General features: G+C 39.2%; 2 protein-coding genes across 2 annotated transcripts; both read left to right on the top strand.

The window, feature by feature from the left end:
• Positions 1-16,708: 16,708 nt before the first annotated feature.
• dusp5 (dual specificity phosphatase 5) lies at positions 16,709-21,618 on the top strand. The gene is made up of 4 exons (XM_074665550.1): positions 16,709-17,189; positions 17,990-18,129; positions 18,610-18,829; positions 20,903-21,618. Exons 1-4 carry the CDS (start codon positions 16,826-16,828, stop codon positions 21,307-21,309), a joined length of 1,131 nt encoding a protein of 376 aa, XP_074521651.1. The 5' UTR covers positions 16,709-16,825; the 3' UTR covers positions 21,310-21,618.
• A 949-nt stretch (positions 21,619-22,567) lies between these two features.
• Positions 22,568-71,415, top strand: smc3 (structural maintenance of chromosomes 3). Its single transcript, XM_074688169.1, has 29 exons — positions 22,568-22,779; positions 23,416-23,491; positions 25,046-25,084; positions 25,188-25,255; positions 25,489-25,560; positions 26,143-26,222; positions 26,308-26,386; positions 26,573-26,690; positions 28,064-28,239; positions 28,351-28,431; positions 28,748-28,912; positions 36,005-36,126; positions 36,476-36,689; positions 38,891-38,994; positions 42,717-42,816; positions 43,544-43,704; positions 46,242-46,383; positions 46,513-46,663; positions 49,856-50,008; positions 55,580-55,731; positions 55,828-55,986; positions 56,755-56,862; positions 57,006-57,114; positions 60,918-61,165; positions 64,680-64,892; positions 67,226-67,417; positions 67,725-67,902; positions 68,004-68,110; positions 70,610-71,415. The coding sequence occupies exons 1-29, from the start codon at positions 22,765-22,767 to the stop codon at positions 70,679-70,681; spliced, it is 3,654 nt and encodes a 1,217-aa protein (XP_074544270.1). The 5' UTR covers positions 22,568-22,764; the 3' UTR covers positions 70,682-71,415.
• The last annotated feature ends 674 nt before the right edge of the window (positions 71,416-72,089 follow it).

The raw sequence follows: 72,089 nt of genomic DNA, 5'->3' as shown, positions 1-72,089 counted from the left end.
TTCTAGGCGATTGAGGCATCAATTTGTCTTAAAATATCTTGTAACAAGACTTTTTTTTCCAGACTTTTCAGATAAATATGGCTCATATTAGACAATTAGTATAAAAAAATAAGACATAAACACTTTCTCAAACTTTGCAGTGAAATATCTGTAGCAGGCGCTTCAAAGCACAGCGACTGAAATCATCTGAAACCATATGATAGCAAGTTGAATACCCTAAGTTAATGTAACAGTATTTAACATTGTTAGACTGTTAGAAAAACTGCAGCAGGGTTTTTATTCATGCACTTTCACCTGTTACACACACACACACACACAGCTGCAGACGCAAACACTTGATTGTCCACAGGAATGTTTTGGAGCTTGCAGAAGAGCGTACTTCCTGCAGCAACAAAGGCAGGTTTGCCAGGCTTCAGGAAATGCTCCATGGAAGTTGCAGGCTGTTTCCTGTAAATGAATTTGAGTTTTCCTGAGTCTCTGGTAACAATGCCCACAAAGACGGAGAAAAATGCCAACAATGCACACAACGACTGTTTACACTGCATCTGCAAGTTTCCTCTCCAACCTTGTGTCTTCAGTTAAAGTGTTTAGTTTTCTGAAGTCTCCTCTAGTTTCTGCAGCAGTGGATCCTCTGACTCTTGATCCAGAGGAAGTTTGATGTAAACCGCTAACTGTTTAAGTGCATGTCAGGATTTATTGTGCAGGGCTCTGAACTCGATGATCCGCCGGCTGACTCACCATCCAAAGCTTAAAGTGATATTTATTTCACCCTTAAAGTAACATTAGCTTCCTCTGAGAGCTACATTTTCACTGCTGCGCCTCGGAGTGTTTATCATCTTACTTCCTTCCCGTTTTCTCCTCTGTGACCTGCTGCACTCAGCGGAAGTGAGGATAAATAACTTTATTGTGGCATAAAGATGTTTATTTATAGACGCAGAAACGAGAGAGGAAAGCTGCAGAGAAAGGAAGGCCTAGTTTTTCACTGGAATTGTGTTATATATATATATATATATATATATATATATATATATATATATATATATATATATATATATATATATATATATATATATATATATATAGATATAGATATAGATATATAGATATAGATATATAGATATAGATATATAGATATGTTCTAGGACCTGTCTTCTTTACAATACACATCCATTTTTTTAATCATTTTTTGTAATGATAATTGGATAAAAGTCTCAAATTCAGCTGCCTATCTCCTCTGAGCTTTTTAGTCTACACACCTGCTTAACTTTAATGTTGCTGTCATTTTTACCTCTTCGAGTTGAAGTGGCTTTGTAGAGATCAGCACCTAAGAGGTGTCTGGATTGCAGGTCAGGGTGTTGCTCCACTTTTCCCTGACAGAGATGGTTTGGGTCCAGTAGCTTTGCTTTGATCAACTATAAAAAAGTTATTCCACTTTGTACAACTGTAAATGATAATAATAATAATAATAATAATAATAATAATAATAATAATAATAATAATAATAATAATAATTCCACTTGGATGAACTGTTAGCATCCTATTCTGCTTCTAATTAACTGTGAAAAAAATTATTCTGCTTGGATCAACTGTAAAAAATTAATTTGGCTTTAATCAACAGTTAACATTCTGTTCTGCATTTCTCACTTGTGAACATCTTGTCCATTTTGATCAATTGTGCAACAATTATTTCTGCTTTAAATAATGGTAAACTTTCTATTCTGCTTTTATCAACAAAAAAATTATATCTCACTTTGATCAAATGTAATCATCCTATTCCATTTTTATCAGCTGTGAACAATTTATTCCTCTTTTGTAATCTGTAAACAATTTATTCCATTTTGATCAACAATTTATTCTGCTTTGATTATGAAAAATTATTATATCCCACTTTGATCAACTGTAAACATTCTATTCCACATTGATCGAATGTAAACATCTTATTCCACTTTGTTAAACTGTGAACAATGTATTCTCCTTTCATAATCTGCTTTGATTAACTGTAAACATCCTATTCCACTTTGATCAACTGTGAACAATTTATTCCTCTTTTGTAATCTGTAAACAATTTATTCCATTTTGATCAACAATTTATTCTGCTTTGATTATGAAAAATTATTATATCCCACTTTGATCAACTGTAAACATTCTATTCCACATTGATCGAATGTAAACATCTTATTCCACTTTGTTAAACTGTGAACAATGTATTCTCCTTTCATAATCTGCTTTGATTAACTGTAAACATCCTATTCCGCTTTGATCAACTGTAACCATATAATTCTTCTTGATTAACTGTAAACATCTAGTCTGTCTTGATTAATTGTAAACAGTTTATTCTCCTTTGATCAAATGTAAACTTTCTATTCTGCTTTGATTAACAAAAAATATATTAACCTACATTGATCATCTGTGATCATCCTATTCCATTTTGATCAACTGTAAACAATTTATTCTGCTTTGATCAACTGTAAAAAATTTATTCTGCTAAAAAAATAACTGTTATCATCCCAGTCTGCTTTGATCAACTGTTAAAAAAAAAAAAAAAAAAAAAACATATTACCACTTTTATTTACTAGTAACATCCTATTCTGCTTTCAACAAATGTAATTGTTTTGTTCTGCATTGATAAACTGTAAACAATTTATTCTGCTGTGATTATGAAAAAATATTATATCCCACTTTGATCATCTGTAAACATCCTATTCCACATTGATCAAATGTTAACATCTTATTCCACTTTGTTAAACTGTGAACAATGTATTCTTCTTTCATAATCTGTAAACAATTTGTTCTGCTTTGATTAACTGTAAACATCCTATTCCGCTTTGATCAACTGTAACCATAATATTCTTCTTGATTAACCATAAACATCTAATCTGTCTCGATCAATTGTAAACCGTTTATTCTCCTTTGATCAAATGTAAACTTTTTATTCTGCTTTGAGTAACAAAAAATATTATATCCTACTTTGATCATCTGTAAACATCCTGTTCCACTTTGATCAAATGTAAACATTTTATTCCACTTTGTTGAACTGTGAACAATTTATTCTTCTTTGATAATCTGTAGACAATTAATCCCACATTGATCAACTGTAAACTATTTATTTTGCTTTGATCAACTGTTAACAATTAATTCTGCCTTAAATTACCCTCAAAGATCCATTACTGCTTTGATTAACTGTTAACATTCTGTCCCACATTGATTGACGATATCTACCTGTTTTGATTAATTGTGAACAATTTATTCTGCTTTGGTTAAATGTAAACAGTCTACTCTGCCTTATTTAACAAAAAATATAATATTCCACCTTGATCATCCGAAAACATCCTTTTCCATTTTGATCAAATGTAAACATGTCATTCTACTTTTTTAAACTGAGAACAATTTATTCTCCTTTGATAATCTGTAAACATTGTATTTCACCTCAATCAACTGTTGTCAATTTATTCCGCTTTGATTAACTGTAAACTGTCTATTCTGCTTTAATTTACTATATTCTAAATCTTTAATCTCTCTCTCATTTTTTTTTTCTTTTTTTCCTTTTTTTCTTTTTTTTTTTTTTTCCTATTCTATACTTCTTGATTAAATCAGAAGTTTCCATCCTGTAAGAAATAAGCTTCTCAGAGCCTCAAGTGGACACTAGAGGAACTGCAGTTTTTAGCACATCATTTAGCACTTTGTTTCCCAGGTGGTCGGACTCTGCTTGGTTCAGAGCTAAACACAGGCGACACATTAAAGGACTGTTAAAAAGAGGAGTAAATGTTGTGAGACTTCTGATTGAAACACGTATGATAGACTCTGTAAGCGACGTTTCACTATAAGTATCTGACTCCTCCTGGTTAGGACGGATAGATAAAGCTCATGTTTCACTGTGTTCTGCGTCTGGATGGTCTGTGTGAGCCTAAATATGGATCAGGTGAAGAACATGTACTCCACTCCTCTGCTTTCACAGATCCATGTGCGTATCCGTGTTATTTTCAGAGATGTGACAAATGTGGGCTCTTCAATAACTCCTCTGTGATTCACAGTGGAGAGCAGGCCACAGGGAGGCTCGGCTCCGTTTCTGGGTGCAGGGTTTTGTTGAATAGAGCCGCTCTCTGTTTTGTGGACAAAAATACAGCGAAAGAAAAAAATCAGGTGTGCTCTTTTTCTGTAGACATGTCACAGAGCGGCATAACAACACCTCGAGCTCAGCTGTGAATTCTCACAGCTCCCTAACCGCTGCAGCACAAACAACGGGCCAAATTTAACACCACCTGAGGCCGGAGCTATTTATACACACAGGAAACTTCACCTGGGGACCAGAGTGACTTTTATTTGGAGCAGCCACAGAAAGAGCTGTATTATCTTACATTAAACACACACACACACACACACACACAGAGTCGTACTTCCTCGCCCTCTCCTTGACTCGAGTGTCTTTCTCCGAGGAGTCATGACATGATGATGAGCAGTGGGTGGAAACAAGCAGGGATGACTCAGGACTTTGAAGCGCCTGAGTGTGTGTGTGTGTGTGTGTGTGTGTGTGTGTGTGTGTGTGTGTGTGTGTGCTCAGCGTGTGTCATCTGGGCCATCGTATCATGACTTGATCTTAGGAATACCAAACATTCCTGTCTCACACTGGATCTGGCAGCGTGTGCTGGAAGGGTGTACTGGATGTGATGCGACTTGAGTGTGTGTGGTTTCTCAGCATGCTGACGTTTCTTGTTGATGCATCGCATTACACACACACACACACACACTCACACACAGACACACACACATAAACAAGAGCTGACATGTGACTGCAGGACGACAGCAGTCTATGAAATACTTTTTGATTGACTTGACGGAGGAGCTTGTGGTTAATGATGTTTTGTTGCTAACAACATTCTTCAGTCAACATCTCTTCTTAATCTTTGACAGTGTTTACGTCAGACGATGTGTAGTTAAACAATTAGTAAACACATATTTCAGTGGTGCGTCAGCTTCGTTTCTTTATCTGTGCTGTCAGTTGCTTTGGTCTCACTCTTTAAAAACGTTTTTTTTTGTAATGAGTCGAACTTTACAGTATTTATATAGTAAACTAGCTAGGTTACAAAGTGTATTTACAATTTACCTGGATTTTGGTTGTCCTTGCCTCTGATTGGTCAGTTCTGTGACATATGATGCCAATTAGCCGTGGCTACCAAGAGACAACCCACCAATCTTGAAATTTTGAAGCTGGTGCGAAAGTGTTCAAAACTGCAGTACATCAAGTGTCCACTAGGGGTTGGCTTTAAAAGAACCAGAAACAACATACACACCAAGTCAAAAAAAAGGCAACACGTTAACAGCCTGATTCAGATACACTTTGGCTCTGAGTAGTTCATCAGTCTGTCACACACATTTTTTCAAAGCTTCGTAGTTCCCATATAAGGGCATAGCTGGTTTGACCAAGTAGCTGGCTAAAAGGCCTTAGTCAGAAGGTCATTTAGCCAGAAGTCCAGTCAGTCAAAAAGCCTGTAAGTCTGAAAATCAGAGGGCCTGTAAGTCCGGAAATTACTTTGGATTTAGTTGATATTCCTAAATCCTAACCCAACTAATTTTCTGACCAATGGCCCCTTTGACTAATGCCCCCCTCCTATCCGCCTGCTAGTCAAAAAGGCCACAAGTAGGAAAATCAGAAGGCCAGTTAGTCAGAGGGTCTATTAGTCAGAGGTCTTATGAATCAGAAAATCAGAAAGCCTCCTCTCTGATTAGAGGCCTGTTAGTCAAAAGGCCTCTAAGTAGGAAAATCAGAAGGCCTGTTAGTCAGAGGGTCAGTTACTCAGAAGGCCCCCGAGTCAGAAAATCAGAGGGCTTGTTAGTCATAAAGACAGTTAGTTACCTCCAAATTTCTAATTGTGTTCGCTCTTTGGAATCAAAATTTCATAATCTCCCCTCTACCTCACATTCAGACATTTTCCTAGAGCCTTTTTCATCATTAAAGAGTGCATTATCTGTTAATTATTCTAGTATTCATAAAGTTAGTTCAGACACCTCTTTCAGTACCCCATCTATTCTGAAAAATCCTGCAACTTTTTTTTTTTATGATTATTGGCTTTTTTTTAAGGTATATGTGCCAGGGAAGGGTTGGGGGTATTTACTTTATTTATTTATTTTTGTAGCATTTTTTGAAATTGTATTTAATTTAATTTAATTTAATTTAATTTAATTTAATTTAATTTAATTTAAATAAATTTAAATAAATTTAAATAAATCTAAACTAATTTAATTTAATTTAATTTAATTAAGTAATTGATTATTTTTTTTATTTTTTATTCAGTTCAATTTAATTTAATTTAATTTAATTTAATTTAATTCAATTTATTTTAATTTTATTGTATTTACGTATTTACATTTGATTATTATTTTTTTTGTTTTGTTTTTGTGTTGATAAAAAAAGTAACAACACAGTTTATATGAATGTTTCTGATTGGAAGTGTTATTAATGTGTAAAATCAATTTTAAAAAAAAGTGTTTTAAAAAAAAACATGATGCCTGAAACCAGGAAATAAAAAAACAGGCTAGATCACAAAATAAAGATAAAAAATGAATAAAAACTTGCCCCTGTATTTTTTCATTGACAGAAGAAGCAGAACGGTTTCCCCTTCGTCCTTTTTTTCCAATCACGACACACTAATAACAAGCTATCTGTCTGCAACGATCACACACTTCTTATCATGGTTTTATTTTTAACTCAGTGTGGGACTTTACCAGAAACGAGAGCAGCTTTTACAATCAACGTGAAACAACAACTGTATCTCCTCACTGAAACTCATTTGAGTCATTTTCAGTCCTGCAGAGAAATTCCAGCCCGCTGTACTCAGTGGTCAGCTGGGTGAAATGAGTAATGTGGACTTTCGTAGGAAACAGCATCATCATCATCATCATCTGCAGTGGGCTCTGTCAGCCAACCAGGAAGCACCTGTGTGGCTGGAGGAGGGGGGGAAACGTGCCTGTGAGGGGAATCTATTGTGTTTTGGTGCTTTTTATAAGTCACATGGAAAAAAGGGAGATTTTGAACAGGAAGTGACCTGACGCACTCGCACAGTCTGACCAGCATCGTCAGGTGTTATTAAAAGAGAAGTGTGTGACATTTGGGCCCCACTTTGTTATGATTCCTGCTTGATATCCAAATAAAATCAATTTGACGCATGAAATCTGTAGACTCTGTGTAAAGATCAAACTTTAAGTCAGCTCTTTGTCTAGAAAAGTCTCTACGAAGGGGGAAAAAGTGGTTTTGATCTGGCCTTCAGCAGAAAACAGTAAATCAATAAATAAGAGGCAGAAAGAGATCTTTTATTTCCCCAGGAGGAGAAGTCCAAATATAAACAGAAAACAGACACACAACAAGCTTCTGTTTCATGAGCAGCTCTTGTAGTTTTTACGTAAAGTGGATTAAATCAGAAACTGGAACTGAACAAATTAAGATTCCAAGTTGATGAACAGGATATATTGTTAAGATTGAAGAAGCCGTTTGTCTCCCTGTGTGGAAACTCCCTGCCTGCTGACACTGTTTTTCCCTTGGTGAGTAAAAACAAACTGGAACCATGATCTGTTGCTGAGAGGAGAAGCCCTGTTGGAAACACTGTATGCATCGCTCAAACGTCCATATCAGCGATTTCTGTGCTAAAGACATCAGCAGTGATGCTTATCTGTATCCTAAAGTGTCATTTCTATCTCTTTATTACATCAACTTTATGCTAGAAAGCTGGTAAACCTAGCTGCTAACCAAAACACAAAGGTTTCTAACAGAGAAAAAGACATATTTGTTTCAAACATGAAGAAAATGAGGAGTAATAGATCTATGACATGATGATGGTTAAAGTGCCCCTGTGAGTGATGCTCACCTCTTCTCACCTTACTGCAACAACCTTAGAGACTTTTTGGCTCATGGTAAGTTGTTTTGGTCCAACACAGCCCTCTAACACCGCTATTGTTTAAATGGTTGCTGAGAGGATCAATTAATGGATCATACGTGCTTGTGCTGATTGTTCAAAGGTATCAGTCAGGACAAGGATTACCAAGGCACTAGATATACCGTGAACACAGTGAAGACAGTCGCCATGACGTTACCAAGACATCCCTCCAAAACCGATGACAAGACCAGAAGAAAACTGGTCTGGGAGGAAGACGAGAGGCCGACAGCAACATTCCTCATAAATCTGCGCGATGGGTGGGGTGGCGAGATGGAAGGACACCTTTTATCACAAAGAAAGAAAGAGAACACCCAAGTCCGAATACATTTTGAAAATGAATAAATAGATAAAAAGCACACACATTTGAAATCTCCAAATGCATAAAGGGGAAAATGTGTTTTTCGGCCATAATTCCAAAAACAACACATCAGCGAAAAAAAACAGAGGAACCGCAGCAAAGCATGATGGTGCAGGGCATCATGCTCTGGGGCTGTTTGTCTTCAGCTGGACCTGGGGTCTCAGTCATGGTGAAGGGGTTTATAAACAGGTCCAAATACTAGTCTGTGTTGGCATGAGACTTTCAGGTTTCCAATTCATGTTTTGAACCATCCAGACCTGAATCCCACTGAAAACCTGTGCGCTGATCTGAAGAGAGAGGGCTGTGTACAGGAGATTCGCGCTCAATCTGAAAGATTTGGAGCGTTTTTGTAAAGAAGAGCAGTCAAATATGACCAAGTCAAGACGTGCTGTGCTGATAGAGTCTACCCAAAAATACAGAGTGCTGTAAGAAAATCAAAAGCTGCTTCCAAAAAGTTTTATTGTAAGGCTGTGCACACTTATAAAACCCACACTATTTTAGTTTTTTATTCAGTTTGTGTTTCAGCTGAGTTTCACAGCTAATAGGTCACATTAAATGTGAAAAATGTTCTGAATGATTTATCTTGGTTTCATTTTGTTTTCTTTTTTTTCATGATATTTTTTAACAGAGCTCTTTATTTTATATATATATATATATATATATTTATATCCACTATATGTTTGAGTTTAAGGAAATCAAACTCAATTAGTCAAACTTTATTCTTTTTTGTAAAGCGCTTTTCATTCACTAAATGCTTGACAAAAAAAAAAAGAAAGAAAAAAAAAAAGAAGAAAAGAAAACAAACAAAAACTTCTACTACTACTAATAATAATGATAATACCAACCCATATGGAGACCTTCATGAGGAAACACTGAAGTTAAAGTAAAATGTAAAACTAATTATAAGAAAATAAAACAACCAAGCTAAAAGAAACAAGTGAGACTATAAAATATTAAAAGACTAAAGCAGTAAAACTAAAACTTGAAAATACAAAATTAAAAATATTAATAAGAAGGGTTAGAAGATAGATACTTCGGTAAAGACACATATAGGTATATATTAATCTAAAGGTTAGGATTATACGCTTTTGAGAAGAAGAAGAAGATCCATATTTATTTAGATAAATAGATAAACAAGTAGAAGTAAAACTCAGTTAAACGCCAGTTTATGTGAAAATATGAAGCAGCTGATTCAACTCACATTAAGTGACTCAACAAGATACTTTTTTGTTTTTAGGAACAAATGTCAGCAAATGTGTTGTGATATATATATCATATCTTTATTGTTTATCAGAATCAGATTTATTACCAAGCAGTTTTTACACTACAAAGAATTTGTCTTGGTCTGTTGATGTAAATAATAAATGAATAAACAATTAAATTAAATTAAATTAAATTAAATTAAATTAAATTAAATTAAATTAAATTAAATTAAATTCCATTTAATTTAATTCAATTAAATTCAATCAAATTAATTTCAATAAGTAAAAAAATAAATATATACTATAATAAAACAAATTGTTTGCATGCAAAGTGAAAAATTGAAAAAAACAAAAATAAATAAAAATACACACACATAATACAGAAGATGATTCTTTTATGCTGTTTTGGACCTGTGGGTCTTACTATGTGTTGATTATGGCACTGAAAAGGAATCATATTATAAATTATGTGCACGTTAACATTTTCTGTCAGGTGCACAAACCAAAACCAAAGTCTATCCGGTAACTTCTCTCTGACCTACATTTGGACTGTGCATAGCCTGCTTGCATTAAGCTAAAGCTCTGCACATTCTGCAGAAACTCAACAACTCTCACAGCTGACGTCTTTAAATGAATGTTTTTTATCAGGATGTGAAAATGTGAGAGTTAAAAAAACACATCAGAGGACACAAAAAGAGATTCAAGTTAAGAAATGGGGCAGAAAAGGGGAAAATTGGTGCATAAAAATAGTTCAGAGTGCAGGAGAAAAAATATTTTCACATTTGCTTTGGTCAGAAGCAGACTTTGCTGATGTTTACAGCAGAAAAATGATCACTGATCATCTGGTTTAAAGAGACACCTGAGGGACAGGTGAGGTTAGATTTCATCAGGCCGTAATGATTGAACAAGGGTGTCTGAGCACACTGTGTGACTCATTTTTACAGAAATCTAAAAGAACGAGTCAAAACTGGAGCATTTATATGTTGTTTTCATGTTTAACGTCAATAAGAGATGAAAGACTGGAAACATTCACTTCCTCTTATGTAAGGTATTTTCCATCCACACCAGTTGATGATAAAGGAACAGACACATGACATTGCAAAAGCTTTCACGGATTACTCAGACGAACCTCACACTCCTGACCCTGTGACACGAACACACACACACGCCACACACACTGAAATCATTGTGTTCGACACGGTCACGGTTTCAGTCAGCGGCAGAGCCCTGATAGCCCACAGCACGATCCTGAACAGACTCCTCAGCTCAAAAATTACCCACCTTCCCTCTGCATTCATTAGCTCTGTCACCGAGCTGCTGATGCGCTGTGACACGCCTGTGAGGGAAGAGGAGATAGGAGGTAGGAGAGGAAATGAGGAGGCAGGACCAGAAAGAAAAGGCAGCTATCTGCACATCTGGTTTTCCTGGCTTGTTTGTGTCTGTTGTTGTTATTTACAGCTGATACTCTCAGACTGCAGGATGAATCGAAGGCCGGGCAGCGGATGGCGGGCCTCCCCCTCGCCAGTCATGATGTCACAAGCCCAGATTAGACTGGACCATATGGCACGCTGCCTGCTGTCCCTCTAATCCCCAGGCAGCATAAAGCTAGTCTCCACCCAGCCCCGGCGTATCCATTCATCTTTACCGTCTCTGTCTCTCCATCCATGCGCTCATTCATCACTCCATTCAGCTGCAGCTTCCCATCCAGCCAATCAGAAACAGGCTCTATGCAGAGTCCTTTCTCCAGCAGTGAATGAGACTGTTATGACATTAAGGTCTCTCTTTTATTTTATTTCGTTGCTGTAGTTTTGTGCCGCATCTGTGTCAGTGTCTCGCCGTTTGTTTCGTTTCTGCCTCCTCTGTTTCGCTCTGGCTATCATTCCCACGCATCCACGCTGCAGACACAACATGATGTAACGCATGTTTGTTGGATTCATTTCATAAAAGAGGCTTTCAGACCCTCTTGTTTACAATCTGTAGCGGCTGTGTATTTTTTGTGCCTTTGCCTTTGAAGCTCAGATTTTCAAAGCCGTCTGGACAGACATCTCCACACATGAAAGGAATATTATTAACAGGAAGCAAAGGTGGAGATCATGATTAGCATAAATCCTACAACCTTCATGAAGACCTCAAACAGCTTGTTGTCCTAAATAGTAGGGGTCACTTAGGAGCAAGGTTGCAAGGTCTAGGAAAAAAACAGACTAATGGTTTATCAAAACTAGCTGAACGACCAATAAAACCAGTTCAGTCTACATCACAACCAACCAAACAGCTTTATAACTGCGATGGTGACAGAAATGCCAAATGACTCTAATAAAACAAACAGTAATCAACAAAACCAGCCAAATAGCGAATGAAAACAGCCCAGTCTTTATCATAACTGAGCAAATGCTAATGAAAACAAGTGGCTAATAACACTAGCCAAATCCCAAACCACTGAATGTAGCCAAATGGCTAACAAAACCAGTTCATTCTTTAACCAGAACCAGCCAAACAGCAAATAAAACCAGTCCAGTGGTCATCACAAACAGCCAAGACCCAATGGTTTCCGAAACTAGCCAAAAGCTAATAAAACCACCCTAATCTTCATCAAAACCAGCCAAACAGCTAATCAAACTAACCAAATTTTCTTTATAAGAAGGAAAACAGTTTAAAAAAACAGTTCAATGTTTACTGAAACTAGCCAAGAGCAAATCAAACTAGCCTAGTCTTCCCCGGAACCAGCCAAACAGCTAATAAAACCTGTCCAACAGTTACCCAAACTAGCCTCACAGTAAATAAAACCAGCTCTGTCTTCATCAAAACCAGCGAACAGCCAACAAAACCAGTCCAACGGTTACCAAAAATAGCAAGGCACTAACCAATCAAGCCCAGTCTTTATCAAAACCCGCCAAACAGCCAAGAAAACCATCCCAATAGCCAATCAAAACCCGCCAACGGTTAACAAAACATGTCCAGCAATTACCAAAACTAGCCAAGAGCTAATCAAACTAGCCCAGACTTCATCAAAACCAGCCACACAGTAAATAAAACCAGCTCAAAAGTCAATCAAAACCAACAAACTGTTAACCAAACTGTTAACCAAAATTTAGCCAAGAGGCAAGAAAACTAGCCCAGTCTTCACTAAATCCAGCCAAAAAGAAAATTAACCCACCCTAATCTTCATCATAACCAGCAAACAGTTGACAAGACCAGTCCAATGGTTTTCAAAACTAGCTAAGAGCTAATCAAACTAGCCCAGTCCTCATTGAAATGAGCTACACAGTAAATACAACCAGTCCAGTGGTTATATCAAAACTAGCCAAGAGGTAAGAAAACTAGCCCAGTCTTCACCAAATCCAGCCAAAAAGAAAACAAATCCACCCGAATCTTCATCATAACCAGCAAAGAGTTGACAAAACCAGTCCAACGGTAACCAATAATAGCCAAAAGCTAATCATACTAGCCTGATTTTTTTAATAACACCAGCCAAACAGTAAATACAACCAGTCCAGCGGTAACCAATAATAGCCAAAAGCTAATCATACTAGCCTGTTTTTTTTATCAAAACCAGCCAAACAGTAAATACAACCAGTCCAGCGGTTATCAAAACTAGACTAGAGGTAAGAAAACTAGTCCAGTCTTCCCCAGAACCAGCCAAACAGCTTATAAAACCAGACCAGTCTTCATCAAAACCAGACAATCAGCTTAAGAAACCAACCTTTTAGTCAATCATAACCAGCAAACAGTTGACAAAACCTGTCCAGCGGTTACCAATAATAGCCAAGAGCTAATCAAGCTAGCCCGGTCTTCATCAAAACCAGCAAACAGCTAATAAAACCAGTCTGGATGCCAGAACAACGAAGCATCAGTTAGCCAGATACTAGAAGGACAGGAAGTCAGGCACCAAAATAAAATAAACATCCAGTTGATTTTCAGAATAAAACACTGTATTGAGGCCAGATCGTGTTACACTGAACTCTTGACCTGGAGTCAAAAGGATGGAGGCTTATAGAGATGTACAAAGACAACATGAACGAAGAGAATGAGGAGAGGCTCGTTTGTTGGAAGTGATTGTGGGAAACCCTTGATCATGTGACTCCAGCTGTCCTCTGGTCCGGCCCTGATGGGTGTTGATGGAGGACAGAGCCAGACCACAACAGAGATTGTTTATTTCGACTTAGAAACTGCGCTCAAACCCAAATGAATGGCATTGATAAAAAAAAAAGCTGCAAAGAACTCTTAAACTTCATTGATTAAAAAAACAACAAATAACAAATAACTCGACAACTTTTTCAACTCATTAACAAATGTTGTACATTTTAAACCCTGTACAATCAATGAGCTGTTCTTTCAAAAATCTATTAGCCTCACTATGACACTGCTTCTTTGCCTCAAGTATGAAACACTGTAACACAGGTACAGCTTCAAGCACCAAAACCCAAACACAGCCCTGATCTGCATGTTAGCATTGCATGTCATGTGAGTGCACGCAAGGCGACGCTTAATTCTTTTGAGGGATTAGGCTTACAAGCTGAAGGATGTGAGGCGGGTTCAGCAGGCTATACATGGGACGGAGCGGAAGTCAGAGGTTGTTTTGGTCAAACTTTTGTTCTGTGGCCTCAGAGCTCTCTGAAACTCTGAAGATTATCAATACAAAGAAGAATATTCATCAATAACCTTTTCCTCAGTTTAGCTTTCTGTTCTTCATTTCCCCATTCAAATATGAGTTTAACAATTCAAGTAATCATGTTACAGTATGAAATCTTTTCGGGTCATGTTTACAGAGTGAATAATAAATGGACGCTGACTCCATTAAGTCTGTTTCTGATGATGGAGGTTTAAAGTCCATCATTGACATGCGCCATATTGGAAACTCAAGTTAGCTTTGTTTTAGCTTTTATGAGGTAAAGAGGCAGACACAGGATGCCCACCAAGCGGCAACCTCCTGTCTTAAAATATGAGGCAATGCAGAAGTGTTAAAATCTGCAGTTCATTGAGTGTCCACTTGAGGCTGGCTCTGGAAGTACGGGTAACCACATACACACCAAGTCTTAACGAACCTTTTAACAATAGAAATAAATATGTTTACAGCCTGAAACAAAAAATGCCTGATAGCTAATTTCTGTAATGGCACAAACTGTATGGGGACGATTTATTTCTTCTAACACGGCACAGCTCAGCTGATTGAGCATCCGTCAGTGTGGAGGCTTAAAGCCTGCATCACCTCCAATGTGACCCCGGTTGACAATCTGCTTCAAAACTTCCGACCCGGGAACTTGACCCAGATCGATGTACTCCAAATTATGACTTGTGACGACACATCACTTATTTTTATAGTTTATCGTAACGAGGTATTGCTCTAACCTTATTCATCCGCTAATGTTAATGCATCATTGGCAGCTGCTATGGGGTTAGCTAGTTTTCAGTTAATCAATGTGAAATATGTTTCAATATAAGGACAAATACGGTAAAATATAAAGTATAAGCTTCTGTCAAATGAGCAAGTTGCAGGCTCCTTTGGTGATTGATATGATTAAGAACTTTGGTTATAATGTCTGTAAAGTTGGTTTGAATTCCTTGCGCTCACACCGGAGTCGTAATTTGCCTGAAATGCTTTCAGGTCAGAACTCAGAGATTTCAACTTGGAAATTTCTGATTTACACGTTTCTTTGAACACAGCATCTGTCTCAGAAACAGAAGGGTGATGTCATAGAGAGACATCCATTTATTATACAGCCAATGGTGCTCACCTGTCAATCAAATTAGCCATGCCCTTAAATGGGCAAAACGTAAAACTTTTATAACTTTTATAATAAAGTAAGGAGTTATATTAAAAAATGAAAATAAACCAGCACCATAACAGTTTTTTGAACCACCCTGTAAAAGTCTGTTTTTTTGAATTGTGAATTTTAATTCCCATGTTTCTGAAGCACACCTCTAGTGGACACTTGGTGAGCTGCAGTTTTTGGCATGTAATTCATGATAATTTTGCATGTTGTTAAAAGGCAAAAATATTTTGTAATGATTTAAAAACTTACTGATAGAATACTTCTTCTAACAATGTGATACAGATTTAACCTTTATCCTTTTCCTTTCTTAGAACATATGTATGTATAATTTCTTTTCACATTTTTGTTTGCAAACACTTTGATTTTCATATTCGATTTTGCACCCAAAAATTTCTTGTAATGTAAAAACTGCTAAGTGGTGAGTATGGTTCTGATTTTTTCTTTTTTCTTTTTTTTTTTTGCATCACCATGCTTAGGACCTTTATTTTTTCATTAACTTGTTTAATTTTTGTAATGTTGCTCCTCCATACTATCCTCCTTTGCTTGGTCTTCTTTCTGTATCTATTTTCTTGTTTTGTTTTAATTCTTGCTGCCTGTCAATATCAATATATGCTCACCTGTCAATCAAGTTAGCCATGCCCTTATATGGGCAAAACGTAAAACTTTTATAACTTTTATAATAAGATAAAGAGTTATATACTGAAAATGAAAATAAATCAGCACCATAACAGTTTTTTGAACTACCCTGTCAAAATCTGCTTTTTTAAACTATGAATATGGTTTCCTGTGTTTCAGCAGCCAACCCCTAGTGGACAATTAAGGAACCGCAGTTTTTAGCATGTAATTCATGATAATTTTGTATGTTGTTAAAAGGTGAAAATATTTTGTTATAATATGATGCATATCTATCATTTATCCTTATCCTTTCTTATTACATATGTATATATAATTTCTTCTCAAATTTTTGCATGCAAACACTTTGATTTTTATATTGTTAAAATTGTTTTATCCATGCTACCTGCTTTTTAATTGTTTTGCACTATTGATTCTGATATTTTTTTTCACATCACCATGCTTGAGACCTCTATTTTTTCATTTACTTGATTAATTTTTGTAATGATGCTTTTCCATATCATCCTCTTCACTGGGTCTTCTTTGTTATTATTTCATTTGTTTTTGTTTTAACTCTTGCTGCCTGCCTCCTTCTGCCTCCTCTTGCCGTCCACAGACACTCCTGCTCCAACAGGACACACACAGTGAGTAATTCTTGAATCAAACACTGCAGCTTCTTATTTATCAGAGCCGGGGCGGAGTCACAGCCCAGTCATACAAACGGGCGTGGCGTGTTTGCTACGTTCACACATCGCCGGTATCCTTATATGGTCCGTGACGTCACGCGCCGGAGGTTCCATTCAGATAAAACTCATCGGCCGGAATCCCCTTGGAGGACATGTAGACACGGACGCGCGCTCGCATCCTCCGTTCAGGACCTATCCTTCAATTCTTCAGGCAATAATAATAATAATAAAAATAATAATAATACTAATAATAAACTCCGGGGCTGTCACCATGAAAGTCACCAGCATCGACTGCCGGCGTCTGAGGAAAATCATCAGGAAGGAGTCTGGGAGCTGCCTTATTGTGGATTGTCGACCTTACTTCTCATTCACGAACTCAAACATCAGAGGCTCTGTCAATGTGAATCTCAACTCTGTGGTGGTCCGGAGGTCCAGAGGAGGGCCGGTGCCTCTGCAGTTTGTCATTCCGGATGAGAGGGCTCTGTTTCGGCTTCGGGAGGGGAGCATATCGGCTATCGTGGCTCTGGATGACCGGACGTCCCATTGGCAGAAGCTGAAGAAGGACAGCGTAGCACAAATAGTAATAAACACCCTCTCTCATCTGACGAGCGGGGCAAACATCTGTTTCCTAAAAGGTGAGAGTCTTTTTCAACCAGTTTAATGATGAAGGTCAAAGTATTTTAGGTTTATTATCACTTTCAGTTTCTTCTTTGAACCAAAATAGACTGTGTAGCCTTTAAAACTGGAACAACACACATCTGTATCACGATTTATCAGGCTTTAAAAATCAAACAGTGTTGGTATGAGAAGAAACTACATGTTCAGCTTTGTCTAATGCGTAATTTCCCTCAAATAACACGCGTGACCTTAAGGAAATCGCTCTCCCACTGAAGTAGCTTTTCTTTACATTTCATTTCGATCGTTTTTCAAATGAATCCAAATGAAGAAGTCATCCTCAAGCGCTGCCTACATGTTTTCTCACTTCTTGGAGAGATAAACGTCCTGTGTGCGTCAACGCGGAGCGGATGAGTCAGTGTTTGTGAAACGCGCACGGATCAGTGTTGCAATGATTTCATTGATAAAATCTTCAACTAAAACGGGAAATGAATCCCCTGTCTGAGTGTTTCTTTTAACAGACTGAGTAAACCTGGGTTGTGATGTGTTAAATGAACCCATTTCCGCCTGTCACCTCTGCGTCCTCAGGATGTTGTCCTAAAAGGATTACCGGTCCTTCGAGCTCGCGCGAGCCCCTGTAATTAAGTACGCGCATAATCAGGTTATAAAGGTCATAATCCTGAGCTAAGACTGTTTCATAAACGCTCATTTCTCAAAAAAGGGGGGAAAAATGACGTTCGTGTCAGGAGGGGAAGAGGTAGAAATATTCTAAGCTCATTCATGTGTTCATAACCCCCCCTTTCTTCCTTCTTTCTCTCAGGAGGATACGAGAACTTCCACTCTCAATACCCTGAACTTTGCACTGAGGAGAAAACCATCGACCAGAGCGGAACTGAAACTGAGAAACGAGTCAGCAGTCACAGCGGAAGGCTTTGTCACCACAAACCAGATTATGATCAGGTATGGAAACACCCTTTACGAAGCACTACTTCCCTCTCTGACACACACACTCACACAGAAGCCTACAGGGTTTTTATTTAGATCCTCCAAACCCAGAGATCACAACACACCCAGGGCCTGTTTGGTTTATATTTGGCATCAAAACATTTTCTCATCATTCATGTGATATTCTCTGACCTTCACCGCTGCACAGTCCTTTCATATGTGGTTAAAACGAGCACAAACCCTGCTCACACCAGGACCTCTGGAGGAGACTTTCATCCCTGACCTTTCTCCCATGTGAAAACACAAAGCATGACTCTGCCTCGTTGTGTCTGTGGGGATATTATGGCTAATTTTACCCACAATCACGGTGAATCCACTCCTCCAGCTGCGTGCCTCTGTGTGTGTTGTGTCTGCGATTGAACATTATGTTCTGTCTGCAGGTGTGGATGCTGTGGCGTCATTTCAGTCTCTAACCTGAGCTCACGTCTGTTTCAGGGCAAACCTGTCGAGATCCTGCCTTTCCTCTACCTCGGTAGTGCCTACCATGCCTCCAGACAGGACTATCTCAGCGACCTTCACATCACGGCCTTGCTCAACGTGTCCCGCAGAGACATGCAGCCAGCAAAAGGCCACTATGACTACAAGTGGATCCCAGTGGAGGACAGCCACATGGCTGACATCAGCTCCCACTTCCAGGAGGCGATAGAGTTCATTGGTGAGTCTCTATTCCTGGGTTTTACTTGTTATTGGCGACTCTTTTCTGTCTCAGTCTTTTCCTAGAAGGGCATCATCTTTAGTGTGCGTATATTTCTGGTGCAACATCATCCCAAGCTCCTCAAAATGACCCGAGCTGAGTTAGCGTGTAATCTATATATAGATCTGTTTATTTCCACGCCTTCCAATAAGCCTTCTTTTACTGCCTCTCAGCAGCTCCCATTCATAAATAGAGGGCTATAAGAAACCTCACAGTAATCAGTTTAACTTGATCGCTTGCTCAAATCCCTCACAAACAAATCCAGCCAGTCTGCTTTCATTCAGGATTTGCTCACTTCCCCCGTTCCCTTCCGACCTCGCTCCATCCCTCCTCCTTCCTCCCCCCCTGCGACGTCTTAACTTGAAAAAGACGCTCCCATGCCGTCATCGGCTCCCAGGCCTAATCTCTGTGGCTTACTGTGCCGGGTGTGGCCAGTCAGTGTGACAACTGGGTGAGCTGTCCCTGTTTAGTAATCGCCGGGGGCGGGGGGAGAAGAGGAGAAGGAGGAGAAGGAGGAGAAGGAGGGTGATGGGGGCTGACTGACACATCCAAACACTCTCAATCGTGGTTGTATAAGGCAGATAGAAAAGAGATGACTGAGACACAATGCTGCTGGTAGGCATGTGAGCATCATCCAGGTCAGCGGGTGAGAGGAGCATGTGGGAGAAAGGAGAGGTGCAGCAGCAAAGGATGTACACAATGTGATGGCGTCTATTTTTAGCCGGGCACAACCAAGGACAAAGCTCACCCACCAGCATCCTGCCTGACCAGGCCTTTGGTGGCTTTTCTGTCGGAGCGGGTGCAGCCTACTTTTAAAGGGGGGCTTGTGTGAGCCTGTGTTGCGTAAATCCAGAGTTGCTACTGTTCCAAGGGGGCAGGTTTAGCCTACATCCACGGAGGCCGTAAAATGTCATCAACTGCGCCAAGTGATTGGAAATATGGGGCACATAAATCCTAACTGAGCTGCAGCTGCCCCCCCACTTCCACTTCCACTTCCCCGACAAAAATCAATCACCAATCAGTTACCACTCTGACCCCGAGTGAGTGATGTCCACCAGGGGAGGAGGCGATAAATAATATTGACCTCCCGGATGAAAACAGCTGCCGAATTGTGTCATAGCATCCCCAGCCAATCAGGATGCTTCACCAGAAGCTGGTCATTAAACCACCCACTGCTCCACTGCTGCTGTCACTCGATCTTTTTTCCCCCCACTCTTCTGCATCCTCCACTCCAGATGGGGAGTCCATGAATCATTTATACGCTTTATTGTGGATCAGATGTGTCAGAGATCAACCTGCGCTGAGTGTCATGCACAGGTGGCGTCAGAAAAACAGAGAATATGACGGTCGAGTGTCAAACTTGAAAATAACAGAGGGTAAAAAAATAGACATGTAGGAGTTTGCTTTAAAAATCGAGCAGAATGTCTCATAGACGACGCAAAAACAGATAACAGAAAGTAGATTCTGTGTGGGTATGAGAACATACAGATAAGTGCGTAGGAGAGCTGCAGATCTGAATTAGGACACACATCTCTGTGCCACAGCAGCACCCACAGCAGTGTAGGAGAAATAAAGTCCTGAGTACAGCTGCACTCGGTGACTCAGACAAGCTTCACAAGTCTGTGTGCACAGCAGAAACTGGTACTGAGTGTGTGTACATTTCTGTCCCTGCTAGTGCAGTGTGCCGCCGAGGTTGATATTCCTGTTTGTCGACAACAATCTGCTCCTGCTGCTGTGTGTTTGTGCGAGGTGTGAGGGAGACTGAAACTCAGTGGATGAGCAGAAAATGTTTGCATAGATCAGTGAGTGGGAGTGAGAAGAAGTGGGCATTGATTTTACTGTTAAATGATGATTTTTTCATTACTGTAAACCCACTGCGGATGTACTGTAACCTCACCATCCTGCCCAAATGAGAAGCATAAAAATATCACAAGTGGAGGGGACGTTATTTGGTGCCATCTTCATGATTCAGAATGAAAAATAGGACTCAAACTCCCCACAGATGGTTAATGCTTCCTTGTCTCCTTTTTCCAGATAAAGTAAAGCAATCAGGGGGAAAGGTCCTGGTCCACTGCGAGGCCGGCATCTCCCGCTCACCCACCATCTGCATGGCCTACATCATGAAGACGCAGCAGCTGCGGCTAGACGCAGCCTTCGACATCATCAAGCAGCGCAGAGCAGTCATCTCACCCAACTTCAGTTTCATGGGTCAGCTGCTGCAGTTCGAGTCCGAGGTCCTCTCCATGGCCCCGGCTCACGCTACCACACCTGAACCGTCCACGCCCTGCGCCCCAGAGTCCGCCTCTTTCTTTGCCAATGACTTTGCCGCCACCTTCACCACCAAACACTTCGAGCCGCCCGTGTTCACCCTCCCTACCTCTTGCCTGCAGTCCCCAGTCAACCACCAGTTCAATCTGAGCCCAATAACTGCACTGCCTTAAAAATGAACTGTGACTGCTTGTAGTCTTACTTGAAAATAAATAAGAATAAAAGCTCTCTGTTTGCCTGTTGTTGAAACCAGCAGAGCAGAAAGACCGGCAGACAGACACGCTGTTTCCTGTCTTCTAAACTGCTGTGAGAAAAAACAGCACAGCACATTGATAAACTGCAATATACATGCCTTAGGTTGATGTTGTGATTTTTTTGCCTATTCACAAATACAGTCAGGCATTTAAACCTAATTTATTTGAAAAGTACAGTATGTCTGATTTTTTCAAATACCTGGATGTTGTGTTTAATAAATGTTTTCACCACAGAAACAAAGTGGCTGTCATGTGATCATTGAGGCCTTTTGGTCATAGTTGTTGTAAAATGTGATTTAATATGGAAACATACTGCATATACCAATCAGAGGAGTAGTAGAGCTTGAATTTAGGGTTTAGTCTGTCAGGGACGGGATGCTTTGAAGTAGCAGAAGACAACAGTGACACCTGCAGTGGCCAAATAAGCCTTTCTGTAAAAAGTTAGGCAGGCTTAACCATGTATATTCCTATAATTATAAATTAATTGTTCTATAAAACTACCACATTACATCCAGAGAAACAGCAGTAAAGATATCAGAATCAGAATTGCCTTTATTCGGCAGGTATCTTCCAAAAGACTAGGGAGTTTGACTCCATTTTTTAAACTGTACACTTACGGTACAACACAAATAATAAATAAATAAATAAAATAAGTATAATTAAAAACTTTTTAAAGAATTAAATTAAGTTTCAAGTTAAATAGTTCAATGTATAAATACCCCAAGAAAAAAACAGACAGTAGCTGTGCATGGGGTTTTTGCATTGTAGTTGTATGAATATAAATAAATTGTAAACTTTGTGTTTTATGACTCATCATACAGCTTGCTTCATGAAATACAAAATTTTCTAAGTTTTTTTTTTTTTAATTATTATTATTATTATTATTTTTCAACTACACATCTCATTAGCTTGACTTTATGACACATGCACTCTCTTATCAGCCCCCTTTTCTCTTTGGCGCCGAGAATGCAGCCACTCGGACTGTACCAACTGTGTAAATAGGGACGTAAATGAACAACAAACAGGTCAAACAAGATTCTAGCTTCTAAACACACGCGATTGAATATTTTTTGTACAGTGTGTATCAGTAACTAATTGTCTTGGTTGATTTATTTAACTTTGTTCATTCTCTTTAAAATATAATATAGTTTCTGTGCTTTGTGAACCCCTGTTTTCACATAATGGTACAGTCCAAGCTATCCCGCCCCCGCCGCCATCTTCCATGTTATTCTCCTGTACCTAATACTGTTTTCTGAATTTGAATGCATTATTTTGAAATACTTTAATAAGTTTTAAGCCCCGGCTTCTCCAGTTGAGTGGAGAAGGGGAGCTCATCTGAAAATTCAGCCGAGCAGACGACCTCTTTAGCCCGCCATGTACATCAAACAGGTAAGATAACGGCTCATGCTGCCGACTATCAATGGCCTGCCGTTTCTGTCGCTATGCTAACGCTGTCATACGGCCTTAATATCATTACTTACTCACAATGCAAAACAAAGTAACATTCAGAATCGGTTAAATATCTCTCAAAGTGGTGATAAATAAAGCAGCTAACCGGGGAAACATAATGAAGGCTAACAGAAGCAATAAACCCGCCCATCATTCTTCTCGGGAAGCTAGGCTAATGCTAATGTTAGCATTGTCGATTAGAGGACTTATCACATATTTCGTTCGTTGCATGATGGTCTTTAATCTTGAAGGTGTATTTTCTGCATTTTTAAATTGTTTACGTGCATATAAATCGTATAACGCATTGAACCTGCAATCCCATTAAGCAGCCGGTTTGAGAGGCCTGTTAGCAACGCTTCTCATAGAGTAGATACAGTGTTCCCCCAGAAAGTACATACCCAGTCAAACTTTCACCGTTGATACTGTAGTGTTATTTTATCTACACGCAAAGCAGTTCCTGGTTTGTTACAATAATGCTTCTGTGATATGTCAGCAAGCTTCAAAGCTCGGTCTAGTTATTCCCAATGGGAGGATGTTAGGAAGTGTGCTTACGTTGGTCTGTGTGTTCTTGCGCAGGTCATCATCCAGGGGTTCAGGAGTTACAGGGACCAGACTGTGGTGGACCCTTTCAGTCCAAAACACAATGTCATCGGTAAGTATGTCAAACAACTGATTTAATGCAAGGCATATTGTACTAAAGAAGTCACCGAAGAATAAATGCAGGATAATAAAGTAATCATCCAATTTCAGAGGCTATGGCGCAAGTTTGAGAAGCAACTATTATGATGCTGTTACTGTATTGCAAAAAAAAAAAAAACCTGACACGGATTGGGTCTCACTTCTACAACGACAATAATCTGGTTTAGACCAAAATATCCTGCGAATACTGCAACGTGAAGCTGTGCCTGGATGGAGTTTTCATCGCTCATATTATGTGAGGGTATGAGCTCCAGTTCACCTGCTGTTGGAAATCTTCATCATTGACCTTGTTTTAATGCCAAACCAGTATTAGTTTAATAAATTTTTAGGTATGCACCACTCCAGCTTTATATTCCTGATAGCAGTATCTTGATTTTGCTCTGGACAGTAACCATTTCTAAACATGAAGGTGACATGGATAACAATATTAGGGTAGCGTCAGGCTTTTGTAATTTGAGTTGAATAGATATAAAAAAATGATCTGCTCATTTTATCGGTCCTTGATTGCCTATCATCTTGTCTCATTTTTTAAGCCTGTATCAGTCCGACACAAGGATCAGAGTGGGGCATCACTGCATCCTAATCAATTTTACTTGTCTGTCATTTTGACGGACAGAATCATAAAAATTCAGTCAAAAGGAATAATGATCCCTCAGTTAAAAAAATCAATAAAGAGACCTGTCAGATATTAATTATATATTTAAGCAAATGATTGAAAATGAGAATAATGGTACTGACCCTGCTGTCTAGAGCTTTGCAAAGTTAAAAAAATCACTCTAACGGCAGCTGAACCTACAGTTTTATATTAATAAACAGTCGGCGTGTCCGCCAGAACCCGTGTCATCGGGAGGAAATCCTAGAGCATGTGGTCCCAATGTATGAGAGAGGCTGCCTCAGAGTTGCAGTGGCCACTGATGTGTTAGCAACAACCCGTGACAGCGACATGTCAACAAAATACCTAATTAGCTAAACAAGTTTGCCCCCGACTGGACAGGAGATCAACTGCAGGCGCTGTCTGTGATCAATAAGTGGTTGTGTAACAATAAAAGTGATGGACTTGATCGCTCTTGGGGTTTCTCATCTGTCAAAATGACGAGCAACCTTCAGATTTATCCGTCATTGCTCAAAGAATCCAGTCAAAGATGGAGAATAATAGGTTAACATGACCTCTGCGTGTAGTACTTGTCAGAGTCAAGACTAATAAGGGTTTGTATCTGTTGTGTGTTAAAATACCTGAAACATCAGACCATATAAGAATAAAAACATATAGTCAGTTAGAAGTTAGTCACCTACAACTATCCACAAAAGACTGTCTTGTAAACACACAATACAGTTTTAAATCAAGCTTTTGTCATATTGCTTGGAAAGCAACTTTTTGCTATTTGTCCTTCTGTACTTGTAATATTGTATAAATATTATACCACTAAAGACATCATACAAAATATCATGTCAAAGACTTTTCTCATTTATTAATGTAAAATACCCTTTTTGTGTTTTTCCTTTACAGTCGGAAGAAATGGGTCAGGAAAAAGTAACTTTTTCTACGGTAAGTGAGCTCCAGTGAATGTCACATAACATCAGTCCAGCTCTTTCTCTGTCTCTGTTTGTCTGTTGTTAGTTTAATCCTCCACCTCCTCTCCCTTTTTTAGCCATCCAGTTTGTGCTCAGTGATGAGTTCAGTCACTTGCGACCTGAGCAGCGTCTGGCCCTGCTCCATGTAAGTACAAGCAAACACCAAGCATGCTACATAATGAAGCTTTTGTTCTGCAAGTAGCTCAGAAATTCCTCCTTAAACATGTTTACGCTGAAGTGCTTGTGTAACTTCTTTATGCCTGATATTTATTGTAAAAGTCTGCAGGGGATTTGTTGCATTTTTGCCAAAGAAATCTTTTTAGAGGATAAACAGAACTCATGTGCTTCCTGTGTTTTTTTTTCCCCTTATCATTGTAGGAGGGAACTGGTCCTCGTGTCATTTCAGCTTTTGTGGAGATTATATTTGACAACTCTGACAACCGGCTGCCGGTAGGAACGGCACACATGATCCGATTACTACAATCACATCCAGGCTGACTCATTCTTAACCACTTCTTGCCTTCAAAACTGTCAGGAGACCTCTTGAGTAACACTTTTTCCTGTCCCCATGTTTCCGATAAGTGCAGTGAATTCTTTGTTTGACTTATTTTTGATTTTTAAAGTTGTTAGAGGCTGGACACATGGGTTTATTTAGAAGTGTTATGCCATAAGTTGAATTTCCAATTTCATTCAGACGTCCAGTTTTCAGGATACTCTTTGCTCCTTTGTGTATGCTCGTGCTAAAAAGTCAATTTCCACAATGGAAAATGTTTCATTATCACTCCATTATGTTGTCCCTCTCATACTGGACTAGCTCCCTAAATTGCCGATGACTGCTGTGTCCACAGTACACAATGTGTTTATTGTTCTGATGATGCACACCGGATGTTTTCCAACACTTTAGAGATTTAAAGATTGCCTCTCGGTGTGAAACTGTCATCACGCTGCCTGGTAGAGCTGTGACATAACCAGACAATTCTCCCGCTGTGTGTGATTCTCATTATGACCAGCGATTAACGTCTCCCCCTCCAGATCGACAAAGAGGAAGTCTCTCTCCGACGTGTCATCGGTGCGAAAAAGGACCAGTACTTCTTAGACAAGAAGATGGTGACGTAAGTATTACTGGGCAATCACAGGAAATAACAACTCTGTAAATCTGTGTAATCTCTTTCTTGATGGCTTCTGCGATTGTTGCAGTAAGAATGATGTCATGAACCTTCTGGAGAGCGCCGGCTTCTCTCGCAGTAACCCTTACTACATCGTCAAGCAGGGAAAGGTGAGAAAGGAGCTGGTGCCAGCCTCGCCTTTGTTCAACACTGACAGTTGTTTATCTTTCATTGTGAGAGTGCTAAGCAGTGTTTGAGCTAGGATGAGCTCTGGTTGTCTCAAATATAATGAGTTCTGTTTTAATCAAACTGAATATCAAGCTATTTATCTTTTTTTTCCCTCTTGTTTTGCACAGATCAACCAAATGGCCACAGCTCCTGATTCTCAGCGTTTGAAGCTCCTGAGAGAAGTGGCAGGAACTCGTGTGTATGACGAACGCAAAGAGGAGAGTATTTCTCTCATGAAGGAGACAGGTGAGATCTGTTTGTGTAATGTTTTGCCATGAATTAATAGTTTTTATGGCAATTTTTATTATAACCTCACTTTTTGTTTCACAAAACATAATGATCCCCCATCACAGGAAGGAAAAGACAATAGATTGTGAGAATTAAGTTTTGAATTATGGGAAATAGTCAATAACCCGATCTTCAATAATGAAATGTCGATGGTTTTGGAAATCAGAATTCTTTTTTAACTTTCTTATAAATTGTATCTATTTATTTTTATTAATTTATTTTAAATATATATTTTTTATTTATTTTCTGAGATACAATTTTTATATATAGATAAAATAATCTTATATAATTTTTTATATATAAATAAAATAAGTTTATATAATTTTTCATATAAATATCAAATTTATATATATATATATATATATATATATATATATATTAATATAAATAATTATTTTATATAATTTTTTATATTTAGATACAAAAAAAATATTTCTTTTAATAAATTGTTAGAATAGCTTTTAATAATTTTTATGTAGTGATAAAATATTTTTATATAATTTTTTTATATAATGATAAATAATTATATATATATATATATATATATATATATATATATATATATATATATATATATATATATATATATATATATATATATATATATATATATTTATATAATTTTATTTATGTTTTAAAATGTATTTTTATCTTTTTCATTTTTGGATATTTATAACATCTCATATATATATATATATATATATATAATTTTATTTATTTTTTCAAATGTATTTTTATCTTTTTTATTTTTGGATATTTATAACATCTCAGTACATATTTGTAACAAAAAAATATTTGCACAGTTCATCCTGCATCAGGTGCAAAATTTATAAAGTGAAATGTATAAATATAGAATAAACATATGGACCTTTAAAAATGTATATATGTTTTGTTTTGTTAGGGGAAAAAAAACAGACAAAAGAGAACATTGTACATTTTGAATTTATCTAATTGTATTTGATTTGATTCTGTCTCGAATAAAATATAAAAAAAAAAAAGTATATATATTTTTACTTTATTTGGTCAATTATTTGTTTTTATTCTCTATTTTATTTTCTCAGCCTTTCACTCATTGACTTTATTTATTTATGTATTTTAATATCTTTTTTTTCATCTATATATATTCATATGTAGGACTTTTTAATTCAAAGCCAAAAATCAAATAAAAAAGAATGTGGGGGGAAAAAAGAAGAGAAAACAGAATTCTTTATCTACTTCACAATATCTCAAGTATCTGAATAAATCACACACATTAGTTATATTATACTTCGCTGTCTCTGCTGCTTGGCTGACACTTGAAAGAAAAAAAACATGATACGTGTGTTATTCAGAGGGGAAGCGAGAGAAGATCAATGAGCTCCTGAAGTACATCGAGGAGCGTCTTCACACCCTGGAAGATGAGAAGGAGGAGCTGGCTCAGTACCAGAAGTGGGACAAGATGAGGAGAGCTCTGGAGTACACCATCTACAACCAGGAGCTGAATGAAACCCGGGCGAAGCTGGACGAGGTAACCAGCCTGAGAAAGTCGACCCAGTGTTTAGTATCATATAAATCACAGCTGAAAGCAACAAATCACATTTTCGGTGGCTGAGTTTTATATGTTGCTTTTTTTTTCCAGCTGTCAACCAAGAGAGAATCCTGTGGAGACAAATCTCGACAGCTGCGTGACGCTCAGCAAGATGCTCGTGACAAAGTGGAGGTAAGTCATTCCAGCACAGGTGAAATAAAACTTTTTGTGAAAAGCTGTTGCAATATTTACAGAGAAGTTTGAAATCTTTACATTGTTTCCAGAGTGTTTACCCTTTAAAGGAAAAGAAAAACGTATTTCTTCATGATTCTGTCTTGAGTTTACTTTCTTTCATTGTGGTCTTGTTGTAAAATAAGGCTAGAGTTAAACAGTCATCCTTCTGGGTCAGTCATGGGCTGGCTAAGTAAACGGATATCCACTTGATCAATGAAAAATAAGATCTTGGATTAACTCTCCTTGCGTCTTTGTTCTGCTTCCCTTTCTGTAGGAGACAGAGCGTGCCGTGCGTGAGCTCAAGTCCAGGATCTCTGCCATGCGAGAGGAGAGGGAGCAGCTTTCGGCAGAGCGCCAGGAGCAGATCAAGCAGAGGACCAAGCTGGAGCTGAAGGCCAAGGACCTGCAGGACGAGCTGGCAGGCAACAGCGAACAGAGGGTACGGAAGCCTCCTATCTGCGTCACTTTGCACACGTGATGCTGCACCAACCACACTACCACCACCACCCCTCCTCTTTCTCTGCACCATCAGCCTGTGTAAAGAAGGATGTTAGTCATTTTCATCACACATCCCAGTCACTGTTTGGAAAGAGGATTCATATTTTACTGTTGGAGGTCCTTACAATACCTCTTTAATGGCTGGAAAGGCAACATGAATGCATCTATTATGAATCTTCTACTCAAGGGTGAAGCCTGTGTTATTATTTCCTTCAGTAGAGGGTCAGCGCGGTTCAGTTATACTCGAACCAGAACATAGCAAAGCTTTCCAGTACTCTATAATGCTAGCCTACAAATGTCATGCTGCTATACTGCAGGGCATAAAGAGGAAAATAATTATGTCATTGCAGTTACATCATTACTTCACCTGTACATGTGATTTATTATATAAAAGTAGGAACCATTGTTGAGGCATGGTTGAAAACTTTCTTCAAGGAGCTGCTCCATGATCATTTGAGCAAAATCATCTTTTGTTCTTGAGTTAAAAAGGCTGTAGTGTGAGATTTTTTGGTTCTTTGCATTCAATTTATATGATTTTTCAGCTTAGAATAATTGTTTTTCTCCCACTGGTGTTTTAGAAATCTCTTATATTGGAGTGTCTGTATAAAACACTTCGTTATAGCTGCTGTCTCCCTAAGGTCCCCCCACTCCATCTGATTGGCCAGCCCTCTGGAGGCTTGTCAAGGCCTGCAGGATATGGCCTAAAACTAGGGATGTTCAATACCACTTTTTTTCCAAACTGATACCAGTACAAGAACTCTCTCTTGAGTACTCACCAATACTGAGTACCGATACCAGTAGTAGTATTTTTGACGCATGAAATTTTGATTATTAGTGACAGATCATTTTTAACAAAAGCAGCACAGTCACTCTGCCATTTAGTCCAAAATAAAACACAAACAATAAAATCAAACGACTCAAAAACCCTAAAACCTGTCAGAGTGTTAGTGATTTTTTAAATTAACTGAAGTGCAAAATAAAACACTTTAATTGTTAACTCTCCCTAGTTCATTCATGTTGTCTGAACAGGAGCTGACACACATTTGCCGTGGTGTTGAACCGCTGCAATGTAGCGACAACTACTGGGGAGGAGGACTTGCATATTGGCTGCTGGTATCTGCAGTCTTCACGAGTACTGATACCTTAAATTAAGGGTGGTATCTGTATCGGCAGCACTCGAAATACATAATATTACCTAAAACCAGTATCTTGATATTTTTAAGCTATATCTGGAAACACAATATAAATCTCGATAAACTAATTTCTCCACTAAATCACTCAATAAACTTTAAATTTAGCCCTTTGGTGTATAATATGACACCAGGATAAAGATTCAAGCAGACCCTTCAGTTGGATTCTTAGAATTTGCATTTGCAAACCCTAAACCTGCGACTGACGAGATATGCAAACAACTTTTTTCCCATTCTCTCCAATTACAAAAACACACATGTGCAGGAGACTTTTCTGAGTGGGTAGGGAAGTGAGGGATCTGTCCCAGGATTAGTCAGAGGAAAGTAGGGATGCACCAAAAAGGAACATTTTGGCTGATACAGATATTAATATTGTTGTTACGGCAGATAACCGATATTCAAAAAAGGAAAAAGAAAAACAATCTGAGGCCCGAACCACACCGATATGGATATATTCCGAAACGCACATTTTTCTGTCCGATTGGGCCTCTCCTAACACGGTGATTTCACCCACATAAACGGAGATTTTTAAAAACGGATAAAAAAGTGAAGAAATAAAAACATATCCTGTTGAGTGGATTTGTGTAGTGGTGTTAAACGGGGCTGGTGTTGACCCGATGACGTCAAGCACCTAGCAACAAGTCACTGTGTTTGACTGCGCATGCTCATAACGTTCTTCTTCTATGGTTTTCACATTTTGCTAACCTGCCACTTATCAGCCAGGCATGGCATTGCAGGCTTCAGAGGCGATCGTTTTCAGTTCGGCCTCTACGTATGGACAGAGATATTTCTGTGGTGTGGACGGAGATTTTTTTTAAATGAGGACAAAGGTATCCGTTCAAAAAAATATCCATATACGTGTGGTTCAGGCCTGAGATGATGTGTAGAGGTTGTTGAGAGAGAAATCTTCGACGTGGAGAGGATCAAAGGATGGAGCGCCCAGGATGAACGTGATCAAAAAAAAGTACGTTTTGTCTGTTTTTTGGATCAAAAACAGGGAGAGAGACATAAAAGAAGAGAGTCCACTCTTCTTAGGTAGTTTTGGTGTTTACATAGTCAGAGAAAACAATATTATTTGGATCTTGGAAGATCATTCAAGATGCTCTGAAAATGCCGGCAGCTAATGAGTAAATATTGCTGATACCGATATATTGTGCATCCCTAGTGGAAATGCCATAAAATACTTGCTGTGACTACAAAGACAAACCTAACTAAACCAACCATCTCAAAACATATACATGACAATTTGTTCTCAATGCTTTAAAACAAAATGTGTCAAGTTTTTCACTTAAACTACGACAACATCAAACTAATGTTAAAAAAAGAGTCAAAGACGGGTTAGGTTGGTGAAACTGATAAATGTCACTTGATGTAACCAATCTTACGCATAAAAAATCTAATATTGCACAAAACATGACTGATTATTATTTTATCAGTCTACTACACTGTAAAATTTAAACTTTGATTGATTTTAAACTAACTGACCTAAGAATAGAGAGAAAACACTGATGTTTACAGCATCAAAACTCACATAAACAAGTTTACGAGTAAAATATTTTGAATATACCCTGAGATTATATTCATTATACAGTTAACGGGCAACATACAGCAGTGTTGCTCTTTGGCGCCATCTACTGCTGTGGAGGTGTGGAAGATGTATTGTACTTCCAACTCACCTAAAAAATGATTTTTTTCGAACAAAAATATCATTGTTAGATCGATATTTTATTACAGGTCAAAGTATCACAATATCTTCTATAGTATCACTATTTTCTAAATACCCTCCACCTAGCTTGTCTGAGGCCTGCCTTGGTGTTTGAGGTCCGCCCCTTTTATTGTGTCATGAATCAGTTAGGAGTGGTGACCTTATTATTTCAGTGACTTTGTGAATGTGAATTTGTGGTCCTTTTTTTAGAACACATCATTTGGATCAGTTTACAATCAGCTTTCTACAATTTAGAAGAAGTAAAGGTTGTTTGGTATGGATTATTAATATTTTAAAACCTTGAAATAAGACCTGGACTTGTGAGGTGATTGTGGCTCATATTAAGTCCAATAAGACACAAACAGTCTCTTAGATTTCAGCCTTTTCTGTGCACCCTGACAGGCTTTGGCTCAGTACATACACAAAAGAAACATTGGTGGAGAGAAAAGAGAGTGAAACTGAAGCGTGGACAGGGTTGTGTTGGACTTGGCAGCTAATTTTGAGCAAAACACTTTTTCTGTTCTTACAACACAGAGGTGAAATGAGGCGTGTAAGGATGAGTCACCGGTAGAGCTAAACTCCCGTATTGACTGATACGAGAGTGAGGAGCTGAACTGAATACGAAAGGAGCAAAGTGCGGAATCAACTTGGGGTTTATAACCATCTTCCATCGACAGAACGTCAATAAACACTCATCAACAGATCACAGGAGGTTGTAGCTCAGGCTTTGCAGTTGGAAACTGACAGTTTGTGTGCGTGTTTCTTTCCTGAACGTTTGCTGGTCAAATAGTCGGATGATTTAATCCACAACAGAGAAAGCAACAGCCTCAGATCAGACTCTTCTCCATCAGCTCCACTGTACATCATTGCTGGCACAAGCCTTTGTGTACAAAGCTGGCGCTGATGTCCCTCCATATGGCCATGTGTTCAGTGTGTGTTTGTGTGCACGTGCGGGTGCACAGATGGGAATCATACATAACGGGTTTATTGGCTCACTCCTCGTGCGAATCGAGACGGATCCAAGGCGTCATGCTGGCTGTTGGTTGGATTAAGCCCACCTGGCTCCAGCTGGCACCGAATCAGCCAAAAGTTACTGGAGAGAAATGAAAAAGCGAAAGGGAGCAGAACTGCGTCATCAGCTGCCGATGGTTCTGGTTTGAGGAGCAGTTTGTGTTCCTATGAGACGGCATCCCAGCATCACCTCACACATGAACCGTCAGCATCAGCAGATCTTCAGTAATGTGCTGCAGCGATTCAGGGGAAAACTGTGATTTTAAGAGATTCAAGAATCAGATGTTGACACTTGGTTGAAGCTACATGGAAATTGAAAAATACCCATTTTGCAGGGTTTAGCCCTCTGACAGCAGCTCTGATGGATCAGAAGAAGCACTCGAGACACCCGTCCAATTAACACTCCAGCTCTCTTGCTGCCGCGTCACTCGGCTCTAGCAGGGAGGGGTGCTGCTGATTGTGGGAATACACCAGCGATGATTGAGTGTTAGCCTCAGGCTTCATGCTGGTTTCTCTGTATGCAGCAGTGCAGCTTGCGTGCTTACATTTTGTAGGCTGAGCATGAGCAATCTCTGCTTTTTCCTCCAGTCCTGAGTCTGATAGTAACACACCTGCATTTCCAGCAACTGGCACTGGTGTCTTACTGACATATTTATTAACCATTAGGGTAACATGTGAATGCTCTGTTTTTTTTTAGCTATTTCTTTGTAGTGATTTCTCATGAATGAGTGTGGTTAAACATACTCATGCCATCATCACAGACTGATGAAATCAAAGCTCACCTGTCCCTCAGGTGTCTCTTTATACCAAAAGTGGTCGGTTTTCTGCGTTGGTACGTGGTGCATAGCATCAATAAACTCTTGGTACGGCACACATTTTACGCCGTTTCCACTAGGGGTGGACGATATAGCCTTAAAAGTATATCACAATACTGTAAGGAAATTTGTGATAACGATATTTATGATGATATGGGGAAAAAATGAACAACTGATTATTACTGGGAACCACCACATCACTGAGGTAGCTCCTCTTTTAGGCTCTAAATCCTCATGTGAGGACGACATTGATGCCGCTGTGCTGCTTTTGCGCTCGGCTATTGTTTTGTACACAGCAGGGAGTGTCATACATCAGGGCGCCTCTGCACTGTAAATACTGAAAAAATGACAAATTTATGTAGTAAAATCGTCGACGGTATGACATGGCACATCCCTGGTTTCCACTGACTTATCCCAGGACAGATCCCCAAATAACCAAACATACCACCCCACTTTTTGGGACCCGTCCTTAGGGGTGCCAGACAATACCAATCTGATCCCGGAAGGTGGAGCTACAACACTGCAGTCCGTTGATTGGTCAAAAGAATCGTCACTTACCTTGCCAATCAGAAGACAAATTGCCGGATGTCTTTCATCGTTTCTTTTTGTTTACTCTGTTGCGTTTTTCTTCTTTGTTGGAGTTATTAGCGGGGTACACTGTGTTGCGCTGCTATTTAACTGATGCAGCTATTGGCATCCAGCTTACACACGGCCTACCACAAGGGGGCAGGGTTCTACGTCAAAACACTAACAGGATCAGGCTTAACTGACCCTTGCCAAACCATACTGATGTAAACCAGACTGCTAGGTGGAAACGGGGCTTTTGCTTCTGACCCAGGAAAATGGTCTCCATTAGTGGGCGATATGGACAGGATTCCTGCAGATCCTTGAAAAGTCTTAAACGGCATTGAATTCATAAATCTAAAAATAAGGCCTGAATTGGCATTAAAAAGTCTTAAATACAAATTTCAAAAGTTTTAAAAATTTGAACACATTGGTAAGATTTATATAACTTTGAAGTAAAAAAATATTAAGTAACAAATGTCTATTTTTCTAAATAATTTCCTGATTTGCTCTCGTGGCAACATCGCATAGTCACAATAGCGGAACTAACAAAACGGTGATGTGGTTGCACCAGGAACTTTTAAAGCAGACACATGTCTTGGTTCTACCTAGGGTGCCTGGAGAGAAAAAAAAATGAGGAAAAGTTGGCAAAAAAATCCAAAAGTGGCGTAGAAAAACTGATTATGGCAGCAAAATTGAGAAATAAATTTGAAATCAAATTTAAAAAACCATGCAAAAATTACAAAAATGTTTGTGACAGTGGCCAAAAGAGATGAATGGGGGCAAAATAGGCATAAAGTTGTAAAAATGGGGTTAAAAAAAGGTAAAAAGTGATGTTTTATGTAAAATAAACAAAGGGTTAAAATTGCCTCTAGCCCAGGTAAATCATGTGGTGTTTTCGTTAGTTTTGTTTGTTTCAATTGTGGTTCGTTGTTGACTTGTTTTTAAATTTGATTTCCAACGTCATTAAAAAAGTCTTAAAAAGTCTTAAATTTAACTTGCCTTGAGCTGTAGGAACCCGTATGGAGAAAATATGTCGAGCGTTTTTGTGGCAGGATCAGGATCTAGATTTTGTCATGCTGTTTTTCAATCCAGACTATTTTGACTTTCAAACTACATTTTTAGCCCCAGATATTTCTGATCCTGCACTCTGACCCATCATGATAAACCCATTCATTTAAAGACGTCAGCGTAAAGAGTTTTGGAGTTTCTGCAGAATGTACAGAGCTTTAGCTTCAAACAAGTAGCCTATGCACGGTCCAGATTGAGTTTAGTGAGACATCTCTGGATGTGCTTTGATTTTGTACGTGCATATGACAGAAAATGGAAACGCAGACATCATTCAGTGCATGATTCATTTCACTGACTTAATTAATACTTGACGAGATGAAGGCTAGGAGCCGTATGGAAATTGAGCTCATGATGGAATTTGGCCCTGGGCCTGACTTTGGACATGCCTGATAAAAGCACACATTCATAACATTTCTGTTTCCTGAATTTAAATGTCCTTCACTACTGACTGTGCCAAAAGCTTTCTTTTCAGCCTTTTTTGCTTCATTTTTTTTTAAACGGTAATCTAAATTCTTGTCATTTTGGGCAGCAGAGAGTATTTTATGTTGATTATTCCCACAAAGACTGAAAATAATCTGTGCAGATGTGTTTAAAATGTGAAATTATCCAGTACTGTTTGCTCTTACTGTCACGTTCGTGTTGTCTCTAATTTAAAACGTCTAATCTCTCTCCTCCAGAAACGTCTGCTGAAAGAGCGTCAGAAGCTGTTGGAAAAAATCGAGGAGAAGCAAAAAGAGCTGCAGGAGACTGAACCCAAATTCAATATGGTGAAGGAGAAAGAGGAGCGCGGCATATCTAGGTATGGATGACTCATTCTCCGCCACGGTCCCTTGAGTAGCAGGCGATGAGTCAGTCATCACAGTCTGAATACATTTTGATAGGAGTAGATCAAGAGGTGGATACACATGAGAAATTCATGGATATTATCAGACGATTGTATGCAGACTTTGTGAAAACCATCAGAATTTTAAACATTTCTCAGTTTTACTGAAAAGAATTATTACGAGTCTCTGCTGTGAGCCTACAGCAGGAAAACAGCCTGACTTTTATGAGCTGCCTGTATGTCATGAAAAAGAAGAGTGATTCTTGTAAGTGCTTTACATCCAACTCGATTGGTTTCCTCTTCCTGTGGTCACTTTTTTGTCCAGACTGGCCCAGGCCACACAGGAGAGGACAGACTTGTACGCCAAGCAGGGCCGAGGCAGCCAGTTCACCTCCAAGGAGGAGAGGGACAAGTGGATCAAGAAGGAGCTGAAGTCTCTGGATCAGGCCATCAATGATAAAAAGAGGCAGATCGCAGCCATCCACAAAGACCTGGAGGACACCGAGACCAACAAGGAGAAGAACCTCGAGCAGTACAACGTAAGACTACTCGACTGTAGCTTGCATGATCCGTTGAGGGATCAGCCCAATCTTTTGTGTATGTTCGAACATTGTCATATTGGGATTTTTTTGCTGGACAGTATAAAAATTGGGATTTTTTGTCAAAAACTGTTTTTTTTTTTGGTCAAATTCAAATTCTTCATTTCAGTTTTGTTTATAAATTGGATTGGAAAAAAGTTCCCACTTTTCTCCAGTAGAGGGAGAAATGTTTCTCTCTGACTCATATTCTTTAATATTTGGAAGATGAGCTACAAACCAAATGAATTTACCTTCTGGGATTAATAAAATATTTTTTACCTTTATCTTTTATCTTTATATGAGATGCATTTTATGGTAAAATATGGCTCCTGATAAAGTCTGTAGACATTAGGGATGGAACAGTTTTTGAAAATAGCCCAAACCGTTTGGTTTCCCTTACTCGATTCTGGGCACGAGTACACCGTTCGGTTCCTGTTTTTCTTTTAGTTTGAAGCAAGTATGTCGCTCCAATCGTACGCATGCCCAACGCGAGGTGAAGGATACAGCTGGACAGTTTGTGGGGAAAGGTGTGTGTTGTTTGCATGACGAGCAGAGAAGGCAGAGTTAGAGGTGTACCTGTGGCGTTGAGTCGTTTTGCTGCTCTTTAGACTCAGTGTGAGCTCTGATGATGTCTGTAAGAAAGTGGAGGATAAAACCACGATTGAGTGTTTCCAACTTAGAGACTTTGTTGTTGCATTTAATGACTTTTCAGACCCCTCTGGAGAGTGTTTTTTTAAGAGGACAATTCTTGCAATTTTTCCAGAGTTTGGAGACTGACGTTGAATGTGTTTTGATCACGTCGACGAGCAGCGTTTGCCATCGTGAGTCCCTCCCCTATCCAAAACACAGACAGTCCTCACTTACACCAAGTGTGTGTCTCATTATGGTCACTTCTGCTGGTCCACAGCCCAGATAAAGGAGGAGGGTTGATATTTAGACATAAAAAACAAGAATGCACAGAAGAATGTTCATTTGTAGCTCTAAACATATTTATGATGTTTTGTTTTACCTTCTTTCTGTCTCTCCCACCTTATTTCTCTCTCCTACAGAGTCAATGACAATCACATGCAAATGGATTATTATACAGATTAGACAGCAGCATCATTTGGTGACTTTTAGTGACTTCAGGGACAGCTAATAGAGACTTTCCTTACTGAGGAGTTGGCATGTTGAAAGGAGCTATGTTTCACTCAGCTTTAATGATGTTTGAAATGGGAAACAGCCTCATTCTTTCAGGTTTTTCATGACAATAAAAGACAGAATTGTTTAAAAGAATCCGTTAATAGTGGATTATTTAGGGATATGGTAAAAAAAAAAAAAAGGTGTTAAAAACAACAACAACGTACACCGAACTGAACTGAAAACCGTGATAAGAACTGAACTGTGGATTTTCTGAAACTTTCCTTTCCTAGTAGACATTGTCATCATTTAACTTTTTACATGGTCTGGTGTTTAAAAAAGAAAGAAAAATTGCAAAAATCATAAATATCAAAAGTAGGGATGTCCCGATATTACATTTTCACTTCCGATACGATACTGATACTGCAGCATTGAGTATTAGCTGATACGAAATTAATCCGATATGATATCAGCATCAAACATGCATACTTTTATTACTTATTTTGTAGTATGTCATGTTATAAAAGGCTTGATTAAGTGATGTTAGTCAAACAAAGAACACCAGTCAGCAACAGTAGGTATGAGGAAAAACTGACCCATTCATTATTAACCAATGGGTAACATTAAGCATAAGAATATACTAGTAATTTAATAAAAAAAGAATAAATTAGAAGACCCAGAAGAAAACCTAAATAAATCAAATAAAAACAGCAGGAGCGGGGTCTGGAATGGACTGCTTATATCGGAGATTTTAGATGCATTCCGATACGATACCGATATTTGTTTTTTTGCTGATATCGGACCAATATCAATATCGGACTGGGACACCTCTGATCAAAAGAATCACAATTTAAATCGAATCAGCACCCCAAAAATCGTAATAGGAATAAATAGCGGAAATAGCATATCGTCCCAGCCCTAATTTTTTTAAATTATTATTTATACTGAATGCATTTTGTATGTGCCAAAAGAGACGTATTCCTATGAGAGCATTTTACTCGAAGGTGTGCTCATCTCACGCTTGGTGAACTTGTCTGTTTCAGAAACTTGACCAAGATCTGAACGAGGTGAAGACCCGCGTTGAGGAGCTTGACAAGAAGTACTACGAAGTGAAGAACAAGAAGGATGAGCTGCAGAGCGAACGAAAGTAAGAATCTTCTAATCTTCTTTTTGACCTCCCAGTTCAGACGTGATTAAAGTAAAAGCTGAGGTTTATCATGGTTAATGTTTGTCTATGGATGAGCCTGCGTGTAGCTGAAAGGTTAAACGTTTTCACCCGTCTTTCCGCTTGGCAGCCTTTAGTCACACACCAGAGTATTGTGTTAGTCTAATGTCTGATGTCTGTCTCTGTCTACCTAAACAATGAGCTTTATTTATACAGCCCAGGATGAAGCCTGAGGCAACCTGCTGCAGACACCCTTCAGCTTTTAAAAGGTCCTTCAGGACGGATCATTTGATGAGTAGTGAGACATTAGTCACGACAGCTGTTCCCTTCTTTCTCCTTAGCCAACACACCGAGCTCCTCTTTTTATGAACTATTTCCAAATGTTAGTTGTAATCGCTGAAGGCAAAATGTGCATCACTAATGGACAATTTCATTATGCTGATGTGTGGTTGATACTAAATCCAGTTTTCTGTGATCCATTGTTTGAAGCGCAGTGGGTGAAAAGGCAGAATAATTACAGCTTTGGCAGAGAGAAAGGAACATGCAGAGTACACAGCTGCACGCTGTTAGGACTGAATGATCTGAGAAACGCTGATATCTCTCAGTGAAAGGAAGAAAGGTGCTGTTTGGCCAGCGATGATGTTTAAATTACACAAATGATGTTATCTAACGGTGATTAAGCAAACTGTGTAACACTTAAGGATATCACCTTTTTGGCAGTGAGTCATGTTGTTTTGTATTTTCATGCATCTTCTTTGTCTCCATATTGGAAAATTTGATTGAGGACGCATTAAAGAGGCGGGTCTTCAGCTTCTTAGGTGACAGCTACAGGGTTCCTGCACTCCCCTTATATGGACAAAACTTAAAAATTCAATAACTTAAAAGATAATGAGTTGTTGAAAAAAATACCATAGTGTACATGTTTATTATTGACGTAAAAATCAGCCTCGAGTGGAGACTTGGGGAACTGCACTATGTACCTCTTTAGTGTTGGCTCCATATTTCAGACTAGAGGTTGCAGCTTGGATGAAACGCTGTGTGAATATTCATTGGTGGCCAGATTTCCTATAACACTTGTCATATTGAAAAGGTTTCAGCTGTTTTTGATGAATTATCCTTAGAAATACAAATAAACGTCCAGTATACCGGAGAGTTTAGTCCATGACCTCAACCCCATCCAGCAGATTTAGGCCAGTTGTAAAATAAACTTTCCATTTAAGATGTGCTGCTTTAACTGCTGCAAAAGATGGACAAACAAAGTGTTAAAGTTCAAAGTGGATTAAAACAGAACAATCACTTTATCTGATATTTTTGTGCTCGGAGCAACCATCTGCATGTTTCATGATCAGGATTTGGAGGCAAAAAAAAGGTCAGTACTTTCAGATAGGGATGATACTGATTAGTGGTATCGGTGTATCGGTGCCCCTCAAGGCTTGAACGGTATTGGTGGGAAGAAATCTATGGTGCTGATCCAGGCAAGCAGTTCTATACCTTTTTTGTTGTTGTTGTTTTTACCAGTGCTCTTTGCTACTTGATTTAAAATGTTGCCTCTGATGCACTTGCCTTTTTCATATCTGCATTTCCAGTCTACAGGGTATAAAAGTTTACAATCTGTGGAATTATTTTGATGGTAAACATTAAAATATTTCATAGTCTAAATAAATATCAACTTCAGTAATTCCATGTACTCATTTTTTGCCTTTTAACTCTGGCATCTGTACCGGTATTGGTACTGGTATCAATATCGGAACCAGAAAGATTGGATTGGTGCATCCCTACTTTCAGATCTGCCAGGTGTTCTGATAGTTTTGGCCACCCCTAGGGATGGGTACCGAATTAGGTACTTATTTAGGTACCGACCGAATTCTGTCAAAACTACTGGGTACCGATTCACGTAGAATCAAAAGGTACCATGTTTAGGTACCTAAATGGATCTGGAGCCGCGTTTCCACCGAGCAGACCAGTTTGGTTTGTCCTGGTACAGCGTGCATTTTGCGGCGTTTCCACTGACTTATCCTGGGACAGATCCCTAAAAACCGAGACGAGCCGTCCCACTTTTTTGGACCTTTTTTTGCCAGACTGAACTGATCCGCTCTCTGAAGGTGGAGCAACACACTGCAGACTGTTGATTGGTCAAAAGAATCGTCACTTACTGTGCGACAGAGGCTGTATTTCTCCTGGTGGCTCACAGTCTTCTCTGAAACGAAGCTTGATTGTTCTTTGTATCAAAGAGCTACATGACAATCACAGAGAGGACGAAATGCTGCATGTCTTCATCGTTGCTCTTTGTTTACTGTGTTGCGTTTTTCTTCTTTGTTGGGTTAATAGGGGGGTAAGCTACTACGGTGTCAAGCTATTGTTTAACAGCTGCAGCTTGCAGCATCCAGCTTACACGCTGCCTACCACAAGAGGACACAGTTTGTTGTGGAAACGCAAATGGATCAGGCTTAACTTTACAAAACCGTGCTAAACCGACCCCGACTGCTCGGTGGAAATGCAGCTTTTAGGGAGTGGAAGAGTAGGCGATTTTCCAAGCTGGACATGAACACAGCATTGCAGGACTACATATTGAAGAATAGAAATGTTAAGTTGAAAAAATATATATTTTATTATTAAACAAATTGATACTTTTTACCACATTAACACAAAAAGTACAGAAAATTGGTTCCGTTGAGTACTGGTACCGATTGCCAAGAACCAGGTATCAGTACTGTATTGTTTCAAATGTGAAAGGTACCCATCCCTAGCCACCGCTGCAAAATCGTCTCAAGGTTTTCTCCCTTGTCAGTTGTTTCTTTTCTTGTTACATGGATTGAAAGTTATTGTTATGCAAGTTTAAAGTGTTGTGTTGCCCATTCAAGCTCTTTTTTTCCAGAGGAGGTTTTTAAACCTCCTCTTCGTGTCCTACATCCAGTAGACCTGGGTACATCATGGAGCTCTACAGCTTCAGAAGGGTCCTGACTGATAGCCAAGGGTCTTTTAGAAACCTTGTGTTTGACTAATGATGGTGCTCAGCTTGAAAAAGTTCAAGGAGCTTTTTTTTTACTTTGTGTTTTCTTCAATTTTATCTTTTTATAGTTCTGTGGTTACGCTGCAATTTCCCGTCAATTTGACTCTTTTCCTCTTTGTCACGTCACTTGTCTTGCCCATAGTCAAAGACAAATACGATTTTTATTTTTTATAACTGACAGCTTATACCTTCAATATTCCAATCTTGTTTTCTTAAAAAAAATCATTGAACAATACCTGTGAAACAAGAAAATCTTTATGTTTTAACTGAAACAACCAATAAAGTGTCCTGAGTTTTAGGTCTCAGAGCAAAAAGCAACAGTGGCTGGCTGTCTGACCTTCCTGGAGGGATATACGATCACTTTCATATGTAAGGATGGGCCGATTGCTGATCCCCCAAAATTCAGGAAATCAGCACCAATCGATCAATCAGTGCATCTCTACTTATATACACGTGGTCTATGATGATAAAGGTTTTTTTAAAGCACAAAGCTTGAATACATCATGCTAAAAAGCTATTTGCTGAACAGCAGCTTTTCAGATTTTCAGGATAAGATCACTAGAATATTTTTGCACAGTGTAGTAACAACATTTGTTTTCTTGTTGAACCACTGACTGGTTTCTCTTTCTGAGACTCTGAGACTGTTGTGGTTTCCTCTGAGTGTAAGACCCTGTGATCGTCTGTGTCTGTCCAGCTACCTGTGGCGTGAGGAGAATGCAGAGCAGCAGGCCTTGGCGGCGAAGCGAGAAGACCTTGAGAAGAAACAGCAGCTCCTTCGAGCCGCCACCGGCAAGGTCGGTGTCACTGTGCATGGCTGCAGAATGCAACTACAAACCACGTGAAATGTTGAAGATGAATCTGTGAAACTCTAATCCTCACACTGGCGTGCACACAAATACATAACGTCTGTAACCCAGAGGTAATTCTGTGGATGCACTCATCCATAAAACCTTGACACATGCTCGTCTGGTAAGCACTGCGAGGGGGAAAATGGGAAAGCAATGAGGAATCAAACCCTGAGGGGGAAAAGTGCCTCCCTTTCTTCAAATGAACCCACCTCATCACTGCAAAAGACTCACTTTGTGACTCAGCCAGTTGTCAGTACAGGTATATCAAATGGAATCATTCATCTACCTCGCTGCTGGCGTCTTATCACAGCGTGCTAAATTTACATATGACTCACTCCTCTCTGCCTGCTCGGTAACTACCGGCCGCTTCTCCCGGGCAGAAACATCAATCAAATATCAATTCCTGAATAATGTGCTGAGATTAAAGTCGGCTTCATGGGTTTGTGCTCCTCTCTGATTGGTCTCAGCTGACTCATCCCGTCTCAACATGTCGCGGACTCTACCTGTCCTCTGCCTCATTAATGTTCACAGCATGCAGCTCCTATTTTCTCCACGGCGTAAACGAAAGCTTATTGAAGAACACGTTAGGATTTTATCAGATTAGAGTGATCCATGGTTAAGTCTTTCCTTTTTCAATCACATGTTCACCGTTTACTCTCTCGTTTCCCTGCAGGCCATCTTAAACGGCATCGACAGCATCAACAAAGTCCTTGAGCATTTTCGTCGGAAGGGCATCAACCAGCATGTCATCAACGGTTACCACGGCATCGTCATGAATAACTTTGAGTGTGAGCCTGCTTTTTACACCTGCGTGGAGGTGACAGCTGGCACCAGGTGAGGCCGGCGTTTTCTCTCTTCACGCTGCTGCTTTTTCTGTATGTTCAGTGAAACATGGCTTCAAAGGCATCATGTGTTAAATATCCAGCATTTGCCCAAGTTAGGCCAGCCACGCGCTGGATTGGTGAAGGATCTTAACCTGTTTTTAAAATCTTGGAAGACCATCTTGGATCACACACACTAACAGATTCCTCACTCCTCACAGAATCTCGCGCATCAAAAGTGACTTTAGGAGACAGACAAACTACTGGCGTGTGTTGTGTCTGAAAATGTGCATATCAGGCAGAAATACTATCCGAAATTTACTGCTATTCCCCGATTCCAGGCTTGTTAAATACGTATTCTAGTTTTACCAAGCAAGATTTGCATGTAACCTTATTTTTTGTTAATTTTTTTGTAGAGGTTTGTCTCAGAATTCTTTGGCACCACAATCTTACTCCTGTTTTACCGTTAACTTGAACTGGCCCTCATCCACCCATCAATCCATATTTTCTGTGACATAAAGAAAACTACTTTCAGATGCCCTACAACCACTATTTAAAAAATATAATTAAAGATAATAATAATAATATTGATGATGATGATAATAAGAATTATATTGATGATAATAGTAAGAATAAGAATATTAATGATAATGATAATAATAATATAAATGAATAAAAACAGATACAAATATTCAAAATGGTAAAAAAAAATGGTAAAAATATATTCATAGAAAATTTTTATTACCAGTTAATATCTCATGACAACCAGGGGCTGGCATAAACAATGGAAGAAATAAGGGCTGTGTGATTATGGCCTTAAAAAGCATATGTTCATCAGTCAGCTCGCAGGCTTAGCAGCTGTTTAAGATAAAAGAAAACTTTAAAAAACTGGGATGTTTCTTACAATCTCAGGACAGTCTGCTGCCTGAACTAGCCTTCACAACATATGTCTGATGTTAATATACTGAGTTGTAATACATTAATAATTCAAGTAGGCCATCTAGTGTCTCAGAGTGGTTATAGCAATGGTTTAAGTTGTTTGGAACCTTTCCGTAGTTATGAAGTCAGCCATTAGCCTTTCATTAGCCTGTTAGCTTTTGACATTTGAAATTCTCAGTATTTTTTACAAAGAGTTGATGTGATATGTTTCTGTGATGAAAGTTGAAATTCTATTCTTAAGCTGGTTATACTGATATGTGCTAACCGCTAGCATATCAATGCAGTTTCCCATATACGTTAGCATCAAGCTTAATGAGGTGATTTATACCATGTTGAATGTACTGAATATGAATCTCCTGAGAGAGAGTGATGAACATTTCTTTATGAAGTCAGTTCTTCAGGAAAACTTCAAGCTGAAAATCCTGAATCAGAGTTTTCTTGGGAAACGTTAGCTAAAGCTAACTGCTAAGCTAAGCTAGCTGCAGCAGACGAGTCGACGTAAGGTCCGGCGGCTCCGGCACAATGTAAAGAATTGATGAGGGAGTTGTTAAGCACAAAGGCTAACGATATCAATGGATTGAAACATTTCTTATCGATTCTCAACAGGAAACTGTTTTCAATTACCACCCCTAATTTGAAATGGATTATTTTCTGTCGTCAGTTAAATAAATTTAAAAAATTAAAATAAAAAAAAGAAAGCAGATGCTGATATGCTTCAAAATGCCGAATATCAATGATTTAGAGAGAGAATAACAAGAGGGGAATAATTTAAGTAATTGACACAGTAGTTTTAAAAAAAAGTTAGATGCTCTAAATGCCGGTTTTAATTATTTCTCGATCAATCGACCAGCTATAGAAGAAATACATTTTTAGATTTTAGACAATTCTTTATTTTCTGTGCTACAGCAGCAAAGTGTTATGTGCAGTACATTGAAATATATTGAATGAGATGATATAAAAAGTGTGTCCTTAGAAAAATATGTACAGAAATTAAGATTACAAGAAATATTAATGGAATCAATCATATAACAAAAGGACAAGGAGACTTGTTTCTGTAAACTACTCAGGTATTATTAATGATTAATCAAGTATTTTAAATCATGACTCCTGAGGTCTGTCACGCAGGAAAAAAACACTGAAGAATCCAGGTAGATAACTTCACAAGCTGCTCCTCTTTTTCAGTTTTCCTCTCAGGTCTGGAAACAGTTTGTTTACATTCTCTGCCATGCCGGAGAGCTGTAACATCTGGATGGTGACACTTCTCAGTGTGCTCCTCTCTCTGGTTAAAGCCAGGAATCTGAGAGATCAGGAGTCATAAATATTAAACATGTTAAATATTTATGACTCCTGATCTGAGAGACGTGGTAAAATATTCATGTTTATACCGCACACTGAAGGATTATTTGTAGAAATAATCAGTTACAAGGAGCCTCAAAATCAGGCCACTCCTCCAGTCACTGGGAGGGCAAACACAGCCTTCATTCTGGTTAAAAAATCATCCAGTGTGTGATCAACCTAATCTATGTTTTCATTTTCAGAGGTGAGCTGATTTTAGTTTGTTTTAACAGATAAATCCCATTCATTCATTCTACTTTCCTTAATCTTTTCCAGATTATTCTACCACATTGTGGAGACTGATGAAGTCAGCACCAAAATCCTGATGGAGTTCAACAAGATGAATCTTCCTGGAGAAGTCACATTCCTGCCTCTGAGCAAGCTGGACGTCAGGGACACTGCTTACCCAGAGACCAACGTAAGACACATAATTACATCATAACTGGTGTTAATATCTACTAAACTTAGATCCTGCCTGCCATCTGTTCGCTAACTTAAGTGTTGTTTCTTCACTGTGCTCATATGAAATGTGTTTTTGCTTTCTAAGGATGCCATCCCCATGATAAGCAAGCTGCGCTACAGCGCCAACTTTGACAAGGCCTTCAAGCACGTATTTGGAAAGACTCTGATCTGCCGCAGTATGGAGGTGTCCACTCAGTTAGCCAGAGCCTTCACCATGGACTGCATCACCCTGGAGGGTAAGCAATTTACATCCTGTGAAAAGTAAAACACTAAAAAACAAGACCAAATCCAAACAGTCTCCACAGCTTCTTTAAGGGGACTAAGAGGTTAGGTTTTAAAGCTGTTTGGCTGGTTAATGTGTTTGTGATAGGGTTGCACGATATACTGACACTGAGAAAGTATCGATACTTCCTGTTTTCAGAAAGTAAACAATACCACGTGTTCTAAGTATTGATAGTTTAAGGCTTTTTTATTTCGTCTGAATCAGAGACATTTTAAGTCAGGAAGCTTTTGAGTCTGCAGCCACCAATCTAGGTCCTCGCTCCTCTCTGAAGTGGGCGGAGACTTACCGTCTTTCCGAAGTGTGTGTGTTGTTGTTAAGTTAGACAGCGCGCCTGTATTATCTCAGTGTCAGTCAGAAGAAGTTGTTTACATGCATCTTAATCATCCGATCTCGCACTGGCTAGCTCTCAGTAGGGATGGGTAAAAATATCGATGCATCAAAATATTGCCTCGCCCAATCCTCTGAATCGATTCGTCTCCTGACAAACGGGAGGAGTGTGTGTGATACTCCCGTTGTGTAGACGAGGGCCACGAGAGACCAAACAACAAAAAAAGTCAGCCAAAGCAGCAGCAGAAGCGTAAAGCCAGATCCTTTAGCTTTAAAGTCTGAGGTTTGGGTTGTTTTATCGCTCCAAAAGGTGAGGTGGCATACCACATGTATTCACATGGGGCATGAAAATTAAAAAACGAAGCATTTAAAACAATATCGAATCGATATCGAATAGCTACCTAGAGAATCGCAATCGAATCATGAAGTTCTTAGCAATACCCAGTCCTATCTCAAAGTTTGATTTCTGAAGCTGCATGTAAATGTACTGACGGAGTTACAGACATGGCTCCAAGCTCCAGCGCTCCTATGAACTGGCTGCAGCTTGTCGAAATAGGCGGTGCACAGAGCGAAATTTGGCATTACTCTGCTTACGAAGCCGACAGTAGGGGCGCCTTTGTAAGCCAACAAACCTATCAAAGCCCATCGATGAAGCTTACTACGGACACACACGTGGAGGAAACACTATAAACAAGATGAAGCACTTCACCGATCATCATCATCCTCACCTCTTTAAAGTGCAAGAGACACAGATTCAAACATCGTACCTAAAGACGAAAGCCAAACGAGCATCAGTTGCTCTGTGACAAGCAAACTAGTTCATCCAATGCTTCTAGTTGATACGACAAAGAAATCAGCGTTGTAAACACATGAGCTGCGTGGAGCACACACAGCCCTGAGTCAGGTTGACACAGTTCAAATAATAAATAGTTTTCTAACGTTAATGATGATAGAAACCTTTAGAAGACACAAAAGTGTTGCATCCATTGAAAAGAGCTTAAATAACACAGATTCTTTAGAGTATTCATGGTAAAAGTGTGCTATTCAGTATCCCAACACACACACACTGTGTAGACTAAACTCCAGTTTGATGGGCATGAAAACAATAGATGGATGTTGGAGTCTGGCAATGACTTTTTTTCTAGTTTTCTATGCAGTTGAATTGCATTTGAGATAAAAAACAAGTTCAGATTTCCTCCAGGAATTGATTCTGCATGTAATCTATAAAACTTAGTGTGTGTGTGTGTGTGTGTGTGTGAAATGTTAGCACAGTTTACAAATCCCCCTTAGCCCCACAGACACACAAACAGATACCAGTAAAAACAGCATCAACTTACTTATAGGATAAGTTTGGTTTATACAGCTTTTACATTGTTTATAGAATGAAGTAGAACAAAATACTCACCTAGAAGGTTTTCCTGATCCAAGCAGTGCTTTGGGAGATATTTAGATCCAAAATCGTGCAGTGGACGTCCGTATAATGGGATCCATCGGGGCATAGACAGCGCTGCTCCTAAAACTGCATTAATCGTCCAAAAACTCGTGTTTTTCACCAATATTCCATCATGGTCGGCTCCAAGTTAGTGCTCTGCTGCAGTCTGTGTCACTCCAGACAGCGCTGTGTGGCTGTAATGACCTCTGAACTGACGAAGACTTTGTTTACATTTGCCCCTCCACTTCCTCCTTTCTTTGAGCTCGTCATCTGTTAACTTTGGCTCAAAACTATAAAGACACCCATCATATTCAAAGTTCTCTAGATATTCGTTCATTTTACACAAAACTGGAAGAAGAAGGTCGTCATGTAGCCTGCCGTCTTCCCCTGAAACAATGTGCCGCACTGCGCATGCGTGGAGGGACAAACGTAAACAAAGTCTTCATCAGTTCAGAGGTCAGTACAGCCACACAGCGCTGTCTGGAGTGACACAGACTGCTTATGTTTTAGATTTTTCCCTGGTAGCGATTAAGTATTGGTATTGAGATATTTTAGGCAGGTATCGCATCAAATCATAATTTTGTGTCGAATCATAATTTTGTTATCGTGACAGCACTTGTTTGTGAAGCCTCTTTTATCAGGGTTCCTGCGGATCCTTGAAAAGTCTTAAAAGGCATTGAATTCATAATGCTAAAAATAAGGCCTGAATTGGCATTAAAAAGTCTTAAATCCAAATTTCAAAAGTCTTAAAAATTTGAACACATTGGTAAGATTTATGTTAGTTTGAAGTAAAAAAAAAATTAAATAACATTTATCTATTTTTCTAAATAATTTCCTGATTTACTCTCGTGGCAACATTGCGTAATCACAATAGCGGAACTAACAAAACAGTGATGTGGTTGCACCAGGAACTTTTAAAACAGACGCATGTCTTGGTTCTACTTAGAGTGCCTGGAGAGAGAAAAAAATGAGGAAAAATTGGCAAAAAAAATCCAAAAGTGGCCTAGGAAAATTGATTATGGCAGCAAAATTGAGAAATAAATTTGAAACTAAATTTAAAAAAAATTGTAAAAATTCCAAAAATGGTTGTGACAGTGGATGGGGGCAAAAAAGGCATAAAGTTGTAAAAATGGGGTTGAAAAAAAGGTAAAAAGTGATGTTTTATGTAAAATAAACATTGGGTCAAAATTGCCTCTAACCCAGGTAAATCATGTGGTGTTTTTGTTGTTTTGTTTGTTTCAATTGTAGTTCGTTGTCGACTTGTTTTTAAATTTGATTTCCAACGTCATTAAAAAAGTCTTAAAAAGTCTTAAATTTAACTTGCCTTGAGCTGTAGGAACCCTGTTTATACAATCGATAACATGACTTTGTGATGTGACCTTCCAGGTGACCAGGTGAGCCACCGTGGAGCTCTCACAGGAGGTTACTATGACACCAGGAAGTCTCGTCTGGAGCTGCAGAAAGACATGAGGAGGGCCGAGGAGGAGCTGGGAGAGCTGGAGGCCAAGCTTAACGAGAACCTGCGCAGAAACATCGAACATATCCTTTCTTCTAAACCATGTAATGAGTCGGTTTGATTGAAGTAACGTAGCTTCCCTGATTGTTTACAAGGATTTCCAGTGCTGAGAGTTTGAAAAAACGTTTGTGACCAACTGTGCTGCAGACATCTCTGCAGTGTGGCTGACAATGAGAACTGGTGGGTTAGAGAGGTCTTACTCATTCTCCTTCTGTCGCTGGAGTTTGGAGACAAGTTGTTTACTCAGAAGTGAGTCATGCAGTGTTTTTAACGGCTTCTCCAAATGATCGCCCCGTCGGAGGCACAGTTTAACCCCCTGTTGGGACGTATGTATGATAACTCACATTTACAGCCCCGTTATTGAGGCTTAAAGACTAAAAGTTTGATTTGTGTGGGGAACATGACTTTTTAAGCATTTCAGTGCTCGTTTTCAGAAAACAGCATCAGTATTATGTGTGTTTGTCAAGAAGAGTGGGCAGTACAAGACAAGCTCTGACTGGCTTCTGTCTGGATGACACGGCAGTAAAACAGCAGGTGTGATAAACCGACAGCTCTTGTGATTTTGGCAGCCTGAATCCCAAACAGAGTCCGTGTTTTGTAACCAAGTGTTTTGGAAACCGTCGAAGATTTCGCTCAATAACGGTGGGATTTCACAAACAGCTGCACCTGTTTGCAGAATGTGGACTTAATCCATCTGGGTTACGTAGCCACCTCAGCCAGCAGGACGCTGATTGGACACAAAACGAGTGTGTAAGCAGGTCAAGGAGGATTAGGATGTGTTAGGTCATATCAGCCCGAGCCGTGACTCACTGCTGGTCAGCCCTGGAGGGCAGAGCAGGCAGATCAGGGAGGATTAGTTTTTACCTGTGCAATATGTTTATGGAAATGGTCACTTCCGCTCAGGTATGATTATCTACGTGTTTGCACACCTGTTCATCTCTTTGTGTGTGTGTGTGTGTGTGTGTGTGTGGGCACCTGGATGTTACGTTCATGTGTGAGTGGGCAGGCTGATGACACGGCGCCTGTCCTTCACTCCTGCAGCGGTGAGTCAGAGAGCAGATCAATTATTTAAAAGCTTCTTGTTGTTCACCGCTCACCTCTCCTGTCCATAACGTGACTCCACGCTGATGCACCTTTCTTCATCACTCAGCCACCAGCCACTCTTTGAAGCTTGAGGTCACGCTTTGGAAACGCTGCAGCGCGACTTATTTGTATGAAACGATGATTAATGCGTTTCTTTTTATCTGCAGAGTTAGTGGTCTGATTTTCTTTTCTCAGTTTTGAGGCGAGCAGGCACAATGCCGCTGACTTTCAATGCCTCCTTACAAAGCAGCTAATTGATTTACTTCAGTGGTTATTGAGTCCAGCGGACCTCAAAGGGCGAGAGGAGCGCTAAAACCCGGCACGATCAATAGGCCTGTGTGTTAAATTAGCTCAATGATGAGTGGGTGCAGCCCTCCTTAATCCTCCGCCTGATATCAAAGATGACACCGTGCACCGTGGGAGGCCCAATCACACGTTAGAAGAGCTCTGACTTACATTAAGGAGCGTTCACGCTGTCCTCTGACCTTTTTATTCACTAATGAGAATACCCTTTACTCCCGCTGCTTTTTATTAACTTGTTTTCACTTTGTTATTTCGTCCTACTTTGAAATGAAAGAGTGAGACTTTGAAAAAAAGTAGTGGTTCTCAAACGTCACAGTCACCAAAGTTTCATCAATCTTTCTCCGTTAGTTAGCTTCATCCTCCCTCGTTCGTTAACACACGCCAGGACAGCTGGAGTCACATGACTGAACTTCTCATTCACGTTGTCTTTCAGAGGTCAGGAAAATTAAGATGATAAAGATGGTTTAATGATGAACTGAGATACTTCCCTGATGATAAAAACTCGGTCAAACTTAGGTTTTGCTTTCGTTAGTAAGGGGGTTACATTTTAAATCTGTGATATTTTCCCTTTGGTGTGTCTAAGCTGACAGAATAGACGCGATGCATTCCTGAAACAGGTGTTTGGCGATTTAACTTTTGTTTGAGTGTAATGTAGAGGTCGACCGATATGGGTTTTTTGGGGCCGATGCCGATGCCGATGCCTTCCAAATTTGGGAAGCCAATGCCGATATGCATAGCCGATTTTTCCAATTTGATATTCAGGCCGATTGTTAAATAAATATATATTTATCACATTTTTGTGAAACGCAGCAATTTCTGAGCAACCAAAAGAAATCTATTACAACAAGTCGTGTCCAGTCCTCTGAACATTTATTCAGCTTTCAAAACAATGAAATATTGTGTCTGAGTAAACACACAATGTAACAAGCAGTAGTAAACATTCACACTCTTCTTATAATGTCAAAAAAGAAATTTAAACTTATTAATATAATTTGAACAAAAGTATGTCATGTATCCAAGTGGTTCCACAAGTTTGAGGTGCTCATCTTTTTTGTGCCTGGTCAAAAATTGCATCATTTTATACAACGGATCAAAAATCGGCTTTTTAAAAGAAAATACGGCCGATGGCCGATGGCCGATAGAGACAAATGTCCAAATATCGGCTGACCTCTAGTGTAATGACCTTTCCTTACTTTTACACCAAGATATTAACAAGAAGGAGTGTTGAGAGGGAAATGCTGCAGATTTAAACAGATACATCTACAGAGGAGTAAACAGTTTGTGAAAAAGATTCAAACTGTTTCGTTTGCCTGACTCTGTTTGGGGCACGTGTCGGTTCATGGTTTTCCTTTCTTCGTTTTACGACTCAATTTGGAGGGTGTTTATTTCTGTTGGTGCACATGCGCAATGTGAGGCGAAGGAGTACAGCAAGATAGTTGTGAAGAGGGGTGTGTGTGTGTGTGTTGTGTACATGACAGGAGAAGAAGATAAACAGTTAGAGTTACCCCTTAAATTCCCTCACCGTGCTGCGCCACTCCCTTGAAACATACTGCGGAGCATTTAGCTTCCATTGTAATCTATCAGGCAAATTCCACTTCACGCGCTGCTGAAGCACCGGCTCGCGCCCAGGCGTAGGATTCACTGTCGATAAGAAAGCACCAGACAGGAAGTCACTGTACCCGAAAGATTCCAAATAAAACACAATGCACGAACTCTCAAATGTAACTTTCCCCCATACGTTATAAATATGTCACATCTGGAGGCACATGCATCAGGTAAACAGTCGGTCAGAGGGTCCCAGATGCAGCACGACGCCATGGATAAGAGAAGCTGATCTTGGAAGTGGATAAGTTCAACATCTTTTTAATAAGGATACAGGCAGAAAGGACAAGGTGTGGACTGAAATATCAAAAGTTATGGGACTGGATGGTGATCGTGTGATATCACTATTCACACGAGAGGCTGTGACTCTCCTAGGACCAGCCCTCCAGCCCTCCCCCCTCCGTATTGGGCGGCGCAGCGTGCTGCTTCCAGTGGGGTGTGACAATCGGAGCAAGACTGCGGCGCTGCATGGCTTGTGCGGGGAAATTTCCGGGTTAGAGAATGATGTGCCTGTGGCCTTGTATCGTTCGGCTCTATGGGAGCACTTTGGATTTGGTGTGAACTCTGATGATTGTGGTGGATAAATCCACGACTGACTGTTGCCAACTCAACAACTTTCTCACTATATTTAGCAACCTTTGAGACTGCTTTTTCTTTTTTGAAAAAAGAACTAGCAACACAGCAACTTTCATGGAGTTTGGGGACTATGACCTGACTCTAGTGCTGAGCTCCTCCTCTTTTCCAAATCACTCACAGGCAGAAAAGTCCACCTTGCTTACGCAGCAGTCTCTCTCAGCTGCAGCCAGAGCAGATGACAGTTTGGCTGGTCCTTAACCCAGATAACGAAAGAGGTTGACTATTTTGATATTACAAAAAAAGATAAACAAGAATTTACATTCGTTAGGGCTGGGATGATGTGCTTTTCTCCTGATTGGATTCTTTCACAATCTGAGGTGCCGATTCGATTGAAATTGCAATTTGTCGATATTTCTGATATTAGCGATTTTTAGTTTGCTTTTTTAACCCCAGACCAAGTAAGCAGTTAAATTATAATTAGGGCTGCAGCTATCAAATATTTTAGTATTCGAGTATTCTACTGAAAATCCCATCGATTAATCGAGTAATCGGATTAAATACATTTTTGTTTAGTTAAAGAGCAGTTATTTTTCAAATGAAAGTTTTTCTACTTAAGAAATAGAACTTTCTGATACAGCATGTCAATAAGAGCACTTGCTTTGGTAGCTCCAAAATCTGTCAACACACTTTGACACATTTTTTGTGTCTTGTATCTCATCAAATGTTGCGGACCCAAATGGCACCCGTTTGGTAGAATGACCCGTTAGTCGCCAAACTCCAGAAAAGAAGCTAGCTTTGTTGCTATTTTGTATAAGAGGAAGCTTGAGGGGTCTGAAAACTCTCTTAATATGGCCTCAGCTCTATTTGAAATACCACTCTTTGATCTTTTTTAAAATTATACGATTCCTCGAGGCGAGGAGAAAATTACTCGAGTAATTTTTGTAATCGAGTACCTCGAATCATTTGAGGAATTGTTTCAGCTCTAATGATAATATCAACAAACTATATGAGAAGCCATATTTCCCCCCCAAACGCACATCACATGTGAGTTAGTTTCAAAGATTTATTTAAGAGATCTGACACCTCAACTTTTTTACAAAGACTAAAATGAGGGATTTGAATTTGAAAATAAAAATTTTGAACAAAAATCATGATTTTAAAGTGTTAAACAAAAAACAAACAAACATGATATTACAAAACATCGATTTTTTCCTCCAAATCCTTAAGTAATTCTTCCCGTTAGCATGTTGAAACCAGCAATGAGTCACCCAGCTTTAATGATGTTTCAACTGGCAAACTGCCTCATTGTTTCAGGCTTTTATATGACGATACATGACATGATTATTTAGAATAAAGAATAAAACTGTTTGTGGTGGGTTATTGGAATATATGGGATGTTAAAAACAACAACAACCAAACCAAAAACAGTGCCCACAAAACTGTGATTAAGATCCAAACCAACAGCAGCTGAAATGAATACTGCTGTCTTTAAGGCCTCTAAAAACTTCAAACCTGTTGACTCCTGTCCTGACTTCACTCGTTGCATCAGATTTTTGTTGTAGGAAAGTAAAGCACTGAGGGTTAGACTGGTGGGCACAGTGTACAGCTCATAGTCTTCTGTATGGTTCTGAATTTTCATGTCATACTGGTGTGAAGCTGATGTGCTTTAGGCATGAAGGCCACAGGCTGACTACACTGTGAAGCACACAGGAGGCTGCTGCTGCTGCTGCTGAGCCACCCACGCTGCCTCGCAGTGCGCATTGAGCTCTCATATCAACTGCATCCCCTCCTCACTCACGGTTACAGTAACTGTTGGGTAACAAGTCTCAAAGGTAAACTGGGTATGATGAACACCTGGGAGGAGGTCAGGTGAATGGAAATAAAGAAACTACACAGCAGAGGCAGTTAACACGCTGACTTAAACTGATTAGATCCAGTGCGATGACAAAGCAGCGACAGATTGGACACAGGTCTGGTGAAACGCCGCTCTCAGCTTGTACTGGCTTATACTTCCTTAACGTCTGCTCCACGCATCAACAATGACATCGACCAGCTGATGAACCAGATGCAGCAGATCGAGACGCAGCAGAGGAAGTTCAAAGCCTCCAGAGACAGCATCCTGTCCGAGATGAAGATGCTGAAGGAGAAGAGGCAGCAGTCAGAGAAGACCTTCATGCCCAAGGTAAAACTGAAGTCAGCATATCGTCATCTGAGTTTGTGCTCAGAGATTTTGAGCTCTGAGGACTTAAATATTCTTTCTCTACTTCCTCCATTAAAGCAACGCAGTCTGCAAAGTCTGGAGGCCAGCCTGCACGCCATGGAGTCCACCAGGGAGTCACTGAAGGCCGAGCTGGGAACAGACCTGCTCTCTCAGCTCAGCCTGGAGGACCAGAGGCGCGTTGATGACCTCAATGATGAGATCCGACAACTGCAGCAGGTCAGGCAGGATCAGAGGAGCGCAGACGAATCAACTGAGGCTGTTTTGTTTTCACAGAGTCTGAGGAATAATTTATCTGAATTATTAGAGCTCTAAAAAGATGTTAACTACTTTTTAAGAGTTTGTTTTGGATCAATCTGTGACCTGATTTAAATGCGTCTCTGCAGGATGGTTTTATTTCTTTCCATCTGAGGAGAAACTTTCTTTTCTGCTAAAAAAGCCAGAGCGTCCACATCCCTCCTCGTGTTTATATGCGGTTCAGCGAACATGCCTGTTACCTACATTGTATTTTTACTTTGTTGGATCCCTCTCTGCCTCCTGCTACAGTAACTCCAGCTCCACTGAGGTGAGAGCAGCAGGCAGCTGTGTGTAGGATGTCCTCTGATCCAGCTTTTTTCTTCCTGCACTACCAGCTGCTCTGAGCTCTCACGTCAATGAACTCGCAGCCATTCCTGCAACCATTGTGCAACAGCTCCGCCAACTCAACCTGGAGACGCTCACGAGCTGATGGTGGTTGTCAATTTTATCGCTGCTGCAGGAGCAGTTCAGGCGTCATTTTTGTCTTTAAATATCTCAAACTAAGACACCCTCTGAACTTGAATTTTTACTCAAAATAAGACATAAACACTTGATCAGATTCAGTTTTTGCAGCTGTTTTTTCTTCTGTAACACGATAAAGTCATCACCATCATTCCTCATATTTCCAGCACAGCGATCATATCATGGGACAGATTTCCTTGTGCCAATGCTTTGTTTATCCACCCACAGGACAACAGGCAGCTCTTGAATGAGAGGATCAAGCTGGAGGGCATCATGACCAGAGTGGAAACTTACCTCAATGAAAACCTGCGGAAGCGTCTGGACCAAGTGGAGCAGGTACGTAAAGCCGTCACAATCTTTATACTCCAACTGGGGGAGCCTTGAGTCTTGTGCTGTGATTCATAAAAGATTGAGGAGTGATGCTTTGATTAGTGTGAGTGCTTCTGCTTTCTGATGTTGACGTCTTTGCATATCTGCAGGAGCTGAACGAGCTGCGAGAGACCGAGGGAGGCACTGTGCTCACAGCCACCACATCGGAGCTGGACGGCATCAACAAGCGTGTGAAGGATACTCTGTCCCGGTCTGAAGGTACCGACTGTTAAAAAGACAGTCTAGTTAAGGCATTACCTGCCTCTCTGCTGCCCCTGGTGGTAGCTTTACATGATTCACAGTCCATTTGTCTCTCACTGGTGTTTTAGTAAACTCTTCTTTCAGCCTCTGCCTCAGAGTTGTTTGAGTGGCTGTTTCTTTAACTCACTAGCTGCCAGCTGTTTTCAGAGCACAATGACTAATCTTTCAAAGACCCATAGAGTATTGTGTACGATGACGTAGTATACACCGAAACTGCCAGAGCAAAGTAGACTCTCTTCTTTCAGATCTTTCTTCCTGTTTTTGATCCAAAAAACAGAGAAAAAGTATTTTCTTACCTGGCGCTTGTCTGGGAAGCTCCACCCTTCGATCCTCTCCGTGATCCCCATCGTCTTTTCTCACGATTGCGAGACTCTTCCTCTTCGGACTACTGCGAATAGGGATGGGTACCTTTCTCGTTTGAAGCGAAACTGTACTGATGCTTGGTACCTGGTACTCAACTTAACCAATTTCAGTACTTTTTTGTGTGCGTTTATGTGGTTATCAATATTAATTTGTTCCATAATAAATTCTCATAGTTTTTCAATTTAACATATTTATTTCTCAATACTAGGGATGCCCTGATCACAATTTTCTGGCCGATCACCAATCTTTAAAAAGCCTGACCTGCCGATACCAATTTTTACAGTTTTTTTTTTATAACTGACAGCAGATACCTTCAATGTTCCAATCTTAGTTTATTGAAAATCATTGAACAATACCTGTGAAACAATAAAATCTTTATGTTTTAACTTAAACAACCAATAAAGTGTCCTGAGTTTTAGGTCTCAGGGCAGAAAGCAACAATGGCTGGCTGTCAGACCTTCCTGGAGGTATTTGATATCAGTTTCATATGTAAGGATGGGCCGATCACAGATCTCTGATCCCTGATCACTGATCCCCCAAAGTTAAGGAAATCTGCACCGATCGATTAGTGCATGTCTACTCAATACATAACCTTGCAATGCTGTGTTCATGTCCAGCATGTAAAATCACCTACTCTTTCACTCTCTCACAATTATAAGGATGCTTTTACAGGTTGTCCGCGGGGTCTTAAAAAGTATTAAAAGTTGATAAATCAATTTTGGGAAAATCAAGGCCCTAAAAAAGTATTAAAAAGTCTTAATTGTGGTTTTATGAGGTATTAAGTTTCATAGGTATTCAAGCTTTGACCCCAAAAAATATCCATGAATGTTTATTTTCCTCCTTGCAACTGTCCCCTGATTGGGACATTAAACATTCAGCCGATAAAGTTATAAAATAGAATAGAATAGAAAAGAATAAAGTTACTTTATTGATCCCAAACTGGAAAATTGTTGTGTTAACAGCAGAAATCGATGGAGTCAGTAGAAAAATACAAAAATAAAAAAGAATAAAATAAAAAAAAATACGTAAAGACTCTAGTTACAATAAAATACAACAATAAGGATTGTGAGCGGTATAAACACCAGCTATAAATTAACGTTGTTTCTAGTTTCATAAAGAGAAATTAAATACAACATTAAAGCAAATCACACAATCTCCGGCACATGTCCTAAATTCTAAAAATGATTAAATAATTTCTCATTTTCTTCAGCAAGCTGGCCTTGAATAACTGCTGTTTTTTGTTGTGGGAGTGTCGACAAACCTGCCTTTAGTTTCATTTGTTCTTTCAAGCTTCATTCCTCCTTAGCTTACAGCATTTCTGTAAAAATATAAACTACAACTGTTAAAAAGTGGATGCCAACAACAACTGAAAGTTGGGACAAAGTCTTAAAACTTTTTTAAAGGTTTTTGAAAAAGTCTTAAAAAAGTATTGAAATCAACCTCAGGATTTCAGCATATACCCTGTTTTAGGTACCTAAACATGGTACCATTTGATTTTATATGAAATGGTACTAGGTACTACTGACAGAATTTGGTTGGCACCTCTCAGGGGTGGGAGAAAAATCGAAATACGATGTATCAGGATTTTTGTTTGATAATATCAAAATTGGGATTCTTTGTCAAAATTTTTTTTTTTTTTTTTTCAAATTGAAATTCTTCATATCAGATTTTGTTTATAAACTGGATTAGAACAAAGTTTCCACTTTTCTCCAGCAGAGGGTGAAATGTTTCTCTCTGACTCACGTGATGCGCATTTTATGGGAAAACATGGCTCCTGGTATAGTCAATAGATATCATCATCATCTTTTTCACATGGTCTGATGTTAGAAAAAAGCAAACTTAATATCAAAGAATTGCAATTTAAATTGAAGTAGCACCCCTAAAATTGTAACAGAATTGAATCAAATCATGAGAACAGCTTATCCTCCCAGCCCAAGTACCGATGAAAGTACCTCATTTGATACCCATCCCTAGCTGCGATTCATTCTCTGTTCGAGTGTGAGCTGCCCGAACTTCGTCGACTTGCAGCGTCTCGCCATGTCTCTGTCATCTCACATCTTCTTCTCATATCTATGCTGACCTCTCATCCAAAGAGCGCACTGCTGCCACCTACAGTTGTTTACAAGCCTGATATGGACACAGAGCTGGGGGCAAACCTTGGTGTTTGAGGCCCATCCCCTCCAACTTTTCAAAAAACAGTTATGTGATGACCTCATCACTGCAGAGAGCACAGAGTGTTTTGACCAGTTTACAGACCGATTCAGGGATCTCAACAACACATGAACATGTAGAGGTTTTAAAGGAAACCACAGGCAGTCCTCCTTCAGCTCCGGCTACCAGCAAATTGCTGTGACGCATTGATTCACAGTTTGAATCATATGTTTCATTATTTCACAGCTTTATAAATGCTATATTAGCCCTGTGACTCAGATGAAGTGGATGAAAGTCGTCAGGAAGAACTCCTCCTGAACTTTCTATGGTTCACTTTTATTTAGCTTATGATGAGGAAAATTCACAGCACTGCTTTTTATAAAGCAGAGATATCAGTTAATCCTTTTGATCTCAGTTCTTAGGTGTCAGGTTAATGTCAGTGCACACACCGTGCATATGATCTCAGAGAAACAGGTGCTTTAGTTAATTTCTCCTGATGATGATGATTCTTTTCATGCAGTATCCCAAACTCCATACATCTCTTTTGTCCCGTTATTATGAAAAACCATGAAATTAGTGCACATTTTTAATATAAACACAGATGAAGCTTTTCCTATTTCACTCTCCACTGCCTCAATGTTTTGTTTTCTATTTGAGCAAGCAGAGCGTCACTTCTGCCAGCCTCTGCAGGAAATCACTCAACAGCACCATCAAGTGGACCAAAACGAAATTCATTTAATGTTTTCTGTTCCAAACATCCCCTCTCTTTATTTACCACAAGTAAAAACATTGAAACAAAATCCTATCAGGATCATTTTTTCACATCAGTCAGTATTGATATTTATCACGATATAAATCAAATAATTATTTCATCAAGCTTAAATGCAACGTTATTTATAAGTGAGTTGTGAAGACATTAAAAGGTTTGTTTTTTTGTTGTTAGAGGTTGAACATGACAGATGTACTGAAGGACATAGTGCAACTGCAAATACATCTACTTTAAACTTGACTTAAAGTCTGACCAGAGCTTTCAGGTTTTAAAAGACGACACAAATAAAACAGACCATTAACTCTATTGGTCACCATCAGATATACCAAAGCTTAATTTAAAAAAATCTTAAAGCTTTTAAGTTTTCTGGGTGAACAGGGAGAAAATTGACATTAACTCTGCTGTTAATGTCAATTCTATAAATCAAAACTCATGTTACATATTTGTATTGATGAAAAATATTTGGTGATTCTTTCAGAACTGGATTCTCTGATTGATAAGACGGAGGGAGAGATAAAGACCCACATCAAGGACATGGAGCGCTACAAGAACATGGAGAAGGAGCAGAACGACGCCATCAACCAGGACACCAAGGAGCTGGAGAAGATGACCAACAGGCAGGGCATGCTGCTCAAGAAGAAGGAGGAGTGCATGAAGAAGATCCGAGAGCTGGGCTCGCTGCCTCAGGAGGCCTTTGAGAAGTACCAGACCCTCACACTCAAACAGGTACACACACGGACTCGGACTGCATGACGATGATACCTGCTTCATTCTCTACGATAAGACACCAGAGCAGCCTTTCAGCACCATCCTTCAAAATAAAACCTAGATGTGGAAACAGATCTAAAATCTGGTGTTATCCAGAGTCTTTTCACACAGTTCCTCTTCATGCACAAATTCATAGTCATAGTTTTGTTTTCTTCTTTAATGGAGAAATATTATAAAGTTTTATTTGGGTTGCCTGCAAATGTGCAGCTCTAACCTGCAAAAGGATTTTGTTTTTTGTCTTCTTTTCATTGGTCAGTAGGAAGCGACAATATTTCTGAGGTTTCCTTTACTAACACCTAATAATGATAATGTTAATAGATAATAAGCTTTATTTTTATTGCAAATTGATACATGGGTTGGCCTAGGGATGGGAATCGAAAACCGTTTCCTGTTAAGGATCTATAAGAAATGTTTCAATCCGTCGACATCGTTAGCCTTTGTGCCTAACGATTCCCTTATCAATTCTTTACATTGTGCTGGAGCCACCGGGCCTTACATCGACTAGTGTGCTGCTGCTAGCTTAGCTTAGCAGTTAGCTAACGTTTCCCAAGAAAACTCTGATTCAGGATTTTCAGCTTGAAGTTTTCCTGAAGAACTGACTTCATAAAGAAATGTTCATCACTCTCTCTCAGGAGATTCATATTCAGTACATTAGAAATGGTATAAATCACCTTATTAAGCTTGATGCTAACGTATATGGGAAACTGCATTGATATGCTAGCAGTTAGCATACATCAGTATAACTTCAGCTTCAGAATAAAATTTCAACTTTCATCACAGAAACATATCACATCAACTCTTTGTGAAAAACACTGAGAATTTCAAATGTCAAAAGCTAACAGGCTAATGAAAGGCTCATGGCTGATGGAAAGGTTCCAAACAACTTAAACTATTGCTATAACCACTTTGAGACACTAGATGGCCTACTTGAATTATTCATATATTACAACACAGTACATCAGCGTCACATTGTGTGAATTTTGACCTGTTTCTGTTTAATTATGCCCAGAAATATCCAGACTCAGGGACCAATTACATTTTATTCACTTACAGTATAAACTCAACTAAATATTGTTGACACAGAAAACCTGTAAGGATACTTTTTGTACCAAGAAAATTCACAACAGGACTTGATAAGGGAATCGATAAAGAATCAGATTGATAAGAATCGATAAGGGCATCGGTGTTGACAAAATCTTATCAACTCCCATCCCTAGTTCAGCCAGGCAGCAAAGTCCTGTGAGTTTAGTCCTCAAACCGTCAGCCCAGGTTTGAATCCAACCTGCAGCCTCTTCCCCTCATGTCACTGTCCACTCTCTCTTGTCTCCTCCTGTATTCACAGACCTATCCTCACTAAATAAAGGCAAAAAGGCCTGAAAAGACAAGAAATTAAATACTTAGATAAAAACAAACACTGAGAAAGAAGGACTCAGTGAGGTTTTCCCGGCCTTTAAACCAGAAAGTGACAAAACAATCCCTCTGATTGTTGATCTGCAGACGGTGCTGCACTTTTTGCTGCACGTTTCACTCTCACACAGCTGTTCATTGTTGTTGACGACTTGTGACGTCTTAGACTAACCTTGCAAATTCTGCACTGCACCTCATTTTCTTTTAATCTTCTTCTTAATCCATTTTAGAGCATTTCCTCTTCTTGATTTGGCTGTAAATCCTCCTTCCTGTTGACCCCAGTTTGTTGCTGTAGACAGGTTAAATACAATCTGGTTTAGACACAGTTTGTTTTATTTTGAAAGTCACAGAGTGTTTTGGTTGGCGTCCCTGCACAACTTCCTGTCCCGCTTGACCTGCTTTTATGTGAAAGTGACGTGTAACAGCTCCAGCATCTGGCATAAAAAAGCAGACAGGACAAAGCCATTACCACATGAACTATGAACATTTTTATGTTAATAATGATGATAATAATTTATTTAAATCACACTTTTATAAAAGTGTATGTATTAATATATATTTTACGGCAAAAAAAAGTTATAAAGTGCTTTACATAATAAAAACAAACAGTAAACAAAAAATAAAAGAAAGGTGAAAGAGAAATGTGAGGAAAAATATAGAAATATATATATAAGAGTAAGAACCACAGCCAAATACAGTAAAATAAACATCCGTAAAATAAAAGCAATAAAAGATTAAAACAAAAGATAAAGGATATAAGGTCCTGCCCATGATGCTGTCAAAGGAAAAATTTTAAAATAAAAATAAAAGCAGCATTTTGACGATTAAAATGATTACGATTACGCTCAGCTAAAATGTCCAATTAAAGCACATTTATAAAAATGTTTTTTTTTAAAAAGGGCGAATAATGACTGTTCAAATATGTGAAAATCTTCACCCATCCCCATCAGAAAGGCAGGCGTTAGCTGATTTAAATTATTATCAGAAGGAAATCATGTCAGAGATCCTTAACCTGGAAGTAGTTTTACCAAAGTCCACTCCAAACAGAAACCCTCCACAGAGCTGAGTCTCTCTGCTGAGGGTGATAAACCTCTGTGGGATTGTCACTCAGGACTTCACATCACTCATCACAAACAGGCGTTGGAGGAACCAAGGTAAAGATGATACAGCTTTGAGCCGTTTAAGGCGTTAAGCGCTGTGAAGGAAAATTGTCCGAGTGTTTGAGGTCAGAGCGGCCTTCGCCGAGCTTCCACTGAGGCGTGAGCGCATTTCATAAAGCTGCTGTGGGCCTTTTATTACCGCATCAACAATGACACTAAAAACACAACAGCATAAGGTCGACTGAAGGTCAGAGCCTGTCTTACTGCACAGAAACACACACATAGGGATGGACAGAGGCCGTCACATCGCTCCCACTCAGCGGTGACTCAGACTGCAGTTAGCGCTCCGTCTCTGATTGTTTTTTTCAGCCAGCTCCCTCTGGATGCAGACTGTTTGCTGAAGGGACTCTGTTTCATAAGTGTCTGAGCATGTGTGTGTGTGAGTGTGTGTGTGTGTGAGTGTGTGTTGTCTCCCTCCTTGACAGTGCTGGAAATAGCCCGCACGCTTCCTCATAAACACTCCACATAGTTCATCTTTCTCCACGCAGCTCGGGGGCGAGACAGCGCCACTGATTGCAGGAGTGGATGAGAGCACCGTGTAAGAACGGCGCTCGTGTTTCCTCCACCATTAGCGATGCAGATGGATGGATTTGGAGTTTGTTGGAGAGTGGTCGTTGTTTCTGAGCCAGGCGGAGCTGTGCTCAATCAGGCCACGCCGTCCACAGGCATTAACAGACTGCTGCAGCACTTTAAGACACTTTTCTCAACTAGTACATGACGAATTGGTGGTTTAAACGCGCTCTTATTCTGAAGGAGTACAGCTTCCTCTCAGGATGATGAAGCTGGCATGAAGAGTTTAATCATGGTTATTACAGATAGTCAAAGAAAACCTGACACGTGTCTTACATTTATTGATTTATGTTGCTGAAGTTTTTCTTTCTTTCTTTCTTTTCCAACTCCAACAGCTGTTCAGGAAACTGGAGCAGTGCAACACAGAGCTGAAGAAGTACAGCCACGTCAACAAGAAAGCCCTGGACCAGTTCGTCAACTTCTCCGAGCAGAAGGAAAAGCTCATCAAGCGTCAGGACGAGCTGGACCGTGGATACAAATCCATCATGGAGCTCATGAACGTCCTGGAGCTGCGCAAGTACGAGGCCATCCAGCTCACCTTCAAACAGGTTCGTTTGTCCCTCAGACACAATCGTTATCAGAGACATACACCAACACAGACGTAGTTCAGAGATGATTCCTTACCAAAACAAATAAGCAACTCTGGAAAAACGCTGGAAGCCCATGTCAGGTCTTTAACCTGTGACCCCATCCTTTCATTAAAACCCAGAGATCATCACAAAGGTGAGAGTTGGAAAGACCAGCTCCCTCTTCACCATTTATGTCACGATCCATTTAACGCTCTCGTCTGTGCTGCTGAGGTCTAAAACCTCGACTCCTTCCTCGTCTTCTTAGCCCCTGACCTGAGACTAAGACAGCAGCATCAGTCCGTACAGATCGAAGGTTACAGAGCAGTAAAAATGGTAAAAGTGTGTGAAATATTTATCATACTAGACCAGGGGTCTGCAACCTTTACTTCCATAGGAGCCGTTTCCCTCAGCTCACCTGGATTAAAGCCATTCAGGAGCCACAAAATCTACTTTAACCTCACAATAAAGACAAAAGAGCGCAAAAAGATTTGAAACGTAGTAAAAATCTAGTGAATAAAAATCTAAACAAGAAGTTTTTGGAATGTACAAAATCAAACGTTGATGTCTTGGTTTTTTATGTTTGATAAAATTGCAAAACTTTGGACAAAATTTGTCATGCCATGTATTTGCAAAGTTTAAAAAAAATAAAAATAAAAAATAACAATTTTGGAAATTTGCAAATGTATCAGAAGTTTGACATTTTTTTTAATATGCAAAAAAATTAAAAAGAATGTTAATTAAAAAAAAAAGTTGCTTCATTTTAAAATATTTAATGTAAATATATAGCAAAAATGTGCAAAAAAATATCCAAAGTTGGAGAAAAAAAAGAAAAATTGTAATATAAAAAATTTCTACATTTTAAAATATGGAATTCAAATATTCTGCAAAAATGTGCAAAAAATATCAAAATTTTGTCAATGTTTCATTAATTTTGCGTTAATAATTAAATGGTTTTTAAAACACCTGCTACATTTAAATCATGGGATTTGAAAAATTTGCAAAAATCATCCAAAGTTTGCCATTTGCAAAAAAGATTTTTTTTAATTTTTTTTTTTAATTGCTACATTTGAAAAAATGGAATTTCTGTTGTTTGCATAAATGATCAAAAAATATCCAAATTTTACACACATACATTTTAAAATATGGAATTTAAATAATCTGCAAAAAATATCAATTTTTGCCAAATGTTCATAGATTTGCAAAAAAAGAAAAGAAAAATTGTAACTTTAAAAAAGTTGCTAATTTTTGAAAAATGGAATTAAAATAATTTGAAAAAAATTGAAAAAAAAAAAAGTTCAAAGTTTGCCAATTTTTCATAAATTGTTAAGAAAATAAAAAATACTATTGATATTTTTTAAAAAATTGCTGCATTTTAAAAAATTGAATTTGCCAAAATTTCTGGATATTTTTTTTAACAAATTGAAATTTGCAAAACTAAAAAATACCAAAGCATCAAAACAATTGCATTTTTTAAAGCCAAAAAACATATTGAAAAAAATTCAAATTTAAAAATATTGCACTTTTTGATACCTTTTTGTTGGGGTGCCAGAAAAACTGATCTAACCCCAGAAGGTGGAGCTAGAAACACTGCAGTCTGTTGATTAGTCGAAAAAATCATCACTTCCTGTGCGACAGCTGTAATTAACACATAATTGTTTTGCTTTGTATCAAAGACGACAAAATGCTGGATGCCTTCCATCGTTGCTCTTTGTTTACTCTGTCGTGTTTTTCTTCTTCGTTGGATTTACACCGTCTCTCCCTGCAATGGTGTCACGCTATTGCATAATTGCCGCGGCTGTTAGCATCAGGCTTACACACCGCATACGAAGAAGTAGGGTCAATCCAACCCATACCAAACTGTACTGAACCGTACCGTACCGTATTGTACTGTACCGTACCATTGTGTACAGTACCGTACCGCTTGGTGGAAACAGGGCTTCCACCAAGAAGAAGGATTTTCAATCTGCAGCGAGTGGATTAAATATCAGTGCAATCCTGAAATCCCTGCAAAATAATAAACAATATATGTTCACTATGAATTTGAACGTCAAAAACTGCTCTAAACTCCTGCAGCGAGATTTGCAAACTCAAGTTGTTAAAACTACATTTTGGTTACAGCTGCATTAGTCATATAAACATCAAAATATACCAGAATAAAATACCAGTGTTTTTTGTTTATCTAAAAAAATGTCCTGTTGTTTTTCTTTCCTCGACCAGCTTCGATAATATTTCCCTAAAAAAAACACGTCGTCTGTTTTGTTGCATCAGTCTGATTTACTTTGTACTTTTTCTGTCGTGTTCCTCCTCCTCAGGTGTCGAAGAACTTCAGCGAAGTTTTCCAGAAGCTGGTGCCTGGAGGAAAAGCTACGCTGGTGATGAAGAAGGGCGACGCTGAGGGCAGCCAGTCTCAGGACGAGGGCGAGGGCGGCGCCGACAGCGAGAGAGGATCTGGTTCACAGAGCAGCGTCCCCTCAGTGGACCAGTTCACTGGAGTGGGCATCCGGGTGAGAAGCGGGATAATAAGACTCTAAAGTTTGGTCTAGAAAAAGCTGAAATGTGTGTTTGTTACCTAAATCCTCCCCACAGAGCGAAGTGCAGCTAACTTAGTCATGCGATGAGTAATAACCCAATTTCTCATCACACTAAAAATATCTCTGTCATTATCAGAGCTCTCATAACAGCCTTCAGAAGCATTCAGGTCATCTGTTAGAGCGTCTCCCTGCCCAGAACACACTCCAATAATAAAGAAACCATCAAGTGTGTGTGTGTGAGAGTGTGTGTTTACCAACAGCCTCTCCTCTCTCCGTGTAGGTGTCATTCACAGGGAAGCAGGGCGAGATGAGAGAGATGCAGCAGCTGTCCGGAGGTCAGAAGTCTCTGGTGGCTCTGGCTCTCATATTCGCCATCCAGAAGTGCGACCCCGCGCCGTTCTACCTGTTCGATGAGATCGACCAGGCCCTGGACGCCCAGCACAGGAAGGCCGTCTCAGGTAAAAGCAAACAGCTGAGTTAATTCCTCTGGTGTAGAGAGGAAATCTGTTTTACAGTCTCAGTGAGGAAAAAATGACTCATCTGTTTTCACCGTCTGTAGACATGATCGTGGAGCTGGCGGGTCACGCTCAGTTCATCACCACAACCTTCAGGCCAGAGCTGCTCGAGTCCGCGGACAAGTTCTACGGAGTCAAATTCAGAAACAAGGTGAGACCTCTTATCAGGAGGGATCGGACGAGCACCCACAGGCACAGAGGAATCTGATAAATGGACCGTGGAGTTTCTCTAAATCAGTCCGACTCCATATCTTTTCTGTCTGGGGCCCGGGGATGTTTGGAGGGATCAGCGCTGAAACAGTGCAAATATTTATCAGAGCAGGATTCAGATAAAGATAGACGAGTGACTCATTCATCCTGATGAACGCAAACTTTTGGGGCCAGCAGACTTCCTTAAAGTAGGAGCTGAAGTTTTTCTTCCATCTGAAAAACTTGCTGATATTGTATCAGATCAAAATCGGTATCTGCCAATGCTCAACTATACCCGGCAACGGTTGGAGCACAGAAGATCAGAGTAGAATCCAACTCAGCAGAAATTCAGCCGAGAAAAACTCTGGAAAAACGCTGGAAGCCCATGTCAGGTCTTTAACCTGTGACCCCATCCTTTCATTAAAACCCAGAGATCATGACAAAGGTGAGAGTTGGAAAGATCAGCTCCCTCTTCACCATTTATCTCACGATCCATTTAACGCTCTTGTCTGTGCTGCTGAGGTCTAAAACCTCGACTCCTTCCTCGTCTTCTTAGCCCCTGACCTGAGACTAAGACGGCAGCGTCAGCCTGTACAGATCAAAGGTTATCGTGCAGTAAAAATGGTAAAAGTGTGTGAAATATTTATCATACTAGACCAGGGGTCTGCAACCTTTACTTCCATAGGAGCCGTTTCCCTCAGCTCACCTGGATTAAAGCCATTCAGGAGCCACAAAATCTACTTTAACCTCACATTAAAGACAAAAGAGCGTAAAAAGATTTGAAAAGTAGCAAAAATCTAGTGAATAAAAATCTAAACAAGAAGTTTTTGGAACGTACAAAATTAAACTTTTGATGTCTTGGTTTTTTGTTTTTGATAAAATTGCAAATCTTTGGATAAATTTTTCCATGCCATGTATTTGCAAATTTTTCAAAAAAAAAAAAAAAACAATTTTGAAAATTTGCAAATGTATCAGAAGTTTGACATTTTTTTTAATATGCAAAAAAATTAAAAAGAATGTTAATTGAAAAAAAGTTGCTTCATTTTAAAATATGGAATTTAAATATTTAGCAAAAATTTGCAAAAAATATCCAAAGTTGGAGAAAAAAAAAGAAAAATTGTAATATAAAAAATTTCTACATTTTAAAATATGAATTTCAAATATTTTGCAAAAATGTGCAAAAAATATCAAAAATTTGTCAATGTTTCATTAATTTTGCGTTAATAATTTTTTTTTTTAAAAAAACACCTGCTACATCCTAAAACATGGGATTTTAAAAATTTGCAAAAATTATCCAAAGTTTGCCATTTGCAAAAAAGAAAAATTTGTTATTTAAGTAAAATGCTACATTTAAAAAAATGGAATTTCAGTTGTTTGCATAAATGATCAAAAAATATCCAAATTTTGCCAATTTCATAAATATGCAAAAAAAAAAAAGGAAGGAAAAATTGTCATTTTACAAAAAATGCTTAAAATACAGAATTGAAAAAAATGTGCAAAAAATGTCTCAAGTTTGCCAGGTTTTCCCAAAATTTGCACAAAAACTTTTATTTAAAATAACTGTTACAATTTAAAATATGGAATTTACAAAGTTTGCAAAAAATGTCCAAAGTTTGTCAATTTTTCAGAAACTTGCAAAAAAACTGAAATTTACAAAATTAAAAATTTTTTCCAAATGTTCAAAAAATTTGGATTTTTCTTTCTTTATTCGAAAAAAAGTCAAATAGTTTAAATAAAAAAAAATATGCAAAAATCTCAAAAAAATTGAAAGGTTTTGCATATTTAGTTCAACAAAAAAGTCAATGCATAATTTTATTCACTGTCAATGGCTTTAATCATTAATACCCTCTGTAAACAAAATAAGAATCATTCTTTACAATATTATATATTTTTTTCTGTATCTATAAGGAGCCACTTCAGAGGAGTCAAAGAGCAGCATGAAGCTCCAGAGCGGCAGGTTTTAGACTCTTATAGTTTACTGATGTTTGTGTCTGCAGCAGCTTAAAGTCACCAGGTCGGAAACATTAGCATTTCTAATTAAGACGTTGATGTAGGAGCAGGAATGATTACACCAATTACAGCCGTCAGAGTCGCCCCGCTCTGAGAGTAACTTTAGCCTCACTGCTGCGATAATCAAGGTAATTTTCAGCTCTACTGTAGCTGCAAAATGTCAAACTACTTTACTGCAATCACTGACATCATGTGTTCAGTATTCATTAGCCTGAGATCTGGGTCTGAGCGCCGAGTCCACGTAACACACACACGTTTCAGATCTGCTCAGGTTGATGATGTCTGAAATTAGAGATGGTAGACGGACCGCGTTGGTAAAATAACGTCTTCATGATTCTCTGAGGTTTCATAACAAGCAGTAACAGCTCAGAGAGTCTGAGTGAATATATTCATCGCTCATTAACACAGTGTGTGTGTGTGTGTGATTGTGTGTGTGTGTGTGTATTTTTAGGTGAGTCATATTGATGTGATCACAGCCGAGCAGGCCAAAGACTTTGTGGAGGATGACACCACCCATGGTTAACGGTCTTCAGCTCTTCCTCCTCCTCCTGAAGCCTCTCACAACACCATCCAGAGACAGAATCATCTCCCTCCACCCAGCAGCAGATTTATAAACCCCAGAAACGGCTCCAGACGACTGATATTTAGAGTATTTTAGACGTTATTGCAGGAGCTTCTGAAACCATCCTGAAAACACCTTCCCTGGTTTTGTTACTGTGCTGTTTTCCTCAAACGTTTTTTAAGTTTTCCTTTTTTTTTATACATGACATTTGTAAAACAGGAAGTGCCAGTGACGCTCTGAAGATTACGAACCTTTAGGATCTGTCCTGTACAGTTGAGACCGTTCTCATGACTCAGACGCAGCGTGGAAGTGAAACCCTACAGGCTCTGAAGCTGAATCCATGTTTTTGTTTCCGCTCTTAGAAAACGTTTGTGTATTCTCTTTATACTCTAACTCGTTCGTGTTATAACCGACCTCGTGGCTCAGCGTGTTTAAAGGTTGTGGTTCCTTTTTATGGTTGTTACTTCGTTGTGTATTATCCTGTTTTTAGGTCGTTTCCACGTGTGAGCGGTTTGATTCCAGGTGTTAGGTATCCAGCGTGGAAACACAAACAGCTTCAGTTTGTGATTTCCAGCCTGGACGGTTTGGGATCAATGTGCTCACACGTCGTACCGAGAGTCACATCTGTTTTTTTAAGCTTCCACTTCTTTTTATGTAACTAGAAAAGTTTCAAAAACAATAAAAGTCACAAATTTAACTCCATGAGCTTGATGTATTTATTTATTCGATTCCTGGTATTTGTTTGGGAATTTGTCCACACACTTTTTTTCCAGGAAATCCTTGATAATGTTAAAGTAGTTGCGGTAAGAATATCTTCTAATTGTCACTCATTTTTTTAACAATAGTTTTCTGCATTAACTGAATGAATATTTCCTAAATGTGGCCAAAACTGCCCAATGTACCAAATGTTATACAAGAAAAATGCATCATAAACAAAATAAAAGACCTCAGAGCAGTAACTTATCTGCATTAAAGAAGAGAGACAGGAAGTGACAGTGACAGGAAGTCACAAACACACCAAGGCAAAAAAGCTGTTTTCAAAGCAGAAATTAACCTATTTACAGCCTGGTTCAAAAAACGTCTCCTGTCTGAATCGCTAATTTTACCATCAGCACCCACTGTACGGAGGGTGAATTTTTTCTAACTCGGCCTTGCGGGATATTAAGATCACAAGCTCGCCCAATCAGAGGCATGGCTCAGGGTCACGTTACCAACAGGCGCCCTATGGCTGTAAGCTAAGCCCCTGCCACTATCAATATGGCCGCTATAGCCGATCTGCTTCATTTAACGTTTCAGAAACAGACGGGTGATTGGAGACCATGTTTTATGCTCTCTGGGTAAAATGGGAAACCTGTGTGCGTACTGTGTA

This window comes from Halichoeres trimaculatus, unplaced genomic scaffold, assembly GCF_033239565.1.
Source record: "Halichoeres trimaculatus isolate MK-OKI-2021-1 unplaced genomic scaffold, fHalTri1.1 fHalTri1_scaffold_2, whole genome shotgun sequence".
Taxonomy (NCBI): Eukaryota; Metazoa; Chordata; class Actinopteri; order Labriformes; family Labridae; genus Halichoeres; species Halichoeres trimaculatus.
The sequence above is the reverse complement of the archived record's forward strand: the minus strand, read 5'-3'. Positions and strand labels throughout refer to the sequence as shown.

Excerpts from the sequence above, each read along its gene's own strand:
- smc3 (XM_074688169.1), top strand. Across the intron at positions 25,561-26,142 it reads ACTCTGACAACCGGCTGCCG|ATCGACAAAGAGGAAGTCTC; the intron begins GTAGGAACGGCA and ends CTCCCCCTCCAG. Across the intron at positions 42,817-43,543 it reads TTCGAGCCGCCACCGGCAAG|GCCATCTTAAACGGCATCGA; the intron begins GTCGGTGTCACT and ends GTTTCCCTGCAG.
- dusp5 (XM_074665550.1), top strand. The coding sequence starts at position 16,826 with ATGAAAGTCACCAGCATCGACTGCCGGCGTCTGAGGAAAATCATCAGG. Across the intron at positions 17,190-17,989 it reads AAACATCTGTTTCCTAAAAG|GAGGATACGAGAACTTCCAC; the intron begins GTGAGAGTCTTT and ends TCTTTCTCTCAG. Across the intron at positions 18,830-20,902 it reads GGAGGCGATAGAGTTCATTG|ATAAAGTAAAGCAATCAGGG; the intron begins GTGAGTCTCTAT and ends TCCTTTTTCCAG.